This window comes from Dipodomys spectabilis, unplaced genomic scaffold, assembly GCF_019054845.1.
Source record: "Dipodomys spectabilis isolate Male_0828 unplaced genomic scaffold, ASM1905484v1 ptg000052l, whole genome shotgun sequence".
NCBI classification, from domain to species: Eukaryota; Metazoa; Chordata; class Mammalia; order Rodentia; family Heteromyidae; genus Dipodomys; species Dipodomys spectabilis.
Genome location: NW_024870729.1, coordinates 8,014,475 through 8,086,563, shown reverse-complemented (window position 1 = coordinate 8,086,563; position 72,089 = coordinate 8,014,475). Strand labels below are relative to the sequence as shown.

Genomic DNA, 72,089 nt, shown 5'->3' with positions numbered 1-72,089 from the left:
TTTAGCCTCCATGTGTTACTTGACTTTCTTTTTTTGGCTTTTGCTGTTGAGTTCTAATTTTATTCCTTTGTGGTCTGAGAGAATGCAAGGTATAACTTCAATGTTTATGAATTTGGACAAGTTTGCTTTGTGGCCTAAAATGTGGTCTATTTTAGAAAATGTTCCATGTGCTGCTGAGAAAAATGGGTATTCTGATGCTGCTGGGTAAAATATTCGGTATGTGTCTGTTAAATCTAGTTGATCTACGCAGTTGTTTAGATCTGCGATTTCTCTGTTGAGTTTTTGCCAAGTTGATCTAACTAGTGGGGAGAGCGATGTGTTAAAAATCCCCAACAATTAATGTCTTTGGATCGATGTGGGATTTGAGGGAAAGTATTGTTTCTTGTATAAATTTGGGTGCTCCGTTTTTTAGTGAATTGATATATAGAATTGTAATACCCTCCTGAAAGAGAGATTCCTTAATTAGTATGTAGCGACCTTCTTTATCTCTTCACACGAATTTTAATTTGAAGTCTATTTTATCTGATATTAGGATTGCAACTCCCGCCTGGTTATGGGGGCCGTTTGCTTGGTAGATTTTGTTCCAGCCTTTAACATTGAAAATGCATTTGTTTTTATGGGCAAGATGTGACTTCTGAAGGCAGCGGATAGGAAGATCTTGTTTTATAATCCAAGTAGACAGTCTATGTCGCTTAATTGGAGACTTAGTGTCCGTTAATGTTGAGAGATAGGACTGAGAGGTATTTGGGAGTTCCTGCCATATAATCCACCTTCTTGCGGCCTGCAGCTCCTGGGTTCCTCCTGTGGTTGTTGGATTCTCAGTTTGGGTGAGGTTTCTTGGCCTTTATTATGCTCTTGTTGATTTTCTGTGTGATGTACATCTTTAAGGGTCTTTTGTAAGGCTGGTTTGGTGGAGATATACTGTTTCAATTTCTCTTTGCTATGAACGATTTTTATTTGGCCTTCAGTTTTGAATGAGAGTTTAGCTGGGTACAGTAGTCTTGGTTGATAGTTGTTTGTCTTTACGGCATGGCATACATCATTCCAGGCTCTTCTTGCTTTGATTGTCTCTGCTGAGAAATCTGAGGAGATTCTAATTGGTTTCCCTTTATAGGTGATTAATCTTTTCTCTTTGCCAACTGTAAGGATCTTTTCCTTGGTCTGAATTTTCCTTGATCCTGTCTGGATTATAATGTGACAGTGGGATGTCCTATTATGGTCTGGTCTATTTGGGGTTCTAAAAGCTTCTTGTATCTGAATAGGCCTATCTTTTTGCATGTTTGGGAAGTTCTCTGCTAGGATCCTGTTAAATAAATATCCTAGACCATTAACTTCTATTTCTAGGTGTTCCTGTACACCCATTATCATCAGATTAGGCCTTCTGATGGTGTCTTCCAAGTGTTGGATAGATCTATCATATTTCTTGGACTTGTCTTGGATTGTTGTATGTTCTTTCTCTATAATATCTAGGCTGTCTTCAATCCCTGAGATTCGATCTTCTGCATGGTTTAACTTGCTGTCAGGACTTTCCACTTTGTTTTTTATTTCTTTTTTTTCTAATTGTTCAGCTTTGATGGTTTCAAATTCTTTGTTGAAGCTTTGTTTTAGATCTTGTATGAACTTTTTTACTTCCTTAATTTGGTGTTCAGTGTTTATTCTCAAATCACTTAGTTGATTGTTTATGCTTTCCTTGCACTCCCATTCCTTCTGATGGGTTCCATTCAGCATTCCCTTTGTGGTCTCCCTGACTTCCTTCAGCTCTTTGTTAATGGATTCCATGAATGCCTTTAGTGTTCTTTGTGTATTCTCATCCTGTTCTCTCAATTCCTGTATTACTCTTTGCTTAGCTTCCTCACGTTCACGCCACTCCTGCAGTTCTCTTTGAGTGTTCTCAGCCTGCTCATGCCATTCCTTCCTTTCTCTTTGAGTGTTCTCAAGCTGCTCACGTAAATCCTGTATCAGTTTTTGAATAGCTTCCTCACGCTCATGATATTCTTGTATAAACCTTTGGATTGCCTCCTCTCTCTCCCTATCACGCTCATACAAGTCCTTTGTAGGTTTCAATATTTTCATTTTTCATGTTTGCCAGCAGTGTTTGTTTAGCTATTTGGAAACTCTCCTCTGGATTGTTCATTATCTGTTCTGTCCCCTGAGTATCATTAGTGGGAATTGAGATACCCACTCTTGCCATTTTTCTTGTGTTTTTCCGGCTTTCTAGCCATTTGCAATGAAAATATCACCAGTTTTTTTGCTAGAACACTATATTAAGCAAGCATCAACCAAAATCTGTATTTGCACAGTCAATTGTTTGCAGATACAATCTAGTTCAACAGATATATCTATTCAACATCAAACAACTATATCTTAATGGCCTATGAACCGCAAAGAAGAATTTGGCAAACCAGAAATTATTAGGTTTAGAGAGAGATGTGGGTAAAAATAGGAATAGGGAAATGTGGGAAAGCACTGGGATAGTTCACTTAACTAAGTCCTAATCTCAAAGCAGGAAATAGGTTGGATAGGATGAAAGTACAGAGAGAGTAAAAAAAGAAGAATGAGAAAGGGAAAAAAAGAGACCAGAAAAAAAAGAAGAGTAAAAATTAAAAATTAAACTTAAAAATTAAAAAAGAAATATTCAGAGAAGAGTGTGCACATAATGAGAAAAGGGGAGGGATATAAAGAAGATGTGAAAAACTTAAAAATAAAAATATTTAAAATATAATATAGGTATAATGAGGTAGTACTGCTATAAAGGAATTTCAGTCTAAGAGGTTTTAAATTGAGTAATAAATTAATGGATTAAGTGTGTACAAAAGAGGATAAGTCTATATATCGAATATGGGTATATCTGAGGATGTGCAGAACAGTGATTAAGTCATATAAAGAAGAGCAAAAGAGAAGAAAAGGTGAAAAGAATAAGAAAGAAAGAAAAAAGATCAGAAGTTCAATAGAGCTAAACAAAAAACATAAATAATAAAAAAAAATTTAAAAAGAAAAGAAAAAGAAAGAAAAACGCACACACATATATACCACTAAATGAAAAAGTATAAGAGGAAGAATAAAAAGTTAGTAGAAAATATTTTTTTCAAAAAAGGTAAAAATTAAAATTTAAAAAAGTTTTAGAAAAATTTTTTATAAAAGGTACAAAAAAGAAAAAAAAGAATAAAATTTATTTGATTTTGGGGGTGGGGGGATGGGTGGGAAAATCCTGTATCTCCCTTGTGTCTGTATCCAGCCTCTTGTTGGAGTCTCTGGTCTGTTTGTGGTGTTTGATTTTCCTGTGGCTTGTTTGGTTTCTTAAGTCAGCTTGTTTGAACAGGCAGAAAAATGCTCTGCTTTACCCAGGATTTTGTGATCTTCCTCCCAGGTTAGTTCATTGGGAGGGAGATCTGCTTTGATTATCACAAAAGAGGGAGATGGCTATTTCCACAAGTTTGGAGATGCTGTGATGAGGCTAGGTTCTGGGTAGAGTTGAGGCCTTTCAGCAAACAGTAGCTTTTTATGGAGGGCTAGCTTGTGAGAAACTCACAGAGCCCAGCCTGCAGCCACTCTCAGGGTTTCTGTTTACTGAATTTCAATTGATTGGTGACATTGCTAAAGGGAGGGGCAGTCTCTGGCTCTGTTTGCCCAGTGAAGAAAGCCACTCCTGAGGCTGACGCCTGAGCCTGGTGAGTTTTCCCTGGGTAGATCTGAGTCTGGCAGGTCAGTTTGGTTCTTGTGACCTGCTAAATGACTCCAGTTTTCTTCCAAGGCCTGAGTGGAAGCTAGCTCAGCCATGTTTTGCTAGTATCAAACATGGAGGTCTCCGGTAGTGGGGGAGGGGAAGGGAGGCCTTCCTTCCTCTGGTCCCTGAGAAGGAGTGAGGATGTTAGGCTTCTACTCATGCCGAGTCTTGGTTCCTGGGTTTTCTATGGTCTGCGAACTGCAGGATGAAGTTGTCTGCTTCTTGTCGGTTCTTGTTGGTGTTGAGTAGAATCCGCTGTCCCGCCTTGTCTGGCTCCTTCATCCCAGACACTCTGCGTTGCTGGTATGGCTGCTATGGCCGCCGCCGCTGCTGCCACTGCAGCGGCGGCTGCTGGCAAGTGCTCAGATCTGTCTCCTTGCCTGGATTTTCCTTCTCTGGCCTAACTCTCTGTACTGTGATGGCACACTTGGTGTGATTCTCTGGCTTCGGACTGTTCACTGGAACTCTAAAACTGCTTTCTATGCAAGAACTTGTTTAGCCTGCAGCTTCTCCTCCGCCATCTTCCTGGAACTTATTGCATCATTCTTAAGGAAAATGAAAGACTTAGAAATAATCATGTTAAGTGAAATAAACCAGACCCAGAGAAACTTAGGTTGCATGATTTTCCTCATTTGTGGTAGATAGAAGGTGTCTACAAATGTAAAAGTAAACTGGATGGTATGCACGGAGTTACAAATGAATTATCTTAAGTGTCAGAGTCTATGGAGAGTGAAGATACATAACTCTCTTAAAAACTTAGCCAAAGTCCAACAAAATAAAAGCTAGTGTACTGCAATGGAGGACAGTGAGGGGCAATGTGAGAGGAGTATGAAATTGAAGATGAAAAGGATAGATTCTAGGCAAGAATCCATTGTATACTTCCTAGAATTGAAATATAAAAAGGAACGGGTAGCGTGAAATGGAGGTGAAGATGTTGAATAGGTAAGACAATTCCAGGTTCATTGTACACATATACTACTTACTTCAATAGGAAGTAATTCCATACATAACATAATATTGAGATACATAAGGACTGGCGTTGATTGGGAGCGGTGGATGAGAATGTTGAAAGGGGTGACATTGATCAAGATGCAATGTATCATAAACTGTTTTGGTGACTGGCAACTCCTTCGTACAACTACATAAAGATAATAAAAATATGTAAAAATTATTTATGATAGTTGAATAGAGAGTTTAACCTCAATTCAATTCTCAGTTAAAAATATTTTTAACCTGGAGGTTTAGAGAATAAAATACAAATAATAAAACATTATGAACCTTTTTTATCAGAATTTTTGGAATTTAAATCAAAACTACTTTGCTTTTTGTCACCCATTGGGCTGTTTTAAGAGATTACTTCAACATAAGTGGCTTAAAAACATCAGGAGTTTATACTCTAGAAACATGAACAGTGACTATAAAAATGGTTATGCAAAGAAATTCCTTGTCTCACAGGGGTCCCCTTTTTGGTTCATTATAATCTATTTTCTGGACATTCATATGGCAGAATAGTTATATTGGGCTTCTTTTATCCGGGTCATTATTTCAGAGTCATCTCTGAAAGGGTGATTCTAATATCCCCAGAAGGGGAGTAGAAGTTCAACTTGTCTATCTGGAAGGATTTACATCATCCAATACCCTGGGAACTTTTGGGTAGTGTATCATTTGGATACTATTTCACAGAAGATAACTTAAGGACAAGTTTATATCATGTAAATTATGTGAATGATTCTTTTTGCAATGGGAATAATTATAGTGAAATTTATGAACAGTGTTCAGTGAGTACTTTTTTTTTTCTTTTTTCTCTCCAGAGGCTTGAACTCAGTCTGGGCACTGTCCCTGAGCTCCTTTGAGTGAAAACTAAAACTCTGTCACTTGAGGCACAACCGCACTTCCAGATTTTTCTGAGATTTAATTGGAAATAAGAATATCACAGACTTTCCTGCCTGGGCTGGCTTCAAACCTCAATTCTCAGCCTCCTGATTATCTAGGATTACAGGCATGAGACGCTAGTGCCTGGCTTAATAGAACACATTTTTTTTTTTTGGCAGTCCTGTGACTTGAACGTAGGACCTTGGCAATGTCTTTGAGTTTCTTTTCCTCATGCTAATCCTCTAAAGTCTGTGTCATAGTTCCAATTCCATATTTTTTTATGTAATACTGAAGAATCAAACCCAGGGCTGCACACATGCAAGGCAAGCAGTCTACCACTAAGCCACATTCCATGGCCAATCCAATGCATCTTGATGATCATTATCCCTCATCCTTCTCAATCCTATGTCATCCGTCAAATTACATAACTTTGTAGAATATTCACTGACTTGCAATGGCATGTATAGTCAATCAGAGGATATATTATAGGTCGTATTTTTTGATAGTCTTATTCATTAACATACTAAAGTTATATGCATTACAGAATTCTGTGATTTTAAATTCTGAATTATCACTCAGATTCACCCACTACTATTCTAAAATTATTCCTAAGGTTAATGCAAATGCAATCTGTAATTCTTCGATAAAGTACAATGATTCTTTTTTTAGAAACAAGGAAAGGTGGTTTTTAATCAATACACTGTTAAATTTCTTGAATGTACAGAGACTTTAACATAATGTCACTCTTAATAAATGCCAATACCCTTCTTAATCATCCCTCTTTTAGCAATTCCATCCACATAGCTTGAGTCTAAACTGAGAACACACATTTAGATTTTTATTTAAGAGTTGGAGTATAAACATCACCTTCATTTCTAGAACACCCCTACCTTCTCAAAATACTCCAATATTTATTAGTAGTCACTTCTTGTCATCATTTCAACCTACCCTCCCCTTACGTAACTATTATTTCATATTCTACCTCTAAAAATGTGCCAATTTTTAAAAGTTCATATAATTAGAAAATGTAGTCTATTGTATCCATATCTGCCATATAATATTATTGTTTCCAAAGTAAGTCCATGCAATTTTTTCTCATGAATAGAGCATATTGTTTTGTATGCATGTATATAATTGTATAACGTCCTCAATAGGCATTTCAATATTTCATTATATGTTATTGTAAAAGGTTTTGCTATATGCAGTGCTGCATATATTTAATTGGATCTGGCTTATTTCAGTTACTATCTTTTTTTCCCACTCTTTCCATTTCCTCAGGAATGCGGTAATGCCATTGTTTCCAATGGAAGCACAGAATTCCATCAATACAACAGAATTGAAGACCCAGAAATTAAGCCACTCCTATAGGCATATAATCTTTGATAAGGGAGCCAGAAACGCAGGATAGAAGAAAGACAGCCTCCAGAAAAAATTGGGCTGATAGAATTGGCTGTACAAAGAGAAATGAAACGAGATCCTTATACATCTCCGCTGTACAAGAATCAACTCCAAATGGATGGAAGACCTCAATGTGAGTCCAGATACATTGAGAATGTTACAGGAAGAGTTATTGAGGGGAAACACAAGGGCTCAAAAGCCATGAAGAAAAAAAAGATATTATAGAGCAGATTGATTAGGGAGCAAACATACAGATGAGAGCCTTACTCAATGCTAAACCCTTACTCCCTTTTCTAACTAGGTTATTTATAGTGGGTTTACATGAATATAAGACTTTTCTGGTGGAGATTAGAAAGAAAACGACTAATGCTAATACATAGATAGTGCGTGAAATGAGTTGTAGCTGGAGAAAGGGAGGGGTTAAGGCATGGGAGTCTAGTTCAAAGCCTTGTCTTTGTGCCATCTAAGTAAGGTATAGCTGCACAAGGGAAGAGGGGGTAGAACAAGAGTGGATATAAACAAATTCACTGATCTGAAGCCTCAAAATAAGCACCTCATACTGTGTGTGGACCAAAAGTCTCTAACATGAGGTTTTATTTAAATTCAGAAGCACGATTTTCATTTTTTTGCAGAGTGGGATCATGCATACTCACAGGCAATGTCTGCTATGTCAGATAATCCAATCTACTCCTTCAGGTTACCCAATAGCCAGATTCCAACTCAAATCTGTACAATGAGATTGTACAATTGAGACTGCGAAAATTTCCCTCTCATAAAGCAAAATTCTGTCAAATGATTTCTCTCTTCCAGATGTTTACACATTTCACATGATACTTCCTACTATTTTTCTTCATTATAGATGTTCATATTAATTTTGTTGTTGTTGTCTTGTGTATATATGCCATTTTTAGGGCTTGATTTGAATATTCAATGGTCTCCCGTGTATTTTTTGCTCATGGCTGATGACACTCCATTCCTTGAGCCACATCCTCACCCTCTCCTTCTTGCTGGATAATTGGAGATAAGTTTTCACATTTTTTGTCTGTTTGGACTGATATTGACCTAATATCTTCAGGTCTTAGCCTCCTGAGTTTCTAACTTTGCTTTACTGTTATTTTAATTAAGTTGTAGAAGAAAGTTTTAAGTGTGCAATTTTTAAATACACCTTGCATCAACGTGATATAATGTAACTGTTATCAATTTTAACTGTTAAATCAATGAATATTACATATTCCCACAGAAATAAAATTAAAATAAGATATATGTGTTTCCGTAAAGAAGTAATGGAACTTTACAATTCGTGTTTTATATAACTTTAATTAGCAGACTTCCATGAATAAAATTAAATATATTAATTTTATACCACAAGAAGCAAAGCGATTATAATAAAGAATAGATATTTTGGAAGTGGTGATGTGGCTCAAGTGTTAGAGCGCTAGCCTTGAGCTGAAGAGCTGAAGGATAGTGCCAAGGCCCAGAGTTCAAGCCCCATGACCGACAAAAAAAATAGGTATTTCATCGCAGCCAGAAGATAAGTTTTTGAGCATTCTCACTAAAAAGAAATGTATACATGAAGAAATTAATAGATATTATACAGCTTAATCATTACAAAACATAAATAAATGGGATTATCACTCAATACTTCATAAATATGTAAAAAATAATTGTGTCGCAAGGCGCCAGTGGCTTATGCTTGTAACCCCAGCCTCTAAGGAGGCTGAGGTGAGAATCATCGTTCAAAGCCAGCCTAGGCAGGAAAGTCTGTGAGACTCTTATCTCCAATGAGCTACCAGAAACCTGGCAGTGGCTCAAGGGCTAGAGCACTAATCTTGAGCTGATGAGCTGAGGGACAGTGTCCAGGCCCAAAATTCAAGCCCCATGACCGACAAAAATTAAAAATAAACAGTTAAAAATAAACAAATATTTTGACATAAATGTTAAAATACATATTCTAAATATTTTAAAATCCTCACTAGATACACTAGTTCATATAAATATAGAGAAGTGTTTATCTGGTTTTAGTTGCCATTGAATCAGTTGTGTAAATCACATATTTCTCACTCAATTCATATTTATATGTTTGTATACTTATATGTTATAATGTAATTAACTGATAGGAAATGCTGTTTTAGGAATCTCCCTTGGCTTTCTAACATTAACCCTTCTAACCTAACCCTCCAACCTTGTCAGAGGTTTCATCTCATTGGAGCAGAAAAGTATAAACCATAACCATTGTTTGAAACAACTGTAACATTGTACATGCATTTCACTAATATATGAACCAAAACTTTCAAGTCATCTTAACCATGCCAGTAATAGCAAAATGTCTTCTGAGATTTTCAGTCTCTTAAGAGATGAAAATCTTTAATTATACATCTGTTTTTTTTTCTGCCTAACATCCTGTATCTTAGGCAGATCTTTTTGTGTAACCCTATGTTCCTGAGTAGAAAACCAATAGAAAGGTAATAATGAAAATAGCCAAGGAAAATACTTGAAAACTATTAAAAAAGAAATCCAGACACTCCTGTTTTCACATATTCAAATGAGAATGTATGTTAAAGTATAATGTTTTTGTTATCATTTAAGAAGAAATAAACTTTCATTAGCAGTGAAAAAGGAAACAAAATCTCTGATTGAAGACAGCTGGACCTTGAACAATTCAACATAAGAATAATGGATTTATCTTGTGTTTCTATGTAGTTGCCAAAATTATAGAAAGCAACACCCAAAGTCAGGAAAACACCTAAGCCAAAGCAGTAAAATTTTGTCTATAAAGTAATTGTGAGGGTCTGACTCCTTAAAAGTCAGGCTTGCAAAGAGGAAAAGTATACTTGTTTAATGTGAACAATAAGACATATAAAAATCTTTAATTAATGTTTTACATACCTTGACTAGGACTTCTTGTGTTGGAGAAGAGGAAAGATATGAAAAAGTTCAAGATTGTTTGAATATACCCCAAGGTAATTCTTATGTATCAGTTATAGCAATGGAAGTAGCCTTGGGTCCTCTTAGTATCATGCTTGTTTACATTTAGAAGCATTATTTATTGCTGGGTTATAAGCTGCAAACCCTTGAGTATTAATAAAGAGTCATTTCCTAAGAGAGGAAAGTTGCTGTGTAAACAAACCTAAAATATCAAAGACTTCGCATAGGGGAAACTATTTTCTAGCTGTCTCACAATCTGTAGGTGTAGATTTTGTTTCCCATTGTTTTACGGGACCCATTTTTGTTATCTTCTTTTTCACCATAGAGTGAGCCTATAACATTCTATACCATCCTGGGATTGCTCTATCTTTACTGGATTCTCTAATTCCCTAATAGAAAATTGAATTTCTCTTCCTGTTTTACCGTATCTTTTATTACTTTAGAAAATGTAACTCAAAATGACATAACTTATCTTTATAATATTCAGAGACATATTTTATTTCCATATTCTTACCCTAACCTTCTATATAACTTGGTATTCATGGATCCATAAATGTGAAAATAAAGATAAGGAGCTTCTTATTTAATATTATTTAGAATTTCAAGACTTCATTAATGCAAGCCACTTAGTAGTATGTGCATCATACATGTGTACAATGCCAGTGGCAATTTTTTCTTATTCTCAGAAACTAGGGCATGTGGTATCCATGTAGCTGCATAAGGAAAACGCTGTTTTTGAGTTAGTTTACTAAACCAAATCTCCTGTAACAAATTTCTCCAAGTTAATTGGCTTGAATAATCTATATTTATCATTTTACATTTCTAAAGGACAGAAATCAAAAAGAAGTCTCACTAGATTAAAAGCGAGCCACCGAGAGAGCTGAAATACTTTTCAGATGATTCCAGTGGAAATGGCATTTACTTTCTGTTTTGTTTGCCACAAATTAAGAATCTGGGTTGTTGTCTTTTCCTTTATCTTCTAAAGTAGCATCTTTACATCTTTCTGATGGTTCTTACCTTATCATGTCCTTTTCCAAATACAGCTGGGACTTTTAAGTACAAATGTAAATATACTTCCTCCATCTGATAATTATTCAAATTTGTGTTCCTTGGGTAATGAAAGGTGATTATTTTACAAACATATATGTATATAGCAAATCTACATTTGATGGATTAGCTAATTGGGGACGATAGATATTTTCAGAAGGTATTTTACTGCTTACCACATTGAGTGTGTAGCATTCTTTCTACTATAACCTGCTATCTTTTCAGTAATTTTGAACAACATATTTCTTCAATGAAATAAAACTAGAATACAATTTAGTCCCTGACAGCAATTAATCCTGATTAAAACATTTGTCATATGCTAGAAATTCTAAATGCCAGAAAGCAGCACCTGAAGCAGTTCTCGCACTATCTCCCCCCTTTTTTTTTTCATTGAGAAAATACTGTACAGAGGAGTTACAATTACATGGGCAAGATAACGAGTACATTTCTTTTTTATTTTCGGGGGGGGATCCAGTGGTGGGGCCTAAACTCTGGGCCTAGGCGCTGTCCCGCAGTTCTTCAGCTCAAGGGTAGCGCTCTACCACTTGAGCAACACCGCCACTTCCGGCCTTTTTCTTTTTGCTTGTGTGGTGCTGAGAAATTGAACCCAGGGCCTCATGCGTGCAAGGCAAACGCTCTACCACTGAGCCACCTTCCCTGCCCTACGAATACATTTTTTATGAAGCATTGTTGCCTACTCTTTGTTTCCCCTTCCCATCCCTTCCCATATACATTCTGATTAATATCTTTTCTTTTCAAGAGCATTTGATTGTTATTATTTTGAAATTAGCGGTAGTATTTATTTGACTGCTTTTTTTTAACGAATGTACCCCCAATGCTCATTCTCTTTTTTCTTTTATGTCTAATCTATTTATGAAAGAAACACAGCTATTTAAATGACATGCACTGCTTATTGAAGTTGAATCAATGTGGAGAGGAAAAGAAGAAAGAAGATGTCTTTGTGTGTATGTCACGTTAAAAATGTACCTACACGCTGTTTATCTTAAAATCATGTACTTTTCATTATGTTTAGATTCTGATAAAATTTAGCCTCTCAACAGTGTTAATGCACTCTTATTTCATGCCTCCCAAAAGCAAACAAGAAATGACTATTTAGTAATTTTTTTAATTTTAAAATTATTATTTAGTATAAAAACTACATTTAAAAAAAATAACCATTCAAGTGGTTTATTTGATATTTAGAGTCATGTTCAGACTCTATGTTGGAAACCAGAAGGGAAAAATATCATGTTTATACTCTTCCTTGAGCCATTCTGATTTATTTCATCTATATCTGAAAGAATGAAATTCTTGCTATCCACAATGTGTTATTCTTTCCATATTAATAGGAGAATTTGGAAAAAGGATGCGAATTCACACTAGAAAAAGGATAAGAAGAAAAGAGACAAATCTAGATATTTTGTTCTTCCTCATCTCAATCACAAGGTCTGCGGATATTAGATACAGTGCTCTACAGTGATTAAACGCATCTATAGAAATAGATAACCCCACCAGTGATCTCATGGAGAATGCTTATTTATAAAAAAATAAAATAGCTTCAAACAGGAAATGTTACCTATTTGTTTAGTTCTTGTTTGGAATTTGTTAAATTCTGGTGTGCTATAGTCAACTATCATAAAGGTATACAAGAATGGTAAGAAACTATCATCTTAATATCATATTCTATTATTAGCTTAATTCTTGCTGTGTTATGTGTATGTGGCTGTATTTGAGTTTTGCTTCAGTATCACATGCTATATTCTTCCAGTGTATAAGTTGAAAGAAGGCTCCCTCTGGAAATATGCTATTATTATAGCTAAAGGAAAATAAATCAGCTGGTAGAACAGACAATGGGAGCTGAGGGACAGCACCCCGGATCAGAGTGCAAGCCCCACGACCATCAAAAAATGTGCAAATATGAATTTAAGTTTACCCAAAAGGAACAATGAAAGCAATAGTAATCTTCCCAAGCAGAAAAAATAATTCCAAAAGGACTCAGTGCATCTACTTTTGCCGAGTTATTTAACTTATGGCTTCTTTGCTGGACATATTCTTATTTTAAGAATTGCCAAATATTAGCCTTATAATAAACTTCACCTAATATTTCTTGGTTCAAAAGAGAAGTCCATACAGTTGATGACACTTGGCTTTCTTATTATATTAGTTCAAAGCCAACCAAGTAAGAAAGTCTGACGAACTCTTATCTGTAATTAAACACCAAAAAATCAGAAGTGTAGTTTTGGATGAAACAGTAGAATACTAGCTTGGGGGCAAGTGGGCAGGAAAGACAACTGTTCAGGGACCTGCCTCTGAGCAAAAACTAAACAAACAAACAAAAAAATCCACATATTTCTTTGGGACCATCCTTAAAGGACTGGTTTGAGAAGGAAGAGGCTGCTTTTGCTGATCATACTCACTGGATCCTGCAATTTTCAATCCTTATTGCTATGGAGAACTCAGGACCAGACTAAAGGAATTGATAACTGACTCCTGCAACAAGAGAATTATTTCAGGAGTCAAATATTCATGAATAAGATATTTTAAAACCTCCATGTCTTTGTTCCTTTCCAGTAGAACACTTTTTAAAACAGTTATTTACTTTTTTTCTATGCTGGCCTTCAAATGGCATTTTGTTTCCTTTAGTGATACTCTCAACTAGAAGTTCACAGACAAGTTTTTTCTTGGGAAAATACTGTACAGAGGGGTTACAATTACATTTGCAAGATAATGAGTACATTTCTTATCGAGCATTGTAACCTCCTCCTTTGTTTCCCCTTCCCGTCCCTTCCCATCCTCCCCCCTTCCCCACCGAATCTTCCTTCCCCCTTTTCCCCCCACCAATGTTGTAAAGTTTATTGTTCGACATAACGACTTGGTTTTATGTCAGTATAGAACACACTTGAACAAGTCAGGTACAGAGTTTCCTTCAAGCCTTGGATTCTTTCCTTGTACACTAAAAAGGACAGCACAAATTAACTTGAACTTTGTCATTTCTCTATGTTCAATTCCTCTCTTGGGATTAGTTTCCACTTGCAGTAACAGTTCCTTCTAGTAACAAGCTATGGTTTCTTGAGGTAAAATAAATGTTTTTTGGCGTCATTGAAATAGCACAAAGACATCTTTGGACGTGAGGTAACGTGTTTCAGAGACAGCTTAGTAAAGAGAAAACATGGAATTTATGCATGTACATATGTTCATTTAAGATGATGTTATGTAAAACGAACCCCAAGATATGGACACAACCTGCTTTTTTTTCTATTTTTTTAATGTATCTAACCTGTATTATGTGCTATTTTGTTTCCCTACTATTTTCTTCATCCACGGTATCACCCCTGTTTTCACTGCATTTGATTTCGGTGGCCTGCAAACTTGCCTATATATTTTTCTAATGTGGGGAGTAGAAGGGAAATAAAATGCTGAAACAAGGATACAGTGTGACCCATTGTAACAATGAAATGTACAAGACACTATGTAGAGAACGAACTTTACAACTTGTGGAGCAGAGCACTTAGGAAATTTGAACTTGATGTACTCCAAGATAATGATTTTTTCACATTTTTATTGGGAATTGAGGAGGTAGGGAGAAAAGAGTTGGCAGGGGAAAAACAAAAGAGGTCGTAACAATGCTTGATAGATAATGTATTCATTAATATTCTTATGTAACTCTAACCCATTTGTACACCATTTTTACAATAAAAATATGAAAAAATCATTATCTTGGAGTACATCAAGTTCAAATTTCCTAATTTCTCCTTAAATTAAGACCAATTTTAAGTGTGAAGAAAGTTCTCAGAAATATTGTTTTTTGAGTGTGTGTGTTGTGCATTATTTACCAAGTTTACATAAGTTAACAGTAGAAAAACAATAGGAATAATAGGAGAAAGAAAAGTTCTGTGTTTAAGTATAATGGTTCAATACATTATAGAAGACTCTGAAAATAAGACAACTTTGAAACTATAAATCCAAGGCCAGCATATAGATCTATGGGAGTGATATAGAGAAAGCATTACTACTAAATGGAACATAAGGGATGAGTCTACTCTCTTCCATCTACCAGCTCTAAATCATAGTAGCTAATCATGAAAATTTGTAAAAAGTAGAATGGAAGAATAATTCTGGTTCCAAAGCAAGTCAGATATAAGAGCATGGACTTAACTGGAAAAGAGGCCATGTTGAGAGAGTGGGAATTATACTAGAAATGAACTGATGGCTAAGATCACAAATCTTTTTCTTTCTTTCTTTTTTTTTTTTTGATGTAGTGGGGCTTGATCTCTGGGCCTGGACACTGTCCCTCCTGTCTTCTGCTCAAGGCTAGCACTCTATCACTTATGCTACAGAGGCACTTCCATTTTTCTGTTGGTTAATTGGGGATAAGTGCCTCAGAAACTTTCCTACTCATGTTGAATTTGAACTGCAATTCTCAGATCTCAGCCTCCTGAGTCGCTAGGATTATAGGCTTGAGCCACCATCACCCACCCGGCTTAAGATCACATTTCTAACAGAATAGACTCAGGATATGCAAAATGTATGTTCATCTACCTTTATATGAATTCTTGAGTTAAAAATCTGGGCTACAGGTTAGACTTTACAATTACCAAAATGTTTCTAGTTTATAAGTTGATACTCATGGAAAAATAAAGCCTAAGAATGGAAAGGAGTCTGAGAAGTTCAGTGTGCATCCAGCGTGGGCAGAATGGTCGTTGAGACACTATCTATCATTAAGCCGACAAAAGCTGAATTGGAATAGCTCAAGTGATGGATACTATTTATGAGCCAGATTGCTGAATAAGAGCTTGAGGTTTTCGCATACATACATACAACCATGCACATACACACAGAGGAACTGAAGTGTGCAAACACACTTATGAAACAACTCTCAGAATGTATAGAAAAGTTAGAAAATAGTAGAAAATGTGTCCTGAGTAAGACTAAAAACAAGTAATAATTTTTAATATTAGAAAGTCCTAACGTGAACTTTCTTCAAAAAAGCTTGAGAATATTACATAGATAGGTACCAGATAGTAAGAAAGTCAAGTAATCATTATTAAAGGGATCAATCCATGGAGGAATGAATCAGAGACCCCTACAAGTGTATCTGAAAATGTTCATATCCTGTGTCAAATATTAGTACATCTTTGAAAATAGTACATAAACAGTCGGAGCCATCAGTTTAGTGGAAAATATTATCAGAGAAGTTCAGAATTGTTAGTCTGTATCTAGATTAAATAAACCAAACAACTTGGGCAAGACAATGTTATACAAGCCTAGAATTCTAGCACTCAGACTAAGACAGGATATTAGAGAGTGGAATTATATAGAGATACCTTCCCTGAACCAGGTAGTATAATTTCGTCTCAAAACAAACCAAAAAATTTACAACCTGTTGTCTTGTGAGCATTGCCATTGCATTGGTTTGCCCTTTGTCCATTATCGCACAGTTTTATTGTTCCTCATCCCTTGACAAATTAAGATAAATGTATATAAAATACACAGGATACTGAAATCAAATACAGTAGGGGAAAACAGAAAAGAAAAAAAAAAGAAATCACATAGAACATTAAAAACAACAACCACAAAGAAAAACCTCTCTTTCCATATCTAGGAGTTTATTTTGCTCAGCATCATTTTATATGGTCATATATACATAGCTATTGAGGAATTCTCCTCATCTGCTATGACTATCCTATATATTTCCTAGTTATTATAAATGAGGGAAACCACGGAATTTGTTTCTTTGTGTCTTGCTTATTTTACTTAGTAGGATTTTTCAAAGTCTTTCCATTTCCTTATGAATTGGAAGCATAGAATTCCACCGTTTGTGTGTGTGTGTGTGTGTGTGTGTGTGTGTGTATACATATATATGCATATATATCATTTTGTCTATTCGTCCATCTACTGAGTGGAATATTGGTTTAAACATGATTGCATGTAAGTATCACTTATGGTCATTCAAAATGACAGATGCCACTTCACCCGATATTCTGAAATCATGATTTCTAAGTAAGATAGGATTTTATCATCGTCCAAATGTCGAGATATCTGGATGATTCTAATGTATATCTTGCACTGGATTAGGCAGGAAGATATCCATTATCATATAGGATAAAATGGTAGTGACAAAATATTCACTTGAGAAAGATATTGGAGGCTGCCAGAAGTAGGATGTATTTCAGATAATTTTGAAGAATTTAAATATGCAAGCTCAACTATGTCTTTTTATATAAAATTTATGTAAGTGGAAGTACAAAAGAAGGGGAGAAGAAAATAACTTACAGCAGATCATTGTCCCCAGTTAAAGTATAAAAAGACATAATATATAACTTCCAAGTAAATGAGAGACCAATATAATACCGCTCACTTAATGTAGGTACATGCAGAATGTTTACTTGGCTTTTTCTCCAAAATATATGAAGACTTATAAAGTTCAGCATTTCCTTTTGGCACATTCTACTTTGGGCCTCTGTCTTTTTTGCACATTCTTTCTGAGTTCATAGTTGCTCTATTTCCATTTCATCTGTACAAACTGCTCATAACATTGTTCAACTACCACTTCTTATTTGCACACGTCCAGGCTATGTATGAAGGTACTTTTGCCATGTTAAGCAATAGGGTAGTACACACTCTCTGCGGAGAAAAGTTCCAGAGTATAACCCTATGCCCACATTAGAGGATGTAGAATTTAAAGCATTTTGAGACAAACAGTGATGTTGGAATTGCAAGGCTCCTTAGGGACATTTTCTTAGAGCTCCTTAGTTTACAGAGGAGAAATATAAATATCCACAAAATTTGGAGCTGATTAGTAAGTATCCGAATTAACACTAGATCCTAGATATTGTGTTATTACAAGTCACCACTGTATTATTGTTACATCAGAATCCTTCCCTACTTGCAAATATGTATGTGAAAATGAAAAAAAGTTATTAAAGAAAAATGTCTTATCTTTTTAGGCATTTAATCCTAGTACTGAGGGTAATGACTGAGAAATTCCATTCGATAAAATCTTGATGTTTATAAGAGCACTTCCTACATATAAGAATTTATGAAAGGTTGACTGAAAGGGTTATTTCAGCATGGAGATATCCCTAACAAGAACTAGACTTAAATAGAGTATATGGCAGTTATTATGTGTCAATGCTTATTGAGGCATTTCTATTATAAAGAAGAATCAATTCGCGGAGTCTTTAGTAACATCAGTAAAGCTGTATGTTCAATATAATACTTGGTGTTACTTGTAGTACATATATAATGAATAGGCTGATAAGATACCAAAACTTATTTAAAGATATTTCAATGAAATCCCAAACTGATTTGGATAAAATGGTTGCTCATTTTAACTATAGGACAAATTAGTTTTGTCTGTTCTGTAGTTCAACCTATAATCTCCTGGCTAAACAAAGTCTTCAAAAATATTCACAGAATACCTCTAAGGAAAGTTCATGACAGTTATATCTATATAATTCTCCTCAGGTCAAGATAAAAGCATTTGTTTCCAACATTTAAAATCCACAGCATCTGTTGAATTCATGGATCGAGAATTTTATGGCTTCACATTCATTTCTCAAAATTTTATCAATATAAAATATTGATAAAACAAGTTCTTATTGAACTTGTCTATGTCCTTTTAGTTTTCATATCTAAATAGCATATTTCCTTCAATATCTCTGTAACAGTTTTGACCTTTTCTTCCTGCAAATTCTTTCCTTTGTTTACTTCTTTAAATCTGTTTTTTGTTACTTTCTTGTTTCCTTATCTCTTTCTTCCTATCTTGTCGACACTGGTTCTCACATTGCTCCCACTTGTGTCAGAACTTTCCTTTTCCTCTTCCCTTTAATAATGTCTCCCTAATTTTATTATTATTTTGCATACTCATGGTCGTGTATATTTTGGTGATGCCTAAACAGACCTACCTCTGCATCTGTTTAATATAAACTTTAGAACTATCAGAGTTTTTTTTCACCTAAATCCTCCATTACCACCTGTAGTCCTTATCACCAAGAATATCACTAACACAGTTGTCTGGCCAGAGATGTAGAACACTTTAGATTTCTTTTACCCTTCTACTACCACCCATTCGATTAGATGAATGGTGAAGATTTTCTCAGTTTCTGTCACTAATATGATTTCTATATATTGCTATTTATGCCCTGAAACAGCCTGTTTCATGTACTCATCACTGGTCACCTTGTCCTAAAACAACCACTTACAAAAAGTATGCTTTTTTTCATCATAGTCTTTTCATATTGATCCTCTTCATCACTAAATTACTCTCTTTGTAAGCACACAGAGCGAAGAGCTCAGACACAAATTCTTTTTTTTTCTGTCGGTCGTGGGCCTTGAACTCTGGGCCTGAGCACTGTTCCCCAGTTCTTCTGCTCAAGTCAAGCTCTCTAACACTTGAGCTACAGCGCCACTTCCTCTCTCACACAAATTCTAGTGTCATTATTTACTCACTACATTGACTGTTGACCTTATATTTCTCATCTGTAAATGGATGTAATCTACCAGAAATATTGAAGAATATATTTGTTGACTTCTAGAGCAAGAAAAAAGAAAAGTAGAGTCCTTACATTTTCCACCTTAGCTTACAAATAAGGAAAGAATCAAATTCAGTTTGTTGGTATAAATTCACAGATTGTTTTTGGAGACATAAAAATTAATTTATCTCCTTTCTCTAAGGCCTGTGTCCTTTTAAGGCAACTATAGATATGTAAGTGGTATTATGTAACTTCTATCATGTGTTTACAGCAGTATTGAAGAACATACTCTTAATATATCATTGGAAAACTTTGGTTCTTGAATAGTACCAATATGAAAATGTTATTTGACTTATCACACTAAGGTGAAAATTACATCTTAGTCCATCAAAATGTGGAAATAAATAATTTTATTTATAAGTAAACAATACCACCAGGAAAAGTGAGTATACATTAGAAAGACTACATGAGAACCTTAAGGTTTACTATCTCTACCAGTTTATGTGATTGTATTTCTTGATACCGAAACTGTCCTCTTGTGATTCTTATTGTATGTAACTATATTACATACAGTTACCCTGTATTCAATGTGGGAAATCTAGTTTCAAAGATGTCTAAAGTTTTTCCTTTTCAATCACAACATTGTCATTATCAGGGTACCCTGTATTCATCATCATCTTCATCAGAATTATTATTAGCATCATTACTGTTAGTTATTGAAAGTTTGATATATGTTTATGGTTTTGCTATTATTTGTCATATGATTAATAATTTTAATGTTACCACTGGGCATGTATCCATATTAAAATTTTGAACAAATAAACAAAAAACTATACCATATCAGGTATCTTGACTATGTTCTAAAATTTTGAACAAATAAACAAAAAAAATATACCATATCAGGTAGCTTGACTATGTTCTTACAACAAATTTTTGAATAGAATTTTGAAGCATTGCAATTTCCTAACCCGTACAAATTAACTTCCCCTCTCCCTGTCATTACACACAAATATTTTTTGAACAGAATTTTTTCAAGAAATATACTGTACATGTTACTAAAATATCATGTGTATCTCTAAAATTCCCTTGAAGTTCTATTGAAATTTTAATTACTTTTTTCTAGGAAACTTTTAGAAAAATAAACTGAATACCTCTAAAATTAAAAAGGTCAAAAATAGTAGCATAATATTTTAGAGGTTGTCTGCCTTCATACATATATACAGCAAATCAAGTGCCAGTGACTGACACCTATAATTCTAGCTATTCTGGGTGTTAAGATCTTTGAATTGTATTCAAAACTAGCCCAGGCATAAAAGTACTTGTTAGAGTCTTATCTCCAATTAACCACTAAAAACAGGAATTAGCTCTATGCCTCAAGCGGTAGAGTGCTCTCTTTGAGCATAAAAGGCTTACGAACTATTTCCAGTCCTTGCAAACAACAACAACAACACAATGTATCCCATTAACTTCACAAAAGCATCTTTTAACTGCTGTGAACATTTCTTAGGAACATGAATACATGCCCCTGGAAAATGTTAAGTAAAAAGCATAGAATATTTATGTATATGTTAAAGACATGACTATTTAGATTGTCTAAAATATTGAAGTAGTCATTAGGAATTAAGAATAATGATAGGTAGGTAATATATTGAGAGTGGCTTTCATTCTATTTTATGATAGTAATAAAATGATATTTGTAATGATTACATAAAATTACTCTGGCTTGGTATTTGAATTATAACAGGTGATACAAATTTTTAAATGATTTCCAAAAGAAAGATCATTTTCTTTAATGGTATCAATTATTTTGTAATTTCAAAACAATTAATGAAATTATTCCAGGTGGTTCGCTCCAACACTAAATTTGTTTTCTTATTCTAGTTTTATGATGTTTATAGAAATTAAAATTCCAAAAATTCCATGGAAGTTGGCATTTAGGAACACCTTCATATATACTAATATTGGAGTCCCTTAAGTAGAATTGTTTTATTTCATTTGTTATTTTCACAAATAAATCAAGATTATTGTGTATTTTGTTTCTTTTCATTGCTATTGGCTGTTATCTTGAGAATACATTTTTTTCCTAGCAACGTAGAGAAAAGCAATTGGATTGAGCATGAAACGTATGGCTTTCATAAATTCAGATGCACAGATGTGTGTCTTTGTCATTTGTTAATGTTTCTTCTAGAAAACGTTATCAATTACTTATAAGTGAAACATTATTCCTAGGTACTCCGGTTATAACAGACACTTTTTGATTGAATTATCTCTGTATAAACTCAAAATGAACACTAATCACATCTTTGTTCTAAAAGCTGTCATTTACAAAGAGTTTTTAGCCAACATCGAAAATATCTTTTTTGATATACTGCATTTTGTGTGAAGAATTTTTAACAATACCTTTTTTTTTCTTGTTAACATGTAATTCACATGCAATTATTATCTCCTTTTTATTTTATTTTATTTTTTATCTTTGTTGCTGTTCTTTTATTTTTATTGTGAGAATATCGTACAGAGGAGTTACAATTACATGGGTAAGATAATGAGTACATTTCTTATCAAGCATTGTTGCCTCCTTGAGGTTTCCCCTTCCCATTTCCTTCCCATATCTCCTTTTATTGTATATATTTTAGTGCTTTGGAAGTGAATTGTACCTTCATAGGTTTTCCAAGCCTAAATTTAACAAACTTGCATTTCTTCAAATAGAAATTCTGTAAAATTTAGAACAGACATTAAAGTAGATATAAATTCACTTACAGGAATTTATCCAGTGTGTCTTTTTAAAATTTATTTTTGGGGTTTTATTTCCAGGGTCTCACACATACTATTCAACTGCATTGTCAATGAACTACATTTCCTGTCCAAACAAGTATTTTACTTCTACATACCTAGAAGTGTAATGTCTAGATCATATACAATTCTCTTTGACCTTTTGAAGACTTGAAAAGTTGCTTATTGAAATGATTGCAGTATTATACAAATTGATCGGCTATGTGGGGGATATAAATTTCTCCACAAATTCATTACTATATTTTGTGTAGTATTTTTATATTATGGTAATACTAGTGAATTTTCTTTTTCTTTTTTCTTATATATTAAAGAGGAATTTAATGCTCCTCCTATTGACTATTAATTTACATATGTTCTTTAAAGAAATATCCTATTCAGGAAAAAGTTTATATAGATTTAGAAGATACAAAAATACTTAAGACTCAGGATCATTGTAGTATTAACATTGTAGCATTAACAAATATGTGCCCTCTCTCTGTTGGATATGTTTTCACTTCTGTTATAGTCTCCTCTGAATTATGAAAGGTTATCAGTTGATATTATCCTGTTCAGTCTTGCTTTTTTTAGCCACTAATGCTTTCAATGTCAAATTTTTAGAAAGCTTTACTGATGCAATGTCATTAATGTTTACATTTATTTTTATAAGTTTTCACATCTCACATTTTTGATAATCATTTTTTATTTTAAATTTTGTATAAGGATTGCAATATTAGGCTAAGATCATTTTTTAAATCTAGAGAGGCAATAGTGCCAGTACATCCAATTTTATTTTTATTTCATAAGCTCATGACATCCTTTTCAAATTCTATTGACAATATTGACAAATCTATTGACCATACAATTTTTTTGACAATTCTGTTACATTCTTCTATGTGTCTGTTCTTATAGAATAGCTATGTTGTCTTCATTACTATGCATGGTAATAAGATTAAAATCTAGAATGAGGGCTCAAGCTACACCATTTTACGAGATTAGTCTGACTGACCTGTATTCCTTGAATTTACACACGAATTTAGTGAGCAGGTGAACCAATATTCTATAGCGAAATCTATATATTTTTTTAAAATTTAATTTAATTTTATATTTTTGTGAACATACAGTACAGAGGGGTTACAATTACATGGGCAAGATAATGCGTATATTTCTTATCAAGCATTGCAGCCTCCTCCTTTGTTTACTCTTCACATCCCTTCCCAGCCTCCCCCACAATCTTTCCCCTTACCCCCCCCCACCCCCTTCACCAACATTGTAAAGCTCGTTTTGGACATTACAACTTGTACTTCTCATTGTTGCAACAGGTCCACCTGTATCCTTAAATGACTTGTTTTTCCCCATCTCCCCCACAAGTTATACTAACATAAAATATAGTGAAAGCAGGGGTTATACTGTGGGGGAGGGACATACAAAGCACCAAAGAGATAATGTTATAAATGTGTTAGAAACAAGTGCGTGAAATAAAAAAGCATTAAAATACATATCTAAGGGTTCATTTTCCTAACATCACATTATCTGACCTTTTCTAGTTGACTCATACATATAATAGATATTGCAAATAAGGGAAACCATGGGACCTATGTTTCTTTGGGCCTGGCTAACTTCACTTAATATAATTTTTTCCAAGATTTTCCATTTCCTAACAAAAGGGGCAATGTCATTCTTTCTGATGGAGGCATAGAATTCCATTGAGTATATATACCACATTTTCTTGATCCATTCATCTACTGAGGGGCATCTGGGTTGGTTCCATATCTTAGCTATGGTAAATAATGCTGCAATAAACATAGTTGTGCTGGTAGCTTTAGTGTGGCCTTGTTTGTGATCATTTGGGTAAATGCCCAAAAGTGGGATTGCTGGGTCATTGGGGAGCTCTATGTGGAGTCTTTTGAGGAACCTCCATACTGCTTTCCAAAGTGGTTGAACAAGTTTACATTCCCACCAACAATGAAGTAAGGTTCCTTTCTGTCCACATCCCCTCCAGCATCTGTTGTTGTTAGAGTTCTTGATTTTTGCTGTTCTAACTGGAGTGAGGTGATATCTCAATGTTGTTTTGATTTGCATTTCTTTTATGGCTAGGGAGGTTGAGCATTTCTTCTTGTGTCTATTGGCCATCATTTTTCTTCTTCAGAGAAGTTTCTCTTCAAGTCTTTAGCCCACTTATTTATTGGGCAGTTGTTTCTTTGAGGATTTGTTGTTGAGGGATTTAATTATTTGAGTTCCAAGAATATTTTAGATATGAGACCCTTGTCTGTTGTATGGCTAATGAAGATCTTCTCTCAATCCGTGGGCTTTCTATTGATCTTGCTAGCTATAATCTTTGCCATGCAGAAACTCTGCAACTTCATGCAATCCCATTTGTCTAACCTTTCTTTGATTTGTTGTGCTTCCAGGTCTCTATTCAGAAAATTTCGGCCAGAGCTAAGGAGACCTAGGGTTTCTCCTATTCCATCCTGTAATGTTTTCAGAGTGTCTGCTTTGACTTCGAGGTCTTCGATCCATTTGGAGTTGATTCTGGTGCAGGGTGATGTATAAGGATCTAGCTTTAGTTTTCTACAAGCAGTTAACCAATTTTGCCAGCACCATTTACTGAAGAGGCTGTCTTTCTTCCATTCTATTGCTTTAGCTCCCTTATCGAAGATTAAATGGCTATAGGTCTGTAGGTTCATTTCTGGGTTTTCAATTCTATTCCATTGGTCCTGAGGTATGTTCTTATGCCAGTACCAAGCTGTTTTGATTACTATGGTTTTATAGTAGAGTTTGAAATTTGGTATTGATATTCCTCCAGGAGTGTTCTTTCCGTTGAGGAGCGTTTTTGCTATTCGGGGTCTTTTATTGTTCCATATGAATTTTTGGATTGCCTCTTCTATTTCCTTGAAGAATGAGGTTGGAATTTTGATAGGTATTGCATTGAATTTGTAGATAGCCTTGGGAAGTATTGCCATTTTCACGATGTTTATCTTTCCAATCCAGGAGCATGGGAGGTTTTGCCATTTTCTAAGTTCTGTTTTGATTTCCTTTTTCAAGATTTTAAAGTTTTCATCATAGAGGTCCTTCTCTTCTTTGGTTAAGTTAATTCCTAGGTATTTTATTTTTTGTGGGGCTATTACAAATGGAGTTGATTTCCTAATTTCAGTCACACTTTTCTCATTTTTGGCATACAGAAAAGCCATTGATTTTTGAGGGTTAATTTTCTATATATTTGATAGTCAGTCATATTTTTCACATTTTGAAAACACAATACGCCAAATATATATAAGTAAAAATCGATGGAGGGGATTACAATGTTCCTTCCATAAGAAATGTACTCATTATCATACATATTTCATTGTAACTCCTCTGCACATTACTTTTACAATAAAATTAAATTGAAATTAAAAATAAACGAAATAACATAACAATTAAGAATTCATTGAAGCCATTGGTAAAAGCTTTGTAAATAACTGGCCTATGTACCCAAAGAATATGATTTGATGATACTATTTAAATGCTTCAACTTCAGAAAAGAAGAAAAAAAATTAAAAACTGTTACAAAGTAAAGTAATAAATCAGAATATCTTACTAATTATAATAATCATAAGGTGAATTTACAGTAGTATTCAAATATGTAAGAAATGGGGCAATTTGCCATTCGTTTACACTTAATAAGAGAGAAAGAATTTTCTAGGTGTTTTTAAAAACACCTTAAATTTAGTGAGGAATCTATTCTGTAACATCATATGAAAATCAGATAAAGATACCATTAGAGCAACGAACAGATTGTATTAACTTTTTGGATGTTAATATATATACTTATTTTGGTTGTGGGAAATTGTGGGGATTTCAACTTGGGGTATTGTTCTTGCTAGGCTGGCGTCATATCAGTGGTTAATTTTAGTATAGGGGTTCCCTTTTGACAAGAACATGCACCTGATCTGTCCTTTTAGCCTTCCCATCATCAATGACATCAGAGTTCACACCAACTTGTCTAGCTTCATACCTTGGCTGGCCTGGATTCTTCAGTCCTTCCAATCTTAGCCTCCAGATAGTGCAAGATGGTGGAACTGATCCAATGAACCCAGCTATAGATTGAGAAGAAGCCCACTAAACTTTTGGCGTTGGTTCTGTTCTCAAGCTTCCTACATAGTTAAGAGTAGAGATTGGAGCCCCTGGTGGCAAGCAGTAGCAGTTTGTTTTTTTTTTAAAGCAATTAGATATCTATATGAGTTAGGCTTGTGAATACCTCAGGGAAAAAATAAAACTGCAGTGAAGCATAGAGGACAGGAAGAATTTTAACTAGCTATTCAGAGGCTAAATAACCTTAGCTGGCTACTTGGGACGATGAGACCTGAAGACCACTCTTCAAAGCCAGTCCAATCTTGAAAATACATGCGATTACATCCAAAAAACCAGAAGTGGAGCAATGGTTCAAGTGGTAGACAACTAGCCTTGGGCACAGAAGCTTAGAGATAGGGCCCAGGCACTATCAACCCTCAGGTGTGACGGTTTTTTTTTTTCTTTCTTGAGATTGTTTCTAACATATTTATACGATGATTTTTTTGTTGCTTTGTATGTCTGTCCCCCCTGCTCTCATTGTATTTGATGTTCATATAACTTGTGGAGGGGAAAAACAAACCGTTCAATAGGGATACAGGTGGGCCCAATGCAACAATGAGATGTACAAGCCATAATGTTGCAAAACGAACTTTACAACTTTGGCTGGGCAGGGCAGAGGTGAGGAAGAGATGGGAATGGATGGGAAGAGGAAACAAAGGAGGAGGCTACAATGCCTGATAAAAATTTACTCATTACCTTGCCCATGTAATTGTAACCCCTCTGTACGGTATTTTCACAATAAAAAATTAAAATAAATAAATAAAAATGTATTGAAAGAATATGGGCTCAGTGTGGTTTTAGCTTACTGAGAAATGTAAGGTGTAGTGCATTTTTGAGAAATTACAGAAGGTTGTGATGGAGATAGAGGGAGCGATATGATTATTCTGGAAAACTGGCTAGAGGATTGCTGCCAGAAAGATAGTGATGAATTCTTCCAAAATGTTACAGTAAAATCACTTTCAAATCCATGTTCACTGCTGCACTATTCACCATAGCCAAGTTATGGAAATAGCCCAGATGCCTTTTGGTGGAGGGATGGTTGGAGAAAGTGTGGCACATATACAAAATTGGATTGCACCCATCCATTATGAAGACTGTTACAGTATTTGCAAAAAAGGGATAGATCTAAAAATACGTTAAGTAAACTAAGTCAGATCCAAACACACAAAACCCATGTTCTGTCGGTATTTGGAAGCTAGAACTTTATGCAATTTTACACAACAGTGTTAACCAAAGCATGCTATTTGCAGAGGAGTAGTTAAAAGGTGTAATTTCTTATAAAATTTAACTTTTAATCCAACAAAATGAATACCAGGAAATTATCACTTGGAGGATGTGAGGGGAAGTCAAAGGGAAGCAATAAAGAGCATTATGGAAGAAGAGAGTGAGGGCATATTATTCAATGTAGATAGTATGAAATTAGAACAAAATTAAAGTGGGGTGAGGTTTGGAAGGGTGTGGGAAAGTTATGTAAAGATTGTACTTAAAAACTGAGTTGTTGAATGGAAATTCCTTTGTACAACTACTTAAGATAATAAAATTAAAATGAAAAACAATAGAGACATCTGATCTTAAACTGTGTTCTCTTAAACCATGAGTCAATGTAATAGTTTCCTCCTCAGAAATGTTCTTTGAGCTATTTCCCTCCTAATGACAGAAACGTGACCAATTCAATTAATATCACTACATCACATTGCATATCATACAGAGACACAATATAAAAATTACAATAAAAACGTTAGAATTCATCACATGATAAAAAACAGGTAGAATGTATCAAATTCTATTGATTGTTTTCCCACATACTTTACCTATGGTATCTAATTTAATCCTCACAATAATCCCATAATGAGGAACTACTTCCATTGGTATTTCTCACATGATGATATTGAAGTCTTCAGAGTTGGAATTACTAGTACAACATTGCACGCATGGTAATGTGTTAGCCTGTGGCCCATCTCCCACTGTATCAAATAACTTAATTCTATTTTATGACTACAATACCAGCACTTAGTCTACTAATTCTAGGAAAATTTCCCAGAATTATTGTGTAAACTCTAAGAATATTTCATTTTTTCTTCGTTAGAAAATAGGTATCAGTAATATGAAAACTCCAAGTTCATAATCACTTTATTCTTCCCTGCTGAAAGGAATTGCTAAACTATAACGTTCTTTATTTCTAGCTCAAAATAGTAGAAATAATATTTTATCCCATGACTCAACACTGCAATGCCTGTGGACCCCATCTCTATTTAACACAGTCTTACTGAAAGAATGACCTGCCCAATTCTTGATGGAAACAGACTGCAGTTCTTATGGACCAATCATTTCCACATTGTAGCTCACCTAAGTTGTTTACCACTATAAGTATTTTGATTGCATTTTATACCCAACATTTTGCGAGAAATGTTAATTTATGTACTTAATGTACTTTAAAATTCTATTAAAGCAAGACTGATATAAAAAATCAACTTTGGCCCCAGATAAATATTTTACCTTTCATATACCCAAAAATGAATCCGACCTATTATTAACGTTAGCAACCAGAGGTTAAAAATCATAGACACCAAGACCTAAGCATGAATTAAAGACTCCGCAACTTGTGAATGCAATTGTTTTAAAAAGACATCCATACAACTGCATTTTTTAAAATTTCTTATGATACTGAATAATTAATTATAAAGTTTTAACGCTTGAAAATTACACATTTTCTGGGGGGTAAAGTACAGAACACAAGATTAATCCTAATCATTTTTAAAAATCTTTATTTATACTACAAATCAATCATAGCTACAAAGATTCTAAAATTAACTGTATTACAGATACAAAGGAAATAATTTAACTGCATCATCTACATTCAAAGGACTCTTTCAGTAGAGAACAAAGTTATAATAATAATTAGCTTACCAAATTCATTACAGTCTTTTATTCTATTACATTTAGTTTCATAAAAACTGGATTTTCTTTTTTTTTGGGGGGGGGTCGGTCTTTTATCCCTCCCCCACAGTATACCCCCTGCTTTCACTGTATTGATGTCGGTATAATTTTTGGAGGGGAAGGGGAAAAACAAATCGTTTAAATAGGGATACAAGTGGACCCATTTCAACAATGAGATGTACAAGTCGTTATGTCAAAAACGAACTTTACAACTTGGGTGTGGGGGGGGGCGGGAAGGATTGGGTGGGGGACCGGGGGAGGATGGGAAGGGATGGGAAGGGGAAACAAAGGAGGAGGCTATGATGCTTGATAAGAAATGTACTCATTATATTGTCCATGTAATTGTAACCCCTCTGTACAGTATTTTCACAATAAAAAAAACTGGATTTTCTTAAAATGATGCATTAAAAAGCCTATATACCAACTTACATTTTCAGATCATAACAATATATATTTCAGAAATGTGTTTATCTCTATAGTCAATGAAATGAAATAATACTAAAATATTCAAAGTCTTTTTAGAAATTACAAGACTTCCTCTGGGATGTTATTTATATTGGAAAAGATATTCCAAAAGCCTTATTTGTTAAAGTTGCGATAGTTACTCCCACAAAGGAGCCATTAGTGAAGATAACTTTGCATGTACAAAATATATTTGTCTTATAGGTAAAAGTATTTCACTTGGATTTATTAGGAAAAATTTACATAAACACTTTTAAGGAAAGAGAATATCATTTTCAGTTGTGACTACTGTCTGTATTAGCATTTTGAGTTTCATGTTACTCTGGTCTTGATTGAAATATTTTTAAAGAGAATTATTTGAGATACCTACAGTATCAAAACTGCCACCCAATATTGATAAAATTTCACTTGAAAGAAAATTATGTAATACTATTAGTAAAATTTCTATAGTGTCATTATGACTTTTATATAAACCAGTGACTATAAATTAAGTGAAATTAAAATATTTTTCAAGTTCAAAAAAAGAAGTAAAACGACTTCAAATACATTCACAACCTGGAGATGACACATGCTTTTTGTTTGTTTGTTTGTTTGTTTTTGAAAGGAATATCTAACAAGCATATACACAAGGCTGATTGTGAGTCACTAAGATGGGATATTCAAACATAATAAATATGGGGTTGATTATCTCTTAGTGACAATAGATATGATCTTATTAATTAAGTTATTTTCAACAGAAATCAACCTTGAATTTCACAGAAATAACGAGAGAATAATATCTGTTTGGTCAAGTCAGTCAAACTCACTCCATGAGTATACCTTAAAAGTATAACCAATTTAAGAGGTCAAATACACACTTTGTACTGACAGTCATCTTACAACAATAATTTACTACCTAATTATGTCTGTATCTTCTTATTTAACATCTAATAAGAGCTGAAAGCAGTCTTTTTTATCTAACTTAATGTTGTAAATGCGTTGATTATGATGATGTTTTTATTTGACAAATATTGTGTACAGAAGAGTGGTTCCACTGAAATGATATGACAGAACACTGATAAATAAAAACATTGGAACATAGTTATCTTTCTTCAGCTTCACCCTGTCCACATTGGCAAGCAACAATGGAACAGCATATGCACACATATACACATACCACGTGTGTACACATGTACACTCACAAATTCATGCATGCTAAATTCAGGTTTTATTGTACAAAAAGTTCAAATAAAATATCACTGATTAGTACAAATGATAATTTGCCTTATTACAAAATAAACAATCCAGTAACCATGGGTGTTACATTTTACCTGCATCTCCACATGTGAATACTTAATTTATTTTTAATTAATTAATTCACTAATTAATTAATTCATTTGTTTGGTGCTAATACTAGCACTTGAACTCAGGGCCTGCTTCTGTCCTTGAATTTCTTTTTTTTTGTTTTAGTTTTCTCAAAGCTAGCATTGTACTGCTTGTAACACAGCTCCATTTCTAGTTTTTGCTGGTTACTTTTAAATCAGAATCTAATGGACTTTTTTTTTTTTTTGCTTGGTCTGGTTTCAATCCACAATCCCCAGATTTCCTCTTTCTGATACAGCTAATATTAAATATATGGACCACTGGTGTGGCTTCTACTTTTTCCTCTATACTTATCTAATGCACATACTTAGTTAGCAATTTAAAACAGAGTATAGAAGCAAGATGTTCAGAGATATTGTCCAGTCAGAAATAAAAGTTTGGAATTTAAATTTTTCTTAAGACCATACATAACAAAATACCATGATATAGTATAAAAGAATTCACTATTGAACATATGAGCTTTAAGAGCTTTCTATTTATTGTTACCCAACATTAGAAAAAATTTATAATGCTGTAGTAAAATAGAAGTCCTTTGTATGACTATTTAAATTCTTTGTTTGTTTAAAGACTCTTGTTTTCATCTAAAACTATAGGCCTATCTAATGTCTTCATGTGACTTTGATGATGAAGTTGCTTAATGAGAAGTTGAAATGTATTCCTAGTCCTTTGCTATCAATTAAATCTCACCTTTTCTTCTTGGAGTATATAATGATCAAAACAATAATTCAGAATCAGCACGCAATAGTTAAGATTCACGCTTCCAGTGCAAGTGGATCAACAGTAAAGAAACCTCAATACCATTTTCCACAAAGTTTTGTCACAGATACAATTGGCCTGACTTTTCTAGCTGCTTTCCTAGCCTAGACCTATTCCTTCATTCGACTTAAAGTGTGATTCAAATTATCTATTATTAGAATTATCAAGGATTTAGAATCTTGCCTGTAATTTGGTCAAAGGTATGTGTCTTTGTGTAGGCTACTAAAAATGTATTTACTAACTTCAAGTAAATACGTAAATTCTATTTACATCTTTTTTTAAATAAAATTGTTTGCTCTATAACTTGATCAGAGGCATGGATTTTGTGGCTAGCTAGGTCATTGCACATCTCTGTGTCTCTTCCTCTCTCTCTTTCATGGTTCTCATAGATAATATGATTGCTCCATAATTATCCTAATTTAATTTTCTTTAACATTTTTGGTTTCATCATTTCACTTTCTGCTCTGCCATTTCTCAAACCATTTAAATAGAAGACATTATTTCATATTTTATCATTCCTAGAATAAGCTGGACATGAAGACACCACTGGTCCTCATTTTCAGTCTGTACCTTTGAATACAAAGGAACATCTTTCCTCTGCTCTCTCTACTGTCCAGTTAGAATAATTTAGACTAGTAAAAATGGAAAAAGAAAAAATAAATCATGGTTAAAATAAAACAGATGCAGAAAATTCATGGGATTTTTCTGACCAGTTCAACCAACTTGAACTATTGTAAAAACATGGACACCTCATTCTCACTGGTACTCAACGTGTCTGGTTCCACAATTCTGATGAAGACGAGGAACAAGATGAAAAAGTGAGGAATGGTATCAATTGCATGAAAAAATTGGAGAAGGATCCAAGCAAATTTCTTCTTTGGGCTGCTGAAAATAATCTACTTACTACAGAGCAGAGAATACTTTCCAAAAAGGCCACTCATGTGAATACTAGGGATGACGATGAGCATACCCCTCTTCATCGGGAAGCCTACAATGTACATTTACACATTGTCCGTAAGTTGGTGGCACAAACGGCAGATATTCCTACAGTAAGTGTGGATGGCTGGACACCCATGCACAGTGCTTTTAAGTGGAATTGTGGAGAGCTGCGGGAGCCGACCAAAGATGGCGCGGCCGCATGGCATGGCCAAGACCAAAGATGGCGCTGGCTTCCGCCTTCCACCTTCCCGATGGCGAGTGCTCTCTGTGAAAAACAACTCCTTATATGGCTATGGCTTGGCTGCTGGCTTGCTTCCGTGTTTGCGACCCTATTGATATATGCCACGTGGCACCTCGGGATTGGCCATCCAGGAGGCTTATAACCGGAGTGCAGGTGCGGGGTGAGAAAGAAGCTAATAATCAAGGTTCCTGAATAAACTGCTTTGAGAAGAATCCCGGGTCGTGTCTTCCTTGCTGGTCGAGGTAGATGCGACATGGAATAATACCAGAGAGTCTTCTTTATGACTTCATCATGATGCAGATAAGAATGCCCAAGCAAAAAGCCTCTTGATTCCTTTGCATTTGCTGCTGGGAACAGAGATACCAAAGATACTCTGGATCTCCTTCTCTTGAACCATTATATAAAACCAGGTCTGAAGAACAACTTGGAAGAAATGGCATTTGATATTGTCAAAAGACTAAGTATGTATCACTACCTTTTTCAAGTTGTGGAAGGCTATACAAATTGTTCTCCTAAGTCGTAATGGTTTGCTTAAGTTTCTGAAATTTAAAAAATGCCAGCTCATCCTTTGTGTCCATACAAAATATTTTCACAATACAAAGTAATAACAATAACTTACTGTAAAAATTCATGGGTTCCATGGTATTCTTCCACGGGAATTGCCTGATTTTGATGCCAAAATATATTCAAGAGTTGTTTGTATATATCTATAATGATTTCTACAGAGTTTGCGATTTTTTTTAATCAGAAATATTTTTAACTTTCTGTTGAAATAAGTAGTACAGAAACTAAAGATATTTCTGGTGCTTGTCTGAAAAAAGTATATTTTAAAATATTCTATATTCTATATATTCTATATTCTATATAATATTCTATATTCTATATAATACTTTGAATTCTACATCATTTTATAATATATAGGTACATTAATAAATGTGTCCTTTCAGATTGCATTCAATATTGAAACAGTTTAAAATTCCCTTTTTTCCCTAGGTCCTTATAGTATTTTATTTCTTTGAGATAAAATGAAAATGTTGTCTAATTTTAAATGTTTTGTAAAGGTTATGCTATGTGAAGACCTTTCTAAGGTGAAGATTTAATACAGTGATGTCAAACTAACATTAAATTCTATGATTTACGTGTATTGTTACTTGTAGTTTTGTAATCAACTTTTTACTTACTGTTTTTCTTTTCTTGCATCTGAAGAATAAAAAATATGGAATATTTCACAAATTTTCATATCATCCTCGTGCAAGTGCCATGTTAATCTCTGTATTGTAATTTGGGTATATATGCTGCTGAAGCATGTAGTATCCTCTAAATTTAAGTAGTTAATTATGCAACCTTTATACAGGCTTATATCATTGGGTGCATATTTGTAACAAGAAATATTATTGTTCCTAACAATGCTATTGAACTTATTTCCCTAAAATTCTACGTATAGTTGAAAAAATCATATGGTTTGGTCGATTGCTCACATTTGCAATTTTTTGTCAATGACTATTTTAATTCTTTTTCATTTTAGATTTGATCATACTTTGAAGCATTTCTAGCTAGGTTCAAAGGTGATGGCTTTTTCAAGTACTTATTTATACAACTGAGTTAGATTTGTGGAGCTAATGGATTCAAAGTAATCCTTGCTTAAGAGCTACTTCTACAGTTCTTAAGCTTAAATTTTCCCAAATGAGGTCTTACTGGCACAAATGTGTATCTACCCTTTACCCTTCTTCCATTTAGGAACAGACTAACCATTACATCTTACCCTGACAGCATAGATTGTCTTACTCGAACAAAACTAATATTAGTTACAAAGAATCATAGAGAGATGAACACTTCAGACAGAAATGTTCAGACTAGAAGGTATTTTATCAAAATATAATTGTTTATTATACCTACCATTTCAAAAGTAGCTAACGCAAAGAAGGTGGAAAATTTGTCCCTTTGCATGATTACCTAAGGTCCTGGAGGAACTTACACGACTGCCTTTCTATCACCAAATATTTTCATATTTGCAGGAGCAGTCCATATGTTTCTCCTGGTTATTAAGCCTTAAATTGGTAATGTTTTAATCACAGTGCTTCTTCTTGCCTCTAGGCTATAAATCTACAAATGACAAAGCTATAGGTCTAACTCTACCAAACACTGAGGTAGAGATAATGGAATAATACTTTAAAACAGAGTTGCTTTTGACACCATAACCACATTAGAACAATGCAAAACATGTGCCCTTTTTTATTATATTATATATAGTTCTATATTTTATATTTGTATGTGCTGATTAGAATATAAAAAGTGTCAATGCAATGTCTTCAGTGTAAACTTGTACTACCTTCTGTGTTCTTGGTTTTCTGAATTCACATGTAAAAAATACAATGTTGTTTTCCTCTAATCTATTAGGGATTTACTCTGCTGCCTTTTTTTTGTTTTAACTCCGTGGTCCCAAACTGTTTTTTCCCATATTTCTGAAGCATTCCTACTCATTATACCCAAAGTTTGCTGATATGATCTCTAAAAGATATTATACTTCTGCAAATCCCTTGGGTCTTCGGATCCCTGGTCCCAGTTACATGCATCATCAGATAACAGGGGCAAGTCTTCTCATCTAGGCCCATGCAACATGCCAAATGAAAGTAATTGAACAGCCATCTCGATTTCTCATTTCTTATAATATTTCAGGGCCCTAATTCCTTGAGATGCAGGAATTAGCAGTAAGCAATTGTGAAATGCAAGGCAACTTAAAATGAGAACACAAAATCGAAGAGAAAGTACTGTAATTCAAACTTTCAATTTACAGATGACCAGCCCATGTGAGTGAATGAGATAACAAAGTGTCACAAGAGTATTTTTAATAACCCTCCCCTAATGATTAATGAAAGACTTCAGTCCAGTATAAGTGGTTAAAAAAATAGTTCCTGGAAGGATAGATCCATAATTGGTCTACTGAGGCCAGGAAAACTTTATTTAGAGGTCAAATGTAATTCAGAAAAACATTAATTGAGAAGATTTTCAGTGCTTCAAAACACTGGTACTTCAGTAAAAATTGTTTCTGTGGTATAAAAATGTTGTCATTCTCAAACCATTGATAACCTACATTTAATCTCCTAAAAGTGCATTGCTTTTCAAATAAACTTTTTAAAATCACATTCGCAAAATAACATTTGACATGTAGATGATACTTAGTGACATTACAAGTTTTTCAAGTGTAGAGAGCAGGTTACAATAGACTTGATTTATTTACTCAGCACTACTAACAAACAGGTTCAACCATTCATTAAATTGTAGAAATCGTATCACAAACCATTTGTGTTGTTCAGTAGGTGCTTCACAGAAATGTGTTAAATAGATCAGTATCCCATATTTCAAACCCAAACTTTAGCTAATAAATTCCATCATTTAATAAGGTACATTTTAAAAAGTCACAGATAGTTGCGTTTTTTATGTTTTCCCTATATGTCTAACATATAAAAATATGACTTAATGTATTGAATATGGGAACTCATCAGGGATGTGACAAACACAAAATCTGTCTTCTATTTTTATTTATTCTTCTATAGTAGTAAATTGTAGTTTTCTTCTTTTTCCAAAACTTATGGGTAGTAGAAATTTTATCTCAGGTGAAAGAAAATAATCACAAATATTGTACAAAGCCATTTATAAAAATTTGTAGTTAGGAATACATTCTAAGCCATTATTAAACTTTCTTGTTAACTAAAGATGAATCTTCCAAATGGATGAGAATTAAATCATGTTTAGGTGCTTTACATCTCCTGTCTTCAAATTGTTATTGCAGATGAATGAGTTATTTAAATATAAGCTGACACCAGTTCAAGTATATACAGGATTGAAACTCCGTGTTTTGTATATAAACCTTTCAGAGTATTAACAGACAGTTTCGCAGAATGACTATCAGGAAGTTGAAACCAGAGAGGAATAATAGTAAAGACATAGAATGAATGAAAAATGGAGCAAGGGACAATAAAATTAGAATACTCAATGTACACATATGATAAAGGAAGTGGTAAATCTGAAATAAATCTTGGAGAAGGAGTTGGTTGAGAATGATAGAAGAAGTGACTCTGATCCAGGAGCAATGAACAATTAAGTGGACATATTTAATTGTAACACACTTGCACAATCTTTTGAAATTCATTTAAATAACACAACAAAAACAAATACACACAAAAATCACAACCAAACAGCAATCTCTAGAGAGTATGAATATGACATCTCAAATTTTAAGCAGTTAATGAAAAGCAGTCTTGGGAAAAGCAAACTAAGCTGTCCAAAAAGGGCTGTTAGGGGTAGGGGAGAATTTTGAACAGATTTAAATAGACTGTCTAAGGATATAAATCACTGACATCTGCTGCAAATATTATCTTTCTTCTGTGAGTTCTCTTTGTCTTAAATGGATTCTCCAGTCCTGAGACGCATTTGATAGCTTGTGAAGATAGAAAGGAAGAAACAAGATCAAGAACCCATTATTCCAATGGAGAGAAAACAATCCTCAATGTTTCCTCTCATTTCTCTTTATACCCTTTCTTCATAATTTTAAGTCAATTGATTTTGAATTACATTTTTCCTTCTTTGTTATGACAAAGTAATTGGTCAAAATAATTCACTAAATATCATTGGCGATTTTTTCTGTCATGCTATTTACATGTCCAAGCAAGTCTATTAAACATCCCCCTTGCATTCGGGTGCCACAAAAACCCAACATCTATGTTAATGAGGACAAATTCTAATGTAAAACTTTGTCTCCAAAAAAAACCAGTCCAAGAATCTGTGATCACAAATATTTGGCTATACATTTTTTTCTTTTACCTTGAAAGTCTTCTTGTGTCTAAAGTGCCTACAAAAATAAGTACTCCACCGCTTTTTGGTTCAATCACTTCTACCCTCAAAGACATATTTTGTAACAAGATGCTTAGAGGAAACCAAAGAATGCTCCACTTTTTATCTTCTCTCTTAAACCTCTCCTTAGATACCATATCAGGAACAGTGAAGTTATTCTTTGCAAAATTAATTCAATAGACTCTCTTTCTCTTGGTTTTGCATTTGCTCAACAAGATGTATGGAGGAGAATAGAGTTAAATCATCCATACCTTGATGACAGTCTGTTACAAAGGACAATGCTTCTCTGTCCTACTTCTATGCCCTCCTCTTAGCTCTTGCGTGATTTCCAATTAATCACAGCTTCTTGACTTCAAGTGTAGTGAAGCTGAAGTACTATAAGTCCTCCCCCACCGCTCCATCTTCATGGTTTCTCACTTAAAACTCTTTCAAGTTGCCTCATTTGGATGTGGAATTTATTTCCATGTTTTCTTTCAATCTGTTCTACATCGTAGTGGGCCAAATATGCTCTGTAAAATCACTTTAGGTAGCAAAAATATTAAGACAATGTATATAAAAAATGTTGGCCTCCCTTCACTGCTGAAGCCAATACGCTTAGCAGGGACTTCTAAGAACAGTTTTCTTACCTTTTCCATTTGCTCAACTCTTTTCTGATCCCAAACTTTTTGGCTTATGTAATAAGAGAAGTGTTCACTATCTCATGTTAATAAGGATATTATTTTAGTGAGATACTTAGAAATGTGAAATCAGAGTTCCGGGAAGATGGCGGAGGAGAAGCTGGAATCTGAACAAGCTCTTGCATAGAAAACAGTTTCAGAGGTCCAGTGAACAGTCCCAAGCCAGAGAATCACACCAAGTGTGTCATCACAGGACAGAGAGTTAGTCAAGAGAGGGGAAGCCAAGCAGACACATCTGAGCGCCTGCCAGCAGCTGCTGCTGCGGCGGCAGGGTCGCGGCAGCGACCACCGCCGCGGGGGCACACCTGAGACACAGTCTGGGACGAAGGAGCCAGACGCAGCGGACGAGCGGATTCTACTCAACAACAGCAAGAACCGACAAGGAGCGGACAACTTCATCCTGCACTTTGCAGACCAGAGACAACCCGGGATCCAAGACTCTGCGTGAGTAGAAGCCCGACTTCCTCACTCCTTCTAAGGGAGCAGAGGAGGGAAGGCCACCCCTCCCCCCCCCCAGCACCGGTGATCTCCATCTTGGATACCGACAAAGCTCGGAGGAGCGGCTAGCTCCAGCTCAGGCCTTGGAATAAAACGAGTCATTTAGCAGGTCACAAGAACTTAACGGCGAAGTGACCTCACAGACTCAGTTCCATCCAGGGAAAAGTCACCCAGCTCAGGCGCCAGCCATTGGAGTGGCTCTCCTCACCGGGTAACCAGAGCCAGAGGCTGCCCCTCCCTCTAGCAGCCACCACAATCAATTGAAAAACAGAAACCCTGAGAATGGCTCCAGGCTGAGTGCTGTGAGTTTTTTTCACAAAATAGCCCCAGGGAAAGCTACTGTTTGTTGAAAGACCTCAAATCCACCCAGAACCTAGCCTCATCACTGCATCCCCCTCTTTTGTGATTCTCAAAGCAGATCACCCTCCCAGTAAACTAACCTGGGAGGGGGATCTCAAAATCTTGGGTAAAGCAGAGCATTTTTCTGCCTGTTCCAATAAACTGACTTAAGAAACCAATCAAGCCACAGGACCTCAAGCTGACCAGAGACTCCAACCAGACTCTGGTTACAGACACAAGGGACATACAGGACTCTTCCCACCCCTCCCCCCCCAAAAAAATCAAAGAACTTTTTTTTCTTCTTCTTCTTCTTTTCTTTTTTTCTTTTTTTTTGTTTTGTTTCTTTTCGTTTTTTGTTACCTTATATATATAAAAGTTTTTTTTGCTTTTCTAAAACTTATTAATCTTTAATTTTTGCCTCTTCTGAAAAAATAATTGTTTTCCATTAACTTTTTTTTTTCTTTTCTCCTCTTATAATTTTTATTTTAGTAATACGTGAATGTGTGTTTTCCTTTCTTTTCTTGTCTTCTTTCTCTTTTTCTTTCATTCTTAATTATCTTATTTTTTTGTCTAGCTCTACTGAACTTCTGATCTTTTCTTCTCACTTTCCTATCCTTTCCATCTTTTCCTCTTTGTTCTTCTTTATGTGACTTAACTCTTGTCCTGCACATCCTCAGATAAACCTGTAGTTAACCAGTAGACCCTATCCCCCATTGTGTACACACTTAATCCACAAACTTATTACTCAATTCAAAACCTCTGAGACTTAAATTCATTAATAGCAGTACTACCTCTTTATACCTATATAATATTTTTAAGCATTTTTTTAAAGTTTTTCACATCTCCTCTATGTCCCTCCCTTTCTCTAAACATATTCATATTCCTCTATGAATAGATGGTCTTTTAATCTCTAAAATAACATTAATTTTTACGTGTCTATTTTTTTTTCTGGTCTCTTCTCATTCCCCTTTCCCTTTCTTCTTTTTCTCTCTCTCTCTACTTGCATCCTACCCAACCTATTTCCTGCATTGTGATTAGGACATAGTTAACTCTCCCTATGCCTCCCCACACCAATCTATTCCTATTTTTTACCCACATCTCTCCCTAACCCTAATAATTTCTGGTTTTCCAAATTCTTCTCTGCGGTTCGAAGCCCTTTAACATATAGTTGTTTGATGTCGAATAGATGTATCTGTTGAACTAGATTGTATCTGTAGACTATTGACTGTACAAATGCAAACTTTGGTTGATGGTTGCCTTAAGATAGTGTTCTAGCACAAAACTGGTGCTATCTTCATCTCAAATGGGCAGAGTAAGCCGGAAAAACACAAGAAAAATGGCAAATTCGGGTATCTCAATTCCCAATCTTGATTATCAGGGGTTAGAACAGATAATGAATAATCCAGAGGAGAGTTCCCACATAGCTCTAGAAACATTGCTGGCAAACATGATAAATGAAAAGTTTGACAATGTACAAAGGACTCTGTATGAGCGTGACAGGGAGAAAGAGGAGGCATCCCAGAAGTTTATACAGGAATATCATAAGCGTGAGGAAGCTACTCAAAAACTGATACAGGATTTGCGTGAAGAACTTGAGAATACTCAAAGAGAAAGGGAGGAATGGCGTGAACAGGCTGAGAACACTCAAAGAGATCTGCAGGAATCCCACGAACGGGAGGAAGCTAATCAAAGAGTAATACAGGAATTGAGAGACCAGGTAGAGAACACACAAAGATCACTTACTGCATTCATGGGATCCATTAACAAAGAGCTGAAGGAAGTCAGGGAGACCACAAAGGGAATGCTGAATGGAACCCAACAGAAGGAATGGGAGCCCAAAGAAACCATAACCAATCAACTAAGTGATTTGAGGACAAACACTGAACACCAAATTAAGGAAGTAAAGAAATTCATACAAGACCTAAAACAGAGCTTCAACAAAGAATTGAAGCCATCAAAGCTGACCAACTAGAAGGAAAAGAGATAAAAAACAAAGTAGAGAGTCTTGACAGCAGGTTAGACCATGCAGAAGATCGAATCTCAGGGATTGAAGACAGCCTAGATATTATAGAGAAAGAATATACAACCATTCAAGACAAGTCCAAGAAATATGATAGATCTATCCAACACCTGGAAGACACCATCAGAAGGCCTAATCTAAGGATAATGGGTGTAGAGGACCACCTAGAAACAGAAGTTAATGGTCTAGGAAATTTGTTTAACAGGATCCTAGCAGAGAACTTCCCAAACATGCAAAAAGATAGGCCTGTCCAGATACAAGAAGCCTTTAGAACCCCAAGTAGACCAGACCAGAATAGGACATCCCACCGTCACATTATAATCCACACAGGATCAATTCAGAACAAGGAAAAGATCCTTAAAGCTGTCAGAGAGAAAAGGGTAATCACTTATATAGGGAAACCAATTAGAATCACCTCAGATTTCTCAGCAGAGACAATCAAAGCAAGAAGAGCCTGGAATGATGTATGCCATGCCCTAAAAACAAACAACTATCAACCAAGAATACTGTACCCAGCTAAACTCTCCTTCATAACTGAAGGCCAAATAAAAACCTTCCATAGCAAAGAAAAATTGAAACAATACATCTCCACCAAACCAGCCCTACAAAAGATTCTTAAAGATGTCCTACACATAGAAAACCAACAAGACCGCAATAAAGGCCAAGAAACTGCACCCAAACTGAGAATCCAAGAACCATAGGAAGAACCCAGTTTTCGCAGCCCCCAAGAAGGTAGATAACATGGCAGGAACTCCCAAATACCTCTCAGTCCTATCTCTTAATGTTAACGGACTGAACTCTCCAATTAAGCGACATAGACTGTCTAGTTGGATTAAAAAACAAGACCCTTCTATCTGCTGCCTGCAGGAGTCACATCTTGCCCGTAAAAACAAACACATTTTCAATGTTAAAGGCTGGAACAAAATCTACCAAGCAAACGGACCGCATAAACAGGCGGGAGTTGCAATCTTAATATCAGATAAAATAGACTTCAAATTAAAATTCGTGAAAAGAGATAAAGAAGGTCGCTACATACTAATTAAAGGATCTCTCCTTCAGGAGAATATTACAATTCTAAATATCCATTCGCCAAACAATGGAGCACCCAAATTTATCAAAGAAACACTACTTTCCCTTAAATCCCATATAGACCCAAAGACATTAATTGTTGGGGATTTTAACACACCTCTCTCCCCACTAGATAGATCAACTCGGCAAAAACTCAACAGAGAAACCGCAGATCTAAACAGCTGCATAGATCAACTAGACTTAACAGACATTTACCGAACATTTCACCCAGCAGCATCAGAATACACGTTTTTCTCAGCAGCACATGGAACGTTTTCTAAAATAGACCACATTTTAGGCCACAAAGCAAACTTGTCTAAATTCAGAAACATTGAAGTTATACCTTGCATTCTCTCTGACCACAAGGGAATAAAATTAGAACTCAACACCAAAAGCCACCAAAGAAAGTCCGGTATCACATGGAGGCTGAACAACACACTGCTGAATCATGAGTGGGTCATGGAAGAGATTAGAAAGGAAATTCAAATGTTCATGCTATTCAACAAAAATGAACACACAAAATACCAGCTCCTCTGGGACACAGCAAAGGCAGTACTCAGAGGCAAGTTTATAGCTCTGAGCTCCTACATCAACAAATTGGAGAGATCTGAAACTAGCAATTTAATGACACATCTAAACCTCCTTGAAAAAGAGCAGCAAGATAAACCCCAATCCAGTAGACGGAAAGAAATAATCAAAATGAAATCAGAATTAAATGAATTAGAATCCAAAAAAACTATAGAAAGAATCAACAAAACAAAGAGTTGGTTCTTCGAAAAACTTAACAAAATTGACAGACCTTTAGCAAATCTGATCAGAAAAAGAAGAGAACACACCCAAATTAATAAACTCAGAGATGAGAATGGAAACATCACCACGGAAACAACCAAGATTCAGAACATTATAAGGGAATACTTCTCAAAACTTTATGCTAATAAGTTTGAGAACTTGACAGAAATGGACCTCTTCCTAGCAAATATTGACATGCCAAAACTAAACCAAGATGAGTTAAAAAATCTTAACAGGCCCATATCAAGCATTGAAATAGAAACAGCAATAAGAGACCTCCCAGCTAAGAAAAGTCCAGGACCAGATGGTTTTACAGCGGAATTTTACAAGGCCTTCAAAGCAGAGCTCACACCAATTCTCCTCCAACTCTTCAATGAAATTGAAAGAGAAAGCTCACTACCGAACACATTCTATGAAGCCATCATAACCCTCATCCCAAAACCAGGCAGGGACTCATCAAAGAAAGAGAACTATAAACCCATTTCTTTGATGAACATTGATGCAAAACTTCTCAACAAAATTTTGGCCAACCGACTTCAACAATTAATCCAAAAAATCATACATCACGTTCAAACAGGATTCATTTCAGGGATGCAAAGCTGGTTCAATATATGCAAATCAATTAATATTATTCATCCCATCAACAGGAGCAAGAATAAGAACCACATTTTTATCTCAACGGACGCAGAAAAACCATTGGACAAGATCCAACACCCCTTTATGATGAAGGTTTTGGAAAAATTAGGAATCCATGGAACATTCCTCAATACAATAAAGGCTGTATATGACAAACCTACAGCCAGCATTATACTCAATGGTGAAAAGCTAAAGCCATTTCCTCTTAACTCAGGAACAAGACAAGGATGCCCACTCTCTCCACTTCTCTTCAATCTAGTATTAGAATGCCTAGCTACAGCAGTAAGACAAGATACAGACATAAAGGGGATCCAAATAGGGAAAGAAGAAATAAAACTCTCCCTCTTTGCAGATGACATGATCTTGTATTTAAAGAATCCCATAGACTCCACTCCCAAATTACTCAAGCTGATTCAAAACTTTGGCAAAGTAGCAGGTTATAAAATTAACCCCCAAAAATCAATGGCTTTTCTGTATGCCAACAATGAGAAAAGTGTGGCTGAAATTAGGAAATCAACTCCATTTGTAATAGCCCCACAAAAAATAAAATACCTAGGAATTAACTTAACTAAAGAAGTGAAGGACCTCTATGATGAAAACTTTAAAATCTTGAAAAAGGAAATCAACACAGAACTTAAAAAATGGCAAAACCTCCCATGCTCCTGGATTGGAAAGATTAACATCGTGAAAATGGCAATACTTCCCAAGGCTATCTACAAATTCAACGCAATACCTATCAAAATTCCACCCTCATTCTTCAAGGAAATAGAAGAGGCAATCCAAAAATTCATATGGAACAATAAAAGACCCCGAATAGCAAAAACGCTCCTCAACGGAAAGAACACTGTTGGAGGAATATCAGTACCAAATTTCAAACTCTACTATAAAGCCATAGTAATCAAAACAGCTTGGTACTGGCATAAGAACAGACCTCAGGACCAATGGAAAAGAATTGAAAACCCAGAAATGAACCTACAGACCTATAGCCATCTAATCTTCGATAAGGGAGCTAAAACAATAGAATGGAAGACAGACAGCCTCTTCAGTAAATGGTGCTGGCAAAACTGGTTAACTATATGTAGAAAACTAAAGCTAGATCCTTATATATCACCCTGTACCAGAATCAACTCCAAATGGATCAAAGACCTTGAACTCAAAGCAGACACTCTGAAAACATTACAGGATGGAATACGAGAAACCCTGGGTCTCCTCAGCTCAGGCCGAAATTTTCTGAATAGAGACCCGGAAACACAACAAATCAAAGAAAGGTTGGACAAATGGGATTTTATAAGGTTGCAGAGCTTCTGCAGGGCAAATGACATAGCTAGCAAGATCAATAGAAAGCCCACGGATTGGGAGAAGATCTTTACTAGCCATACAATGGACAAGGGTCTCATATCTAAAATATACTTGGAACTCAAAAAATTAAACCACCCAACAACAAATCCTCAAAGAAACAACTGCCCAATAAGTAAGTGGGCGAAAGACTTAAAGAGAAGCTTCTCTGAAGAAGAAAGAAGGATGGCCAATAGACACATGAAGAAATGTTCAACATCCCTAGCCATAAAAGAAATGCAAATCAAAACAACATTGAGATATCACTTCACTCCAGTTAGAACAGCAAAAATCAAGAACTCTAACAACAACAGATGCTGGAGGGGATGTGGACAGAAAGGAACCTTACTTCATTGTTGGTGGGAATGTAAACTTGTTCAACCACTTTGGAAAGCAGTATGGAGGTTCCTCAAAAGACTCCACATAGAGCTCCCCTATGACCCAGCAATCCCACTTTTGGGCATTTACCCAAATGATCACAAACAAGGCCACACTAAAGCTACCAGCACAACTATGTTTATTGCAGCATTATTTACCATAACTAAGATATGGAACCAACCCAGATGCCCCTCAGTAGATGAATGGATCAAGAAGATGTGGTATATATACACAATGGAATTCTATGCCTCCATCAGAAAGAATGACATTGCCCCATTTGTTAGGAAATGGAAAGGCTTGGAAAAAATTATATTAAGTGAAGTAAGCCAGGCCCAAAGAAACATAGGTCCCATGGTTTCCCTTATTTGCAATATCTAGTATAGGTATGAGTCAAGCGGAAAAAGTCAGAGAATGTGATGTTTGGAAAACGAACCCTCAAATATGTATTTTAATGTTTTTGTTTCTTTTCATGCATGTGTTTCTAACGCATTTATAATATTATTTCTTTGTTGCTTTGTATGTCCCTCCCGCACAGTGTAACCCCCGCTTTCACTTTATTTGATGTCAGTATAACATGTGGAGGAGACGGGGACAAACAAGTCGTTTAAGGATTCAGGTGGACCTGTTGCAACAATGAGAAGTACAAAATGTCATGTCAAAACCAGCTTTACAATGTCGGTGGGGGGAGGGGAGGGGGGGTATGATTGGGTGGGGGGGAGGGGGAGGGGGGGAAGGGAGGTGAAGGGTAAACAAAGGAGGAGGCTGCAATGCTTGGTAAGAAATGTATGCATTTTCCTGCCCATGTAATTGTAACCCCTCTGTACAGTATGTTCTCAAATAAAATAAAATTAAATTAAAAAAAAATGAAATAAAAAAAAAGAAATGTGAAATCATTGGTTTGAATTATTCAATCAGATGTTTTTCTCTGTTTCAGTGCTTCATGTGCAAAGACATTGTGGAAAGTATTACAAACAGAAAAGTGTAAATCCAATACCTTCTTTCATTGTGGAGGGCACTTTCTCTCTAAATTTTTTGACCCAAAATATCTTTTTCAGAGAATTACAGTTTGGTAATTAAAGGTAAATTCACAAGTTTTGATGCCTTACTTTTTTAAGAAATTTGAATTTAAAGTCCACTACAACATTGTTTCACACAGTGAGAGTATATTTCCTGGGTAAGGACATTCTCAAGGGAACCTACAGGATTTACAGTAAGTTTTCTGCGATTTGTTGGTTAGTTGGTTGGTTTGTTTAATGAGCCATCTTCACCCACATTGCTCTTTCCCCTAAGTCTCCTTGGATTTCTTTGCATGAAAGCCTATTTTCCCAGGCAATTTTAAGTTTTCTTTATAGTCTAAGTTGTTAAATATTTTGAACAATTGAATCTTACCTGTCATAATTGTAAAACCTTTTTGTAATTTCTTTATCAGAATCGTGAATTCACCAATCCTAATTCCACCTTTACCATCAAAAACAGTTAACATGTTTTTTCATGATATAGTGACCATGCAGCTATTCTTTATCATTGGCTTTTTTATGCATATATTTGACCATATCAGCTGATGCTGAGCAAAATGAACTCCAAGATATGGAAAAACAGATTTGTATTTGCAGTTGTTGTTTTTAATGTAGTATGTGATTTCTATTTTGGGGGGTTTCCCCCTATGGTTTATCCCCTGTTGTACTTGATTTTGGTACCCTGTATTTTGTGTATACATTTACCATAATTAGGGGTGGGAAGAGGAAAAACAAAATGGTGAGACAAAGGACAAAGAGAAAACCAATGCAATAGCAATGCTCACATGACAATATATGGGAAATGTACATAACAACTTGTGAGAAGTATTGAGGTGAAAGAAAACTGAGCAAAATGAGGGAGGGGTCACAAGTTTGAAAAGTTATGTATTAACTACCTTACAGTTACTGTAACCCCACTGTACATCACTTTGACTATCAAATTGAAAAAATAAGCCGCATAAAATATAATTTCACTATATGGTTATAGTAAATATTATTCTTTAAGTGGTAACTTTTTAAAAATCAATACTATTTGGCATTTTATTTGAATTACACCTTCTTCATCAGAGGCTCATCAACTTGAATATTGTCAAACTAGACAATATTTTCACAATATACTTGCCAATATTTTGAAAAAAGAATAAATTTAGTCCTTTCTTATACTAAAACTGAAAACAGTTTAATTCTATGGAAAACTATACTGTTTATTTCTGATCAATTGAAATTTTTAATTGTGAAAATACCATACAGAGGGGTTACACTTACTTGGGAAAAATATTGAGTTCATTTCTTACCAAACATTATTTCCTTCTCCTTTGTTTCCCTTTCTCATCCCTTTCCTTGTCCCACCCCGTAACCCCCACCCAAAAGTTGTAAAGTTCATTTTTTGACATAACGACTTGTATATCTCATTGTTGCAATTGGTCCACCTGTGTCTTTATGTAAACGATATGTTATTTCCTTTCCCCTCCAAAAATTATACCAACACCAAATACAATGAAAACAGGGGTAGGCTCTTATTTCTATGACCATCAATCCCAAGATTTATACCATAAAGTCATCCTAGCCCAACAGTTTCCAACTTGTAAGGTGCACCTTAAAATTCCCTTAATTCATATCATGAATAGCTTATGTCTATTCGGAAAAATTCTATGCCTCTGTTAATGTGATGCCCTTCTTGTTCTAGGAAAAAATATCACAATACACTGGGATGCAACATTTCTCCACCAGTAGTATTCTTGAGATCAGAACACTTGCAAATGTTATTTATACTTACACTTTTTTAATTATCATAGATACTCAGGATGCTAAGATCGGAAGATTACATTTCAAGTTTACCTTACCCAGACAGGAAGTTTCCTTTGATTCTTATCTCCAATAATATTCTCAGAGAAAGCCAAATACAAGTGGCACTGAGGTTGAAGTGGTAGGGCATGAGCCTTGAGTAAAAATCAGGCTCAGAGAGAGTGTCCAGGCCCAGAGTTCAAGCGCTAGGACAAACCAATAAAACAAAAACCAAATAAAAACAAACCCCAATCCTAGCATTTTTTCTGATTTACACAGAGGCACACAATTAAGGAAATTGCTTCCTGTGTTATGAATAAATAGAAGAACCAAGATATCACTCAATTTCTCTCTTCATCCCATGTTTCACTAAATCCTCAAATAATTGTTTTTTCTAAATTTATAAATTGATATCATCCATTTGTTGGCAACTCTGTCTAGATTATTCACATTGCCATTTTATATATGAACTGATGGAATTATCTGATTACTAAGTTCTAATTGCAACTCTCTTGAAAGAATATTCTAGGCAAATAGAATGCCAGAATCATTTGTGAATTTGTCAATTCAAACCTCTATGTAAGAAGAATTTTGTAGTATCCTATAGAATGTGAAATTACAAACAAACCAAAATATTATTTTAAATCTAAATTCTAATTTAACAAGGTCTACAAAGTCCTATATTAGACAAACTTTGCTATTCCTCCAGGCTTAAGCTTTTGTAATCTTTCATCATTTCTTTGGCATCCAATAGAATGATGCTTACTTACTTTCTCAAATTCTTGGATGGGAATCATGAGCCATTTTGCATCTAGTTATATTCTGTAATGAAGACAGTATTTTAAACACAACTGAGGAGTATGCATGAGTTGCATTTAAATAGTAAACTTGACTTCTCTAAACATAATGACAAAATTAGCCCAAATTTCCAACAGTGTATTCCTTTCTTGTTTGGTTTGTTTTATTGAGACAAAATTATACTACCTGTTTCAGGGAAGGTATCACTACGTAATTCTAATCTCTAATCTCCTGTCTATATCTGAGTGCTAGAATTCCAGGTTTGTATCACATTACCCTGCCATAGTTTGTTGGTTTATTTAATGTAGATACAGACTAGCAAATCTGAACTTCTCCAATGATCTTATCCAATAGACTGACTGCTTAGACTGTGTATGTACTATTTGCAAAAATGTTCTAACATTTGACACAAGATATGAACATTTTCAGATTTACCTGCAAGGGTCTCTGATTCATTCCTCCATGGATTTGATCCCTTTAATAATAATTACTAGATTCTCTTACAATTTCTTGTCCCTAACTATGTAAATTCTCAAACTTTTTTGAAGAAAGTTCACTTTAGGACTTGCTAACATTAAAAGTTATTACTTGATTCTAGTCTTACTCAGGACATAGTTTCTATTGTTTTGTAACTTTTCTACACATTCTGAGAGTTGTTTAATTTGTGTAGGTGCACATATAATTGACTGTGTGTATGTGTATGTTTGTATGTATGAATGCAAAAGACTCAAGCTCTTATTCAGCACTCTTGCTCATGACTGGTATTCCATCACTTGAGCTATTCTTCCAATCCAGCTTTTGTCTGGTTAATTATAGGTAGTGTCTCAAATACTGTTCAGTCCAGGCTGGATGCAAACTGAACTTCCCAGACTCCTTTATATTCTTAGGTTTTATTTTTCCAGAAGTATCAACGTTTAAACTAGAAATATTTTTGTGAGTATGAAGTCTAAGCTGTAGCTCAGATTTTTAACTTTAGAATTAATATAAAGTTAGATGAACATACACATTACATGTCCTGAATGCACATTGTTAAGAGATGTGATCTTAAGCCAGGTGCCGGTGACTCATTCCTATAATTTTAGCTACTCGGGTTGCTGTGATCTGAGGATTGCAGTTCAAATCCAGCTTGAGTAAGAACGTTTCTGAGGCACTTATCTCCAATTAATCACCAGAAAACTGCAAGTAGTGCTATGACTCACCTGGTAGAGTGGTATCCTTTAGCTGAAGTGCAGAGGGACAGTGCCCAAGCCCAGAGTTGAAGCACCCACCCCTGACCATAATGGCTAAAATCAAGAACTCTAATAACAACAGATGCTAGAGGGGATGTGGACAGAAGGGAACCATACTGCATTGTTGGTGAGAGTGTAAACTTGTTCAACTTTGGAAATTAGGATGGAGGTTCCTCAAAAGACTCCACATAAAGCTCCCCTCTGACCTAGCAATCGCACTTTTGGGAATTTACCCAAATGATCACAAACAAGATTATACTAAAGCTACCAGAACAACTTTGCTTATTGCAGCATTATTTACCATAGCTAAGATATGAAACCAACCCAGATACCCTTCAGTAGATGAATGTATCAAGAACATGTTGTATATAGGGGCTGAGAAGGTGGCTCAGTTGTAGGGCGCTTGCCTTGTATGCATAAGGCCCTGGGTTCGATTCCCCAGCACCACATAAGCAGAAAAAAAAACCAGAAGTGGTGCTATGGTTCAAGTGGTATCGTGCTAGCATTGAGCTGAAATGCTGAGGGACAGAACGACGGGACTCAAAAAAATAAAAAGAAAATTTGTTATATATACACAATGGAATTCTATGCCTCCATCAGAAAGAATGATATTGCCCAATTTATGAGAAAATGGAAAGATTTGGAAAAAATCATATTAAGTGTAGCTAGCTAGGCCCAGAGAAACATAGGTCCCATGGTTTCCCTTATTTGCAATAATTAATATATGTCTGATACAAGCAGAAATGTTCAGAAATGTTGATGTTAGGAGAAATGAACCCCAAGATAAGGATTCAAATGGTTTTTCTTATGATTGTTTCGAACATATTTATAAGTTGATTTCTTTGTTGCTTTGTATGTCCTTTCACCACGGAATAACCCCTGTTTTCACTGTATTTGGTGTTGGTATAATTTTTGGAGGGAAAGGAAATAACATATCTTAAATAAGGATACAGGTGGACCAATTGCAACAATAAGATATACAAGTCGTTATGTCAAAAATGAACTTTACAACTTTTGAGTGGGGGGTTGGAGGTGGGACAAGGGAAGGTATGGGAAGGGGAAACAAAGGAGAAGGAAATAATGCTTGATAAGAAATGTACTCAATATCTTTCCCATGTAATTGTAACCCCTCTGTACGGTATTTTCACAATTAAAAAAATCCATTTATCAGAAAAAACAGTATGGGTTTCCACAGAATTAAACTGTTTACAGTACTTTAAGGATGGTATCAAAGAAATATATGCGGGTTTTTTTTTTTTGCATGGTTGCTTGTTTGTTTAGTTTGTGCTGATTCTGGGGCTTGAACTCAGAGGCTGGACCATGCCCCTGAACAATACTCTCTTCCCTGTCCAACTGCCCCCAAAACCAGTACTCTACTTCCTGAGCCAATTCTCCACTTCTGGCTCTTTTGATGTTTAATTACAGACAAGATTTTGACAGATTCTCTTGCCTTGGTTGGATTTGAACTGAGATAGTAAGAAAGTCAAGTGACATCAACTGTATCAAGATTTCTGTTTTGAATCATGAAAATCTAGATGAAGTTTATTATAAAGCTAATATTAATTGCCTCTGGCTTTTTTGTGCCATGACTTACCGAAAAGATTTCCAAATCTTACTTAGACTACCTTTCTCATTTTGAATACAAGTGACGACAAAAAGCCTGGATGGTTTGAATTTACAGGAATAAACTTCACCTGATGTCTAAGCACATTCCTGGCAATAATTGTCGTGACCTATCAGCTAAACATTTTTTTTTCAACACATTATTCTATTATAGGTAAAGTAGATGAATTATGGGCTCTTGTCAGGTATCATTATGGAAAGAGTAATTATATATTCTAAATATGGGTTCTTTATATTGCAATTACTATCTAAATGACTTTTTTTGACAGTCCTGGGGCTTGAACTCAGGGCCAGAGAAATGTTCCTGAGCTATTTTTTTCTTTGCTCAAGTCTAGCACTCTACCACTTGAGCCACAGCACCACTTCCAGTGTTTCTTTTTGTGTTAATTTGGTGTTGAGGAATTGAACCCAGGGTGTCATGCATGCTAGGCAATCAATGTAACATGAAGCCATATTCCCAGAGCCCTAAATGACTTTCTTAAGATGTCATTACTTTTTCATTCCATTACTATGTATTATAATTTGGGGCAGGTGGTAGAAAAGAAATGGAAAAACATACTAAGTCCAGTAAGGCTTACGTTCCTATCACATCACTAAGGAAGTACAGTGTTAAGATCTGTGGGTCTCTTAGGGCTGTTCCATGTGATATTAACATTCATCTCTGACATCCATAACATTCTGCTTCCACTTTCAAGGTCAAGAGCCAAATATCTAAGCCTTTTTATTGATTGGGTGTGTTTTCTAGGAACGAAGAAGGAGGATGTGGAAGGTGAAGGTGGAAAAATATGTATATTGGCTTCTGTCCACAATTTTGCATTTTTAAAAAGTGCTACTGATGAACTTCCATTTATATCTAATTGATTATGCTATTTGCATCAGATACAGATAAATGAAGGCATTTATTCTGGTGGATAGTTACATATATTAACAAAATCTATTTTTGAAAAAAACGAGATACTAGGTAAGAAAGAATAAAGGATTGTCTATAAAATGGTTTCTTTTCCTAGCAGAACAAAATTTAGTATTGAAATGATTACTCCAGCTTTCTCTGAGATTTTATGCTCTCTCAGTATCAAAATTTTCTCTAATTCCTGTAACATCCAAGCATAAAAGACATCATTTGAAGATCTCAGTAGTTTCAGAAACAAAGGTACATAATAGCTTCCTTCCTTCAGAGACATGTGATGGCAAGTATGATTGATCATATTAAAGTTCTCTTCATGTTTATCTTTATCTCAAGTGATGCATATCTTGGCATATTACACTATGTCCTGCATCAGCTCCCTGTAGGTGAGATTTACCTCTACTCTGCAATGTCAAGATGGGTCATGTGACTTACTTCAGCTTACAAAAATGAGCCAGAAGGGGTGAAAGACTATTTCTAGGAGAAGAATTCTATCTCATTGTTTGTGTCTAACAGCTGACTTGTTTTCCCTTAGCTATAAAATAGCATGTCTCCAGAGGGAGTCTTCTTTCAACTTAAATACTGGAAGAATATAGCATGTGAAATTGAGGCAAAACTCAAATACAGCCACATACATATAACACAGCAAGAACTAAGCTAATATTAGAATATGATATTAAGATATGTGTTTCTTCTCATCCTTGTATACCGATAGTTGAATATAGCAGACCAGAATTTAACAAATATTAAACAAGAACTAAAAAATAGATAACGTTTCCTGTATAAGGCTATTACACTTTTTTATAAATAAGCATTCACCATTTGATCACTTGTGGGATTATTTTTTCTACTCTAGAGCATTGTATCTAATATCCCCAATGATTATCCAGACCTTGTGATGGAGATGAGGAAGAATAAAATATCTAGATTTCTCTTTTCCTCTTCTCCTTTTTCTAGTGTGAATTCTCATCTTTCTCCAAATTCTCCAATTAATAAAGGAAGAATGACACATTGCAAATATCAAGCTAAAGTCTTCAAAGCAAGAATTTCATTCTTTCAGAAATAGGTGAAGTAAATCAGAGTGTCTAGAGGAAGAATAAAATCATGATTATTTTTCCCTGTCTAGCTTCCATCATAGTGTCTGAACATGACTCTAAATATCTAATAAACCACTTGCTTTGGCTAATTTTTAAAAAAGTTTTTTTAAATAAATAGTAATTTTTTAAAGTTTTTAAAAATAATTTTTAAAGAAATACTAATTTGTTGTGTGCTTATGGCAGGCATGAAATAAGACTGCATTAACATTGCTTGTTGAGAGGCTAAATTTTGTCAGAATCTAAGCATAATTACAAATATATTATTTTAAGATAACTAGTTATAGGTACATTTTTTACATGAAAGGACAATATTTATTTAAACAGAGCTCAGTGGGGGACCATGGTATCATCAGAGTGCATCCAGAGGGAAAAGGGAGGAGGGGCCAAATGAGAATCAATGGCACTCCCACACCTTTACTATTTGATCTATACTGCCAGTCACCACATAGAAGGCCATCTTGTGGAAATCCAAGGAGGTAACAGTGTTGATGCGCATTGTCTTGTCATCAGCACAACTCAAAATAAATTTCTCCCCAGAATGGAACAGAACTCCACGTATCCAGTTATCATGACCCACAAGAGTCATAAGTCACATCCCACATCTTAATAGTTTTGTCTCTGGATCCAGATCCCAAGAATGGCCCGGGATTGCCACTTTTTTTAGTCTCAGATCCTGTTGCTTCAGAGATGGAAGAATATGAACTTTCTGGAGCCCAGGAAATGCATTTCACCACATGCTCATGTTCTCGGAACTCTGCTTTGCACTCCTTTGTTGCTAAGACCCACACAAAACCAGTCTGGTCATTGGAACAGCTGTCTATCAGAGTGCCATCCTTATTTGGCCGTACCATACCTCCCCATTCTCTGTGTCCTGTAAATGTCTTCACACAGTAGCCAGTTTGCACTTCCCACATTTTTATAGTTTTATCCCGTGAAGCAGACACTATACGATCTCCATTAGGCATAATGGCTACTGAAAAGACATTGTGGTCACGGCCATGCATGGTTCTGATGCATTCAAAGCCTTGAAAATCCCATAGTTTAATGGTCATATCTGCAGAACAGGAAGCCAGTAGCTTGCCACTGTGGTCAAAGGAAGTATCCTTTAAAGAATCTGTATGTCCCTTAAGAGTTCGTTCAGAATCTCCAGTCTCATAATCCCACACCATAAATGTACCATCCTCTGAAGCAAAGACCATGACACTGAACACAGGATGGAAAATGACTCGAGTGACTGGACTCCTGTGACAACTCAATGTATATTTTTCTGGTGAATGGGGAATCCATTCTTTTGGATCTCGTTTCTGACGTAAATTCGTCTTTTGCTTCATTTAGATTTGATTCTAATTCCATAACCTTCTTTTGTAATATAATAACAGATCTCCATTTTTTTCCAAAAGTACAACACTCTTTTCATCTAATTCTTCATTCATATCTAATTCAGCTTCCTTTTTAAAAACTGAATAAGCCTCTTCATAGCCATTTGAAAGAAGATAATCTGCTATAGCTCTATTAAGTTCATCTCATTGTCTCTGGGACAGCACCATTTTGGCTTTAATGTGAAGCTTATTTGAGATATTGGGATGTCCCTCCTACAGGAAATCAAGAAGCTTTGTAATCCTTGAATTTATAATTAAATATGCCACTAAGTGGCTTCCACACAGAGGAAAGTATTCTTTTTCTTTTTTGTATGTAGTAAACTTTTATTGAAATAATATTTATAAATTAAATTTGACAAACTTTAATGTGTATTAATATCAAACCTCATTTCTTTACACATAATTCACATTAAGACATTGAAAATACATTTAGCAAAATTCTTCATTTAAAGTGACTTATCTGTGTCATATTTTTTTTAGTTGTCTGTTTATTTTATTTTTTTTAATTTTAATTTTAATTTTTTGTGAAGGGTAAACAAAGGAGGAGGCTGCAATGCTTGATAAGAAATGTATTCATTATCTTGCCCAAGTAATTGTAACACCTCTGTACAGTATGTTCACAAAAAATAAAAGTATTCTTTTTCAAGTGAATCCAGTAATCAGGAAATAGTTAACAAGTAATGTTCTTTCCACCTTAGTACTATTTGACTTCTAGTTCTATAGGTACATTTTTAACATAACATACACACAGAGACATCTTTTTTCTTCTTTTCCTCTCCACACTGATTCTTCAATAAGTAGTTCAGGTCATTCAAATAGCTGTGTTTCTTTCAGAAATAGATTAGACACAAAAACGTTACAAAAAGAGAACCAGGATTGGGTGATGCATACTTTAAAAATAGCAGTCAAATAAATATTAACCATAATTCCAAAATAATAGCAGCCAAATGCTCTTGAAAAGAGAAGATTTGAAGCAAAATGTGTAAAAAGTGATAGTGCCAGAACTGCTTCAGGAGCTGCTCTCTGGGATTTAGGGTTTTTAGTACATAAAAATATTTAAATCAGGATTAATTGCTTTCAGGGACTAATTTTTTTTCTAGTTATATTTCACTGAAGAAAAATGTTGTTCAAATTTAATGAAAGAATAACAGGTTATAGTAGAAAGATTGCTACAAACTCATTGTTGTAGGCAACAAAATACCTTCCCAACATATCTATCATCCCCAAATATCTAATCCCTCAAATGTAGATTTGCAGTATATGTGTGTGTGTGTGTGTGTATATATATATACATGTTTGTAAAAAAATGACCATTTATTACCCAAGGAACACAAATTTGAATAATTATCAGATAGGGAAGTATACTCAAATGGGTATTTAACATTTCCAGCTGTAGTTGGAAAGGGACATGATTAAGTAAGAACAATCAGAAAGATGTAAAATTGCTAAATTAGAAGATAAAGGACAAGACAACATCACAGATTCTGAAGTTTCTTGAAAGCAGAACAGGAAGTAAAAGCCTTTTCCACTAGAATCATCTGAAAATATTTCAGCTCTGTTGGTGGCTCAATTTAAATCTAGTGAGACATCTTTTAGATTTCTGTCCTTGAGAACTGTAAAATGATAAATATGGATTATACAGGCCACGTAACTTGTAGAAATTTGTTACAGTAGATTTTGTGTAGTAAACTAAATGAATTACAGTCTTTTCCTGATGCAACTACAGGGACACCACATATCATGGTTTCTGAAAATAAGAAAAAGTTGCCACCGGCTTTGTACACATGTATGATGTACATAAAACAGCACTGCTTATCACTTATCAATTAATTATACTTCTGGCATATAAGCATATAAACATATAAATATGAATTATGTGAGAAATGTGTCATTTACTCAATTGATTTAATGACAACTAAAACGAGAAAACATGCCTCTATATTTATATAAGCTAGTATATCAGGTAAGGATTTAAAAAAAATAGAATATATATTTTAACATTTACGTCAAAATATTTGTTTATTTGTCTGTTTATCTTTAATTTTTATCACTCATGAGGGCTTGAAATGCGGGCCTGGAAGCTCTCCCTCAGCTCTTCAGCTCAAAGCTAGTGCTCTACCACTTGATCCACTGCCAATTTTCTGGTGGCTCATTGGGGAGTCTCACTGACTTGCCTGCCTCGGCTGACTTGAACCATGATTCTCAGCTCTCAGACTCCTTAGTAGCAAGGATTACAAGAAGGAACCACTGGCACTAGCTACATAATTATTTTTTACACATTTATGAAATATTGAGTTGCAATCCCATTTATATGTTGTGTAATGATCAAGCTATATCATATCCCTTAGTTTCTGTATGTAACATTTCTTTTTAGTGAGACTACTCAAAACCTTATCTTTTGGCGGTGATGAAATACCTATTCTTAACTATAATCACTTGTGGTAGACAATTAATATATTTATTTTATTCATGGAAGTCTGCTAATTAAAATTATATAAAACATGCATTTTAAAGTCGAAGTAATTAATGGTTCCATTACTTGTTTTAGGAAGACAATTGTGCCTTTTGTTTTCAATTATATTTCTTTGGGAATGGGTAATATTCATTAATTTAACAGTTAAAATTGATAACAGTTACTTTATATCAAGTAGATTCAAACATATTTGAAAAATGCACACATAACCTAAATATACTTCCACTTTCTTCTACCACAAAATTAAAATAACAGTAAAGCAAAGCTTGGTGTTAGATGTTCATGTGTAAAGTCCTAGAAACTCAGGCCTCTAAGTCCTGAATATTTTGATTCAATGTCAGTTTAAACAGACAAAAATGTGAAAAGTTGTCTCCAATTATCCAGCAAGAAGGAGAAGGTGATGTGGCTCAAGGAATAGAATGTCATCAGCCTTGAGTAAAAAATTCAAGGGAGACCACTAAACATTGAGTTCAAGCCCTACAAATGGCATATATACACAACACAACAATAGAAATGTATTATGTACATCAATAATGAGGACAAAATAGTAGAAAAAATCATGAGAAAGGTTGTGTAAACATCTGGAAGACAGAAATCATTAGACAGAACTTTGATTTAGGAGAGGGAAAATCATAGTCTCATTTGTAATCTCATTGTAGTCATTGTGTTGAAACCTGGCTACTGGGTAACATGTGAAAGAGTAGATTAGATTACCTGTCCTAACAGACATTGCCTGTGGCTATGCACCATCCCACTCGGCAAAAATCTAAAATCGTGCTTGTTAATTTAAAAAGAACCTCATGTTAGAGGTTGTTTGGTTCACATAGACAAGGATCCTAATTTTGAAGCTTCAGACCAGAGCTTTTGTTAATAATCCCTCCTGCTTTAACCCCCCGACCTTCCCTTGTGCAGGTATACCTTACTTAGCTGGTACCAAGCCAAAGCATTGAACTAGACCCCCCACCCTGCCTTAATCCTTACTTTCCTCCAGCTATAACTCATTTCACATGCTATGTCTTCTAATCCCCACCAGAAAACACTTATATTCATGTCAGGCCACTATAAATGACCTAGTTAGAAAAGGGAGTAAGGATTTACCATTGGCTGAGGCTCTCATCTGTAGTTTTTCTCCCTAATAAATCTGTGCTATATTATCTCTTTATTCTCCATGGCTTTTGAGTCTGATAAATGATTGATTTGGTTTGACCTAATCTCATTTACCCAGACTTACATTGATTCGTTTTGGTTTGTGATTTTTGGAAGTTTGACCTGTGCCAAGGAGCCCTCATCTTTCTCCTAGCCCTTCCTGTAACATTCTCAAGGTATTTGGTCTTACATTAAGGTCTTCCATCCATTTGGAATCGATTCTAATGTAGAGGGATATATAAAGATCTAACTTCCGTTTTCTGTGTACAGCCAATTCTACCAGCACAAATTTTGAAGAGGCTGTCTTTCTTCCATCCTGTGTTTCTGGGTCCCTTATCAAAGATTTTGTGCCTATAGGAGTGGCTTCATTTCCGGATCCTCAATTCTGTTGTATTGATGGAATTCTGTGCTTCCATTGGAAAGAATGGCTTTTCCCCATTCCTGCGGAAATAGAAAGACTGGGAAAAATGATATTAAGTGAAATAAGCCACATACATTTAAATATATGTTGCATGGGTTTCCTCATTTCTAATAACTAGAATATGTCCATAAATGTACAATTTAATCCAATAATTGTAAAAGACAACTAATTACATTTGGACATGATTAACTAACAGTACTCTAAGCATTCACATGGCAAGACCAAGGGAAGCTATTCTTTGGAGAAGATCACAATGGCTCAATATTTATGTGCATATGACCATATAAAATATTGCTTATTGCCATGAACTCTAAGAATCAATCATACATGAGAAATACATATCTCTGTATATAATTTTAATAGATGTCATGAAAATAATGCACTTCCCTGTAATCTCAAATGCAAAATTCTATGTTTAGAAGATAAAATTGGGGAAAGTTTTCACCTCATAAACTAAAATATGTAGTGGGAATAGTGGGAGAGAAAAGATAAGACGAAAATTATAGTAGCTATATATTGAAGAATTCATCAACAATTTTCAAAACTATACAAGAAAGCTGGGGTGCAGCTCAGTTGTAGGAATAGACATATATATAAAGACATATATATAAAATGGGTTGAATCTCTAAGAAGGCCTTATAATAAGTTAATAAATAGTAATAATAAAATAATTACTTGAAATAAATGCTTTCATATTGGAGAGGCCTGAATCCTAAAAAAAATAAAAAAAATATACTCTCAATCCTCGTATCCAAAGACATAAAACTACAAGAATGAAGAAGAAACAGATTTCTTTTTCTATTCTTTCGGTTCCTTTTCTGTTTTCTTCTTTTATTTCCTTTGGCACTATTCATGCTTGAAGTTGCTAAGGTTCTGACCACTTTAGATTATTTTTCAGATGAGGTCTTAGTTTTTGACCAAGCATCCTTTGAGAAATAATCTGTTACCTATGGCTTCCACAAACGTGAGATAACAGGGAAATTACACTATATCTAGCTTTCTTCGTTTTTGTAGTTTCTCACATTTTTTTTCAGAACTGGCTCTGATATCAGTCTTCTAAATATCTGCCTTCTAATTAGCAAGGTATTTCTCATCTCAAGCTTGGACCCACACTATTTTTCAATGTAAACATTCAATATTGGCTTCTGTTTTCTAGATATCATTAAATATTATTGAGGTTATGATAGACCTTTATGTTGTTATAGAAAAACACAGAGAAATCCCTTGAATACTTTTTTCCAGATTCTTAAATATTTATAGTATGACAGACAAGTAGGACATTAATATTTCACAGGTACTTTATGCAGACTTCAGTTGTTTTAATTATTTTGTGCACATTAAATCCAATATAATTTTATAAAATGTGCCATATAAAACAAAAAGTGTGATGTAAATGTAAAGCAAAGGAAGATGTCTTGACAATTTTGGACATGAAGCATTCTTAAATTTGGCATTAAAATAATAGGCAAGGAAAACGATATATTAGAACTCAATAAAAGTGTAAAAAAATTGGTCGGTGAAAGCTCATATACAAGTAGGGAATAGAAGTTGGGAGCAGGTGGCTCATCTATCTCATCCTAGCTACTTGGGAGGCTGTGATTTGAGTATTGCTGTTTGAAGCCAGCACCCACAATATAAAGTCCCTGAGATTCTTATCTCTGATTAATCAGCAAAAAGCCAGAAGTGAGGCATGACTGAAATGGTAAATTGTTAACAAATTGCCACAAATCTCAGGGACCCTTTGTTCAAGCCCCAAGACTAAGCATGCATGTTAAAAATTAATAGTAGTAATCCTAATAGTGATGATGATGATTTTAATAATGATGATGAAGTGTACCCATAGTCAAGGATATAATATTTGCAAATCCTATACCTTAAGAATGCCTCAAATCTAGATTCTACATAAAATTCTCAAAACCTAATATTTAAAAGAACATCAATTAGAAACCAGCAAAATACATCTTGTGAAAAATAAGCACAAGAAAAACATCATCAGTCATCCAATAAATACATATTAAAACTTAAATGACATCATAAAACATGTATGAGAATTACTTCACATAATACAATAATGACCATACTAAATGCTATCAGGAAACAGAGAAAATGGATGCTGGCAGAAATGTCAAATCGGAAAGCCACTTCTGAAAATATTTTTACAGGTTCCTAGAATATGAAATAAGCAAATGCCCACTGTATAGCACAGTAATTGAGCTCTTCAGGCTTTGTCTCATAGAAATAAAATGTAACATTCACTCAAAGGCCAAAACATAGAGGATTATAGCAGCATTATTTCCTCTAGTCAAAGAAATGGACATCAATTCAAGCTTTCTTTTGGTGAATGGGAAAGGAATTGTGCTATATTCTCTAATAACAGAACCAAAAGGCAACTCGAGTGAATACAATACAATATTAAGTCATACAATAACTGGGAATAATTTACCATAGATTTGAAGGCAATCCTAAAAGTTTATTTATTGCATGATCTAGAAGTCAGAGAAAAAATATATTGGTTGCCAGGATGAAACAAGTTTGGGATGGCAGAAAGAGAAGTAGTAGGTTTAATTATAAAAGGGAAATATGGGTCAGACTTATTTTTGGTAAATAAACGTATCTGTAAATATTGTACATTCATATAGATTTGATAAAATTATATTGGACTTAATATGTGCACAAAACAATTAAAATAACTGGTCTGCATAAGGTACTTGTGACGTATTAATGTCCTACTTGTGATGTCATACTAGAAATACTTTAATAAATTGGAAAAAATATTCAAGGGATTTATCTGTGTTTTTATAACAGCATAAAGATCCATACTAAGCTCATATCTAGAAAACAGAAGTCAATACTGAATGTTTACATTGACAAATATTGTGGGTCCAAGCTTGAGATGAAATATACCTTGTTAATTAGAAGGCAGCGATTTAGAAGACTGATATCAGGGCCAGTTCTTAAAATAAAAATTCATGAGAAATTACAAAAACAAAGAAAGCTAGATAGAGTGTAATTTCCCTGTTTTCTCACATTTATGGAAGCCATAGTTAAGCAATCATTGCTCAAAGATGGCTTGGCCTGAAAAATAAGCTAAAGTGGTTAGAACCTTAGCAACAAAAATAATTCTGTCTCGTGCTTCACTTTTAAAATTAAACCCACCACTTCTCTTTGTCCCAACCTGTTAAAACAGGAGTGATTATAAACAAAAGCACTGGTCTGAAGCCTCAATATAAGGACCCAGTCTGTGTGGACCAAACAGTCTCTAACATGAGGTTTTATTTAAATTAACAAGCATGATTTTAGATTTTGCAGAGTGGGATGATGCATATTCACAGGCAATGTCTGATTTGTCAGGTAATCCAATCTACTCTTTCACAAATTACCCAATAGCCAGGTTTCAACACAAATGACTACAATGAGATTGTACAAATAAGACTGAGACTTTTCCCTCTCCTGAATAAAAATTCTGTCAATTGATTTCTGTATTCCACCTGTTTACATATTTCTCACAATCTTTTCTATTACTTTGTCTTCATTATTGATGTCCATATTACCTTTTCTTGTTGTCTTATGTGTATATGCCATTTTTAGGGATGGAACTCAATGTTTAATGGTCTTCCTTGAAGTTTTTGTTCATGGCTGATGACATTCTATTCATGAGCAACATTCTCACCTTCTGGTTCTGGCTGGATAATTGGAGATAAGTTTTCATATTTTTGTCTGTTTGGGCTGACATTGAACTGAAGTATTCAGGTCTTAGCCTCCTGAGTTTCTAGGATTCAACACATGAGTGGCTAACACAAATCTTAGCTTTACTGTTATTTTAATTATGTGATAGAGGAAAGTGGAAGTATATTTGTGTTAAGTGTGCAATTTTCAAATGCAAGTTTGAATCAACTAGATATAATGTAATTGTTATTCAATTTTAACAGTTAAATCAATAACTATTACACATTCCCACAGAAATATAATTGAAAATAAAAGGCATAATTGTTTTTCTTTTTGCATTTTTTTTTTAATAGGACCAGTCATGGGGCCTGAACTCTGGGCTTGGGCACTGTCCCTCAGCTCTTCAACTCAAGGCTAGCACTCTACAACTGAGCTACAGTGCCACTTCCAGCTTTTTTCTTTTTGCTTATGTGGTGCTGAGGAATCGAACCCATGCCCTTAGGCATGCAAGGCAAGCGCCCTACCACTGAGCCACCTTCCCAGCCCTCATAATTGTTCTCTTAAAACAAGTAATAGAACCATGAGTTTCTTTCACTTTACAAATCATGTTTTATAAAACTTTAATTAGCAGACTTCTATGATTAAAATAAATCTATTAATTGTATACCACAAGAAGCAAGGCGATTATAGTTAAGAATAGCTATTTCATCACAGCCAGAAGATAAGTTTTTGAGCATTCTCACTAAAAAGGAATGTTACATGCAGAAATTAATAGATATGATGTAGCTTGATCATTACACAACATATAAATTAAGGGGATTACCACTTAATACTTCATGAATATGTAAAAAATAATTATGTAGGTAGGCGCCAGTGGCTCATGCTTTTAACCCTAGCTACTAAGGAGTCTGAGAGCTGAGAATCATGGTTCAAAGCCAGCCTAAGCAGGAAAGTCCCTGATAAACTTATCTCCAATGAGCCAAAAGAAAACTGGCAGTGGCTCAAGTGGTAGAACACTAATCTTGAGACGAAGAGCTGAGGGACAGTTCCAGGTCCAGATTTCAAGCCCCACAACTGACAATAATTAAAAATAAACAGTTACAGATAAACAATATTTTGACATAAATGTTAAAATACATATTCTAAAAATTTTCAAATCCTTACTAGATATACTAGTTTATATAAATACATAGAAGTGTTTTCTGGTTTTAGTTGTTATTGAATCAATTGTGTGAATCACACATTTCTCATTCAATTCATATTTGTAGGTTTATATACATATATGACACAAATGTAATAAGTGATACGTGATAGGCAGTGCTGTTTTAGGAATCCCCCTTGGCATTCTAACATTAACACTTCTCCCCAAAAATCGATATGCCCTCCAACCTTATAAGAGGTTTCATCACATTGGAGCAGAAAAGTATAAGCCATAATCATCGTTTGGAACAACTGTAACATTTTACATGTATTACACTTAGTTTAACAATGGAAATATTCAAGGCATCTTAACCATGTCAATAATAGCAAAATGTCTTCTGAGATTTTCAGTCTCTTAAAAGATGAAAATCTTTAATTGTACATCTATTTTTTTCTACCTAACATCCTGTATCTTAGGAAGATTTTTTTGTGTAACAATGTGTTCCTGATTAGAAGACCGGAACAGAGGAAATAATGAAAATAGTGAAGGAAAATACTTGAAAACAATTTAAAAAGCAATCAGAGACATTCTTTTTTTCACCAGTTTCAATGAAAATGTACGTTAAAATACGACGTTTTGTCATCATTTAAAGAACCATAATTAAACTTTAATTAGCAGTGAAGAAGGGAACAGAGTAACCTCCATACTGATTTCCAAAGTGGTTGAACAAGTTTACACTCCCACCATCAATGAAGTAAGGTTCCCTTCTGTACACATCCCCTACAGCATCTTTTGTTATGAGAGTACTTGATTTTTGCCATTATAAATGGAGTGAGGTGGTATCTCAATGTTGTTTTGATTTGCATTTCTTTTATGGCTAGGGATGTTGAGCATTTCTTCATGTGTTTATTGGCCATACTTCTTTCTTCTTCAGAGAAGTTTCTCTTCAAGTCTTTAGCCCACTTATTTATTGGGCAGTTGTTTCTTTGAGAATTTGTTGTTGAGGGATTTAATTTTTTGAGTTCCAATTATATTTTAGATATGAGACGATTGTCCGTTGTATGGCTAGTGAAGATCTTTTCCCAGTCCGTTGGCTTTCTATTGATCTTTTGAGCTATGTCCTTTGCCATGCAGAAGCTCTACAACTTCATGCAATCCCATTTGTCCAGCCTTTCTTTGATTTGTTGTGTTTCTCGGTCTCTATTCAGAAAATTTCGGCCTGAGCCAAGGAGACCTAGGGTTTCTCCTATTCCATCCTCTAATGTTTTCAGAGTGTCTGCTTTGACTTCGAGGTCTTTGATTCATTTGGAGTTGATTCTGGTGCAGGGTGATATATAAGGATCTAGCTTTAGTTTTCTACAAGTAGTTAACAAAATTTTGCCAGCACCATTTACTGAAGAGGCTGTCTTTCTTCCATTCTACTTTGTTAGCTCCCTTATCGAAGTTTAGATGGCTATGGGTCTGTAGGTTCATTTCTGGGTTTTCAAGTCTATTCCATTGGTCCTGAGGTCTGGTCTTATGCCAATACCAAGCTGTATTGATTACTATTGCTTTATAGTAGAGTTTGAAATTTGGTATTGATATTCCTCAGCAGTGTTCTTTCCATTGAGGAGCGTTTTTGCTCTTCGGTGTCTTTGATTGTTCCATATGAATTTTTGGATTGCCTCTTCTTTTTCCTTGAAGATTGAGGTTTGAATTTTGATAGGTATTGTGTTGAATTTGTCGATAGCCTTGGGAAGTATTGCCATTTTCACGATGTTAATCTTTCCAATCCAGGAGCATGGGAGGTTTTGCCATTTTCTAAGTTCTGTTTTGATTTCCTTTTTCAAGATTTTAAAGTTTTCATCATAGAGGTCCTTCACTTCTTTGGTTAAGTTAATTCCTAGGTATTTCATTTTTCGTGGGGCTATTACAAATGGAGTTGCTTTCCTAATTTCAGCCACACTTTTCTCATTGTTGGCATACAGAAAAGCCATTGATTTGGGGGGTTCATTTTATACCCTGCTACTTTGCTAAGGTTTTTAAACATCTTGAGTAATTTGAGAGTGGAGTCTATAGGATTCTTTAAATACATGATCATGTCGTCTTCAAAGAGGGAGTGTTTTATTTCTTCTTTCCCTATTTGGATCCCTTTTATGTCTGCATCTTGTCTTATTGCTGTAGCTAGGCATTCTAATACTAGGTTGAAGAAAAGTGGAGAGAGTGGACATCCTTGTCGTGTTTCTGAGTTAAGAGGGAATGGCTTTAGTTTTTCATCATTAAATATAATGCTGGCTGTAGGTTTGTCATATACAGCCTTTATACTATTGAGGAATGTTCCATGGATTCCTAATTTTTCCAAAACCTTCATCATAAAGGGGTGTAGGATCTTGTTGAATGCTTTTTTTGCGTCTATTGAGATAACCATGTGGTTCTTATTCTTGCTCCTGTTGATGTGATGAATAATATTAATTGATTTGCGTATAATGAACCAGCTTTGCATCCTTGAAATGAATTCTGTTTGATCGTGTTGTATGATTTTTTGGATGAATTGTTGAAGTCGATTGGCCAAAATTTTGTTGAGAAGTTTTGCATCAATGTTCATCAAAGAAATGGGTTTATAGTTCTCTTCCTTTTATGAGTCCCTGCCTGGTTTTTGGATGAGGGTTATGCTGGCTTCATAGAATGTGTTCGTTAGTGGACTTTCTCTTTCAATTTCATTGAAGAGTTGGAGGAGTATTCGTGTGAGCTCTGCTTTGAAGGCCTTGTAAAATTCTGCTGTAAAACCATCTGTTCCTGGACTTTTCTTAGCTGGGAGGTCTCTTATTGCTGTTTATATTTCAGTGCTTGATATGGGCCTGTTAAGATGGTTTAACTCATCTTGGTTTAGTTTTGTCATGTCACTATTTCCTAGGAAAAGGTCCATTTCTGTCAAGTTCTCAAACTTATTAGCATAAAGTTTTGAGAAATATTCTCTTATAATGTTCTGAATCGTGGTTGTTTCCGTGGTGATGTTTCCATTCTCAACTCTGAGTTTATATATTTGGGTGTGTTCTCTTCTTTTTCTGATCAGATTTGCTAAGGGTCTGTCAATTTTGTTAATTTTTCGAAGAACCAACTCTTTTTTTTGTTGATTTTTTTCTATAGTTTTTTTTGGATTCTAATTCATTTAATTCTGATATAATTTTAATTATTTCTTTCCATCTACTGGATTGGGGTTTATCTTGCTGCTCTTTTATAAGGAGGTTTAAATGTGTCATTAAATTGTTGGTTTCAGATCTCTCCAATTTGTTGATGTAGGAGCTCAGAGCTATAAATTGCCTCTGAGTACTGCCTTTGCTGTGTCCAAGAGGAGCTGGTAATTTGTGTGTTCATTTTTGTTGAATAGCACGAACATTTGAATTTCCTTTCTAATCTCTTCCATGACCCACTCATGATTCAGCAGTGTGTTGTTCAGCCTCCATGTGATACCAGACTTTCTTTGGTGGCTTTTGGTGTTGAGTTCTAATTTTATTCCCTTGTGGTCAGAGAGATTGCAAGGTATAAGTTCAATGTTTCTGAATTTGGACATGTTTGCTTTGTGGCCTTTAATGTGGTCTATTTTAGAAAATGTTCCATGTGCTGCTAAGAAAATCGTGTATTCTGATGCTGCTGGGTGAAATGTTCGGTAGATATCTGTTAAATCTAGTTGTTCTATGCAGCTGTTTAGATCTGTGGTTTCTCTGTTGAGTTTTTGCCGAGTTGATTTATCTAGTGTGGAGAGTGGTGTGTTAAAATCCCCAACAATTAATGTCTTTGGATCTATATGGGATTTGAGGGAAAGTAGTGTTTCTTGGATAAATTTGGGTCCTCTGTTTTTTGGCGAATAGATATTTAGAATTGTAATGTCCTCCTGAAGGAGAGATCTCTTAATGTGTATGTAGGGACCTTCTTTATCTCTTCTCACGAATTTTAATTTGAAGTCTATTTTATCTGATATTAGGATTGCAACTCCCGCCTCTTTATGGGGACCATTTGCTTGGTAGATATTGTTCCAGCCTTTAACATTGAAAATGTGTTTGTTTTTACAAGCAAGATGTGACTCCTGAACACACCAGAAAGAAGGGTCTAGGCAGACAGTCTATACAGTCTATGTTGTTTAATTGGAGCGTTAAGTCCATTAATGTTAAGAGATAGGACTGAGAGGTATTTGGGAGTTCCTGCCATATTATCCACCTTCTTGGGGGCTGCGAAAGCTGAGTTCTTCCTATGGTTCTTGGATTCTCAGTTCGGGTGCAGTTTCTTGGCCTTATTGTGGTATTGTTGGTTTTCTATGTGTAAGACATCTTTAAGAATCTTTTGTAGGGCTGGTTTGGTGGAGATGTATTGTTTTATTTTTCCTTTGCTATGGAAGGTTTTTATTTGGCCTTCAGTTATGAAGGAGAGTTTAGCTGGGTGCAGTATTCTTGGTTGATAGTTGTTTGTTTTTAGGTCATGGCATACATCATTCCAGGCTCTTCTTGCTTTGATTGTTTCTGCTGAGAAATCTGAGGTGATTCTAATTGGTTTCCCTTTATAGGTGATTAATCTTTTCTCCTTGACAGCTTTAAGGATCTTTTCCTTGGTCTGAGTTGATCCTGTGTGGATTATAATGTGACTGTGGGATGTCCTATTCTGGTCTGGTCTATTTGGGATTCTAAAAGCTTCTTGTATCTGAATAGGCTTATCTTTTTGTATGTTTGGGAAGTTCTCTGCTAGGATCTTGTTAAACAAATTTCCTAGACCATTAACTTTGTTTCTAGGAGCTCCTCTACACCCATTACCCTTAGATTAGGCCTTCTGATTGTGTCTTCCAAGTGTTTGATAGATCTATCATATTTCTTGGACTTGTCTTGCATGATTGTATGTTCTTTCTTTATAATATCTAGGCTGTCTTCAATCCCTCAGATTCGATCTTCTGCATGGTCTAACCTGCTGTCAAGACTTTCTACTTTGTTTTTTTTATCTCTTTTCCTTCTAATTGGTCAGCTTTGATGACTTCAAAATCTTTGTTGAAGCTTTGTTTTAGATCTTGTATGAATTTCTTTACTTCCTTAATTTGGTGTTCATTGATTATTCTCTAATGACTTATTCTCAAATCACTTATTCTCAAATCTATTTAGAGAAGAACGTGAATATATTGAGAGAAGGGGATGGATATAAAGGAGATGTGAAAAACTTAAAAATAATAATGCTTAAAATATTATATAGCTAAAAAGAGGTAGTACTGCTATTAAGGAATTTAAGTCTCAGAGGTTTTGAATTGAATAATAAATTTGAGGATTAAGTGTGTACACAATGAGGGATAGGGTCTAATAGTCAATTATGTGTTTATCTGAGGATGTGCAGGACAAGAGTTAAGTCACATGAAGAATGAAAGAGAGGAAAAGGGGAAAAGGATGAGAAAGGAAGAAAAAAAGATCAGAAGTTCAGTAAAGCTAAACAGAAAACAAAAAGATAATTAAAAAAGAAAAAAAGAGAAAGGAAACAAAAAAAGAAAGAAAAACACACACTCACGTATCCCTAAAATAAAAATTATAAGAGGAAAAAAAAGTTACTGGAAAACAATTTTTTTTCAAATTAGGCAAAAATTAAAAAAAAAGTTTTAGAAAAGAAAATTTTTCTTTATATATAAGATACAAAAAAATAAAAGAAGAAGAAGAAGAAGAAAAAAGTTCTTCGATTTTTTTAGGAGGGGTGGGTAAAACTCTGTATCTCCCTTGTGTCTGTAACCAGCCTCTGGTTGGAGTCTCTGGTCTGTTTGTGGTCCTGTGGCTTGGTTGGTTCTTAAGTCAGTTTGTTCAAACAGGCAGAAAAATGCTCTGCTTTACCCATGATTTTGTGACCCTCTTCCCAGGCTAGTTCAGTGGGAGGCAGATCTGCTTTGAGAATCACAAAAGAGGTTGAGGCAGGGATGAGGCTAGGTTCTGGGTAGAGTTGAGGCCTTTCAACAAACAGTAGCTTTTCCTGGAGGCTAGTTTGTGAGAAACTCACAGAGCCCAGCCTGGAGCCATTCGCAGGGTTTCTGTTTACTGATTTTCAATTGATTGTCGAGGCTGCTAGAGGCTGCCTGTGGCTCTGATTACCCAATGAGGAAAGCCACTCCTAGGGCTGGCACCGGAGCTGGGTGACTTTTCCCTGGGTGGAGCTGAGTCTGGCAGGTCAGGCAGCCGTTAAGTTCTTGTGACCTGCTAAATGACTCGTTTTATTCCAAGGCTTGAGTTGGAGCTAGCAGCTCCGCCGAGCTTTGTTGGTATCCAAGATGGAGATCTCCAGTACTGGGGGGGGGGGGGAGGGCTGGCTTTCCCTCCTCTGCTCCCTGAGAAGGAGTGGGGATGTCGGGCTTCTACTCATTCTGAGTCTTGGTTCCTGGGTCGTCTCTGGTCTGCAAACTGCAAGATGAAGATTTCTGCTCCTTGTCGGTTCTTGCCGACTGCTTCTGGCTCCTTCGTCCCGGACTCTCTGTGGCTCAGGTATGGCCGCGGCCATGGCCGGCACCTCTGCTGCCACTGCGGCAGCTGCTGGCAAGAGCTCAGATGTGTCTCCTTGCCTGGATTTTCCCTCTCTGGCCTGACTCTCTGTCCTGTGATGGCACACTTGGTGTGATTCTCTGGCTTAGGACTGTTCACTGGAACTCTAAAACTCCTTTCTATGTGAGAGCTTGTTTACACTCCAGCTTCTCCTCCATCATCTTCGTGGAACTCCGTAGCTTATTTGTATATTTAATTTTATTCTCAATTTAATATATAGAAGGGGTTGCAGTAAATGTAAGGTAGTGAATATCAAACAAGTCAAACTTCTTATGCCATCCCTCATATTTCTCACACTTTTCCTTTACCCCAATACCCCTCACAAGTTGTAAATTTCCTACATGTTGTCTTGTGAGTATTGCTATTGCATTGGTTTGCCCTTTGTCCTTTGTCTCACCATTTTGGTCTTCCTCTTCCCTTGCCAAATTAAGATAAATGTGTATATAATACACAGGATACTGAAATCAAATACAGCAGGGGATAAACCATAGTTGAAAACACAAAATAAAAAAAGAAATCACATAGTACTTTAAGAACAACAACCACAAAGAAAACCTCTGTTTCCATATCTAGGAGTTCATTTTGCACAGCATCCTCTTATATGGTCATCTATACATAGCTATTGAGCAATTCTGCTCATCTAATAGGACTAACCTAGACATTACTTACTTATTACACATGAGGGAAACCATGGAATCTGTTTCTTTGTGTCTTGCTTATTTTCTGAGTAGCATTTTTCCAAGTCTTTCCATTTCCTTATGAATTAGAAGCATAGAATTCCACCATTTGTTTGTTTAATTGATTCGTTCATCTTTTGAGTAGCATATTAGTTTAAAACATGATTGCATGTAAGTATCATTAAAAATGACAGCTTTCTAAGTAAAATTGTATGTTGGTACAAGTGTTGAGATATCTGGATAAGTCTAATGTATTTCTTGAACTGAGTTAGGCAGGAAGATATCATATAGGATAAAAATATTAGTGACAAAATATTCCCTTGAGAAAGATTTAGGAGGCTGCCAGACGTATGAAGAAATACAGATAATTTTAAAGAATTTAGAAATGCAAGCTCAAGTATGTCTTTTTAAATAAAAATTATGTAAGTGGAAGGGCAAAAGAAGGAGAAGAGAAGAAATAACTGAAAACATATCATTGTTCCAAGTTAGAGTATATACAGACACAATCTATAACTTCCCAGGTAAACAGAGACCAATAAAATACATCTCACTTCATTTAAGTACATGCAAAATATTTACTTGGCTGTTTCCTACTTTAAT

The 72,089-nt window shown here is 35.1% G+C and overlaps 3 pseudogenes; 1 reads left to right on the top strand and 2 right to left on the bottom strand.

The window, feature by feature from the left end:
- Positions 1 to 32,477: 32,477 nt before the first annotated feature.
- LOC122107622 lies at positions 32,478 to 33,539 on the top strand (annotated as a pseudogene).
- A 687-nt stretch (positions 33,540 to 34,226) lies between these two features.
- LOC122107696 lies at positions 34,227 to 34,323 on the bottom strand (annotated as a pseudogene).
- Positions 34,324 to 54,453: 20,130 nt separating this feature from the next.
- On the bottom strand, positions 54,454 to 55,606 carry LOC122107655 (annotated as a pseudogene).
- Positions 55,607 to 72,089: the final 16,483 nt, after the last annotated feature.